The sequence below is a fragment of the Somniosus microcephalus genome, chromosome 32 (assembly GCF_052327205.1).
Source record: "Somniosus microcephalus isolate GS21.2 chromosome 32, FLI_Smic_1.0, whole genome shotgun sequence".
In the NCBI taxonomy this organism is placed as follows: Eukaryota; Metazoa; Chordata; class Chondrichthyes; order Squaliformes; family Somniosidae; genus Somniosus; species Somniosus microcephalus.
This window is the reverse complement of record NC_141018.1, coordinates 5472126-5544214: the sequence shown is the minus strand read 5'-3', so window position 1 is coordinate 5544214 and position 72089 is coordinate 5472126. Positions and strand designations below refer to the sequence as shown.

Genomic DNA, 72089 nt, shown 5'->3' with positions numbered 1-72089 from the left:
ACATGGCTTTGTCAAGGGAAGATCATGTCTGACTAATTTGATTGATTTTTTTGAGTCGGTGACTAGGTGTGTGGATGAGGGTAACGCAGTGGATGTGGTATACATGGATTTCAGTAAGGCCTTCGATAAAGTCCCGCACAGGAGACTGGTCAAGAAGGTAAGAGCCCACGGAATCCAGGGTGCCTTGGCACATTGGATACAAAACTGGCTTAGTGGCAGAAGGCAGAGGGTGATGGTCGAAGGTTGTTTTTGTGACTGGAAGCCTGTGGCCAGTGGGGTACCACAGGGATCGGTGCTGGGTCCCTTGCTGTTTGTGGTCTATATTAATGACTTGGATATGAATGTAAAGGGTATGATCAGTAAGTTCGCGGATGATACAAAAATTGGTAGGGTGGTAAATAGCGAGGAGGGTAGCCTCAGTCTGCAGGACGATATAGATGGGTTGGTCAGATGGGCGGAACAGTGGCAAATGGAATTTAACCCGGAAAAGTGCGAGGTGATGCACTTTGGGGGGACTAACAAGGCAAAGGAATACACAATGAATGGAAAGACCCTAGGCAAGACGGAGGGTCAGAGGGATCTGGGTGTGCAAGTACACAGATCCCTGAAGGCGGCGGAACAGGTGGATAAGGTATATGGGATACTTGCCTTCATTAGCCGAGGCATTGAATATAAGAGCAAGGAGGTTATGATGGAGCTGTATAAAACACTGGTTAGGCCACAGCTGGAATACTGTGTGCAGTTCTGGTCACCGCACTACAGGAAGGATGTGATCGCGTTAGAGAGGGTGCAGAGGAGGTTCACCAGGATGTTACCAGGGCTGGAGCGCTTCAGCTATGAAGAGAGACTGGGCAGATTGGGTTTGTTTTCCTTGGAGCAGAGGAGGCTGAGGGGGGACATGATTGAGGTGTACAAAATTATGAGGGGCATAGATAGGATGGATGCTGAGGAGCTTTTTCCCTTAGTAGAGGGGTCAATAACTAGGGGGCATAGATTCAAGGTAAAGGGCGGGAGGTTTAGAGGGGATTTGAGAAAGAACTTTTTCACCCAGAGGGTGGTTGGAGTCTGGAACTCACTGCCTGAAAGGGTTGTGGAGGCAGAAACCCTCACAACATTTAAGAAGCATTTGGATGTGCACTTGAAATGCCATAGCATACAAGGCTACGGGCCAAATGCTGGAATATGGGATTAGATTAGACAGGGCTTAATGGCCGGCGCGGACACGATGGGCCGAAGGGCCTCTATCCGTGCTGTATTACTCTATGACTCTATGACTCTAAAGTGGCAATCTGTGTGTAGAGCCAGATGATGTAGGCGGGGTTTTAAATGAATTTTTTGCATCTGTGTTCACTATGGAGAAAGTCGATGTAGACATAGAAATCAGGCAAGGGGACTGTGATATACTTGAACATATTAGCATCGAGAGGGAGGAAGTACTAGCGGTTTTAGCAGGCAAGAAAGTGGATAAATCCCCAGGCCCGGACGAGATGTATCCCAGGCTGCTGTGTGAGGCAAAGGAGGAGATTGCAGGGGCTCTGACACAAATTTTCAGAACCTCTCTGGCCACAGAGGATGTACCAGAGGACTGGAGAACAGCTAACGTAGTACCATTATTCAAGAAGGGTAGCAGGGATAAACCAGGGAATTACAGGCCAGTGAGCCTAACATCTGTGGTAGGGAAATTATTGGAAAAAATTCTGAGGGACAAAATTAGTCTCCACTTGGAGAGGCAAGGATTAATCGGGGATAGTCAGCATGGCTTTGTCAAGGGTAAATCATGTCTGACCAATCTGATTGAATTTTTTGAGGGGGTGACAAGGTGTGTGGATGAGGGAAATGCGGTGGATGTGGTATACATGGACTTCAGTAAGGCTTTTGACAAAGTCCCGCATAGGAGACTGGTCAAGAAGGTAAGAGCCCATGGGATCCAGGGTGCATTGGCACGTTGGATCCTAAACTGGCTGAGTGGCAGGAGGCAGAGGGTGATGGTCAAAGGTTGCTTTTGTGACTGGAAGCCTGTGTCCAGTGGGGTACCTCAGGGATCGGTGCTGGGTCCCTTGCTTTTTGTGATCTACATAAATTATTTGGATGAGAATGTAAAAGGTTTGATCAGTAAGTTCGTAGATGACACGAAAATTGGTGGGGTGGTAAATTGCGAGGAGGAAAGCCTCAGGCTACAGGATGATATAAACGGGTTGGTCAGATGGGCGGAAAAGTGGCAAATGGAATTTAACCCTGAAAAGTGCGAGGTGATGCATTTTGGACGGACAAATAAGGCAAGGGAATACAAAATGAGTGGTAGGACCCTAGGAAGTACAGAGGGTCAGAGGGACCTTGGTGTACATGTACATAGATCCCTGAAGGCAGCGGAACAGGTAGATAAGGTGGTTAAAAAGGCATATGGGATACTTGCCTTCATTAGCCGAGGCATAGAATATAAGAGCAGGGAGGTTATGATGGAGCTGTACAAAATGCTGGTAAGGCCACAGCTGGAGTACTGTGTGCAGTTCTGGTCGCCCCACTATTGGAAGGATGTGATTGCTTTGGAGAGGGTGCAGAGAAGATTCACCAGGATGTTACCTGGGATGGAGCGCCTCAGCTATGAAGAAAGACTAAACAGGCTGGGGTTGTTTTCCTGGGAGCAAAGAAGGCTGAGGGGGGACCTGATTGAGGTGTACAAAATGATGAGGGGCATAGATAGGGTAGCTAAAGAGGAACTGTTCCCCTTAGTAGGGGGGTCAATAACAAGGGGGCATAGATTCAAGGTAAGGGGCAGGAGGTTTAGAGGGGATTTGAGGAGGAACTTTTTCACCCAGAGGGTGGTTGGATTCTGGAACTCACTGCCTGAAAGGGTGGTAGAGGCAGGAACCCTCACAACATTCAAGAAGCATTTGGATGAGCACTTGAAATGCCATTGCATACAAGGCTATGGACCAAATGCTGGAAAATGGGATTAGATTGGACAGGGCTTGATGGATGGCGCAGACACGATGGGCCGAAGGGCCTCTTTCTGTGCTGTATAACTCTATGACTCTATGACTCTATGACTCTAAGATGGGCTGATCTCTAGTTGGTTCCTCGACATATTGGTCCAGGAAACCATCCGGTATACAATCTAGGAATTCCTCCTCCATAGTATTTTTAATAATTTGGTTAGCCCAATCTATATGTAGATTAAAGTCACCCATGATAACTACTGTGCCCTTATTGCACACATCTCTAATTTCCTGTTTAATGCCATCCCCAAACTCAGCATTACAGTTTGGGTGTCTGTATAAAATCCCACTAACGTTTTCTGCCCCTTTGGTAGTTCTCAGCTCTACCCATACAGATTCTACATCATCAGAGCTAATATCCTTCCTTACGATTGTGTTAATCTCCTCTTTAACCAGCAATGTTACCCCACCTCATTTTCCTTTTTTCCTGTCCTTCCTGAATATTTAATACCCCTGGATGTTGAATTCCCAGTCTTGCTCACCCTGGAGCCATGTCTCCGTAATCCCAATTATATCATATCCGTTTACATCTATTTGCGCAGCTAATTCATCCACCTTCTTACAAATGCTCCTCGCATTAACAAACAAAGCCTTCAGGCTTGATTTTTGACAGGCTTAGTCCTCTTAGAATTATTATTTACTGTGGCCCTGTTTGATTTACACCCTTGATTTCTCTGCCTTCCACTTTTGCTTTTCTCCTTCCTGTCTTTTGCTTCTATCCTTGCTTCCCTTTCCTCTGTCTCCCTGCACAGGTTACCAACCCCCTGCCATTTTAGTTTAAACCCTCCCCAACAGCACCAGCAAACACTCCCCCTAGGACATCGGTTCCGGTCCCGCCCAGGTGCAAACCGTTCAGTTTGTACTGGTCCCACCTCCCCCAGAACTGGTTCCAATGGCCCAGGAATTTGAATCCCTCCCCCTTGCACCATTCCTCTAGCCACGTATTCATCTGAAATACCCTTCTATTTCTACTCAGACTAGCATTTGGCACTGGTAGCAATCCTCAGATTGCTACCTTTGAGGTCCAATTTTTTAATTTACTTCCTAACTCCCTATATTCAGCTTTTCGGAGCTCATCCCGTTTTTTAACTACATCGTTGGTAACTATAAGCACCATGACAACTGACTGTTCACCCTCCCCCTCCAGAATGTCTTGAAGCTGCCCCGAGACATCCTTGACCCCTGCAACAGGGAGGCAACATACCATCCTAGAGTCTCGTTTGTGGCCGGAGAAATGCCTATCTCTTCCCCTTACAATAGAATCCCCTATCACTATAGCTCTCCCACTCTTTTTCCTCCTGTCCTGTTCAGTAGAACCACCCATGGTGCCAGGAAGTTGGCTGCTGCTGCCTTCCCCCGATAAGCCATCTCCCTCCACAATATCCAAAGTGGTATATCTGTTTCAAAGATGGATGTCCACAGGGGATCCCTACACTACCTGCCTGTGCCTACAAATCTGCCTGGTGGTCACCCATTCTCTTCCTGCCTGTGCAGCCTTTACCTGCGGTGTGACCAACCCCTAAACGTGCTATCCATGATGTCCTCAGCATCACGAATGTTCCAGTATGTAGCCATTCCCAGCTCCAGCGCCACAATTCGGTCTGCCAGTAGCTGCAGCTGGATACACTTCCCACACACATGGTCGTCCAGGACACAGGAACTGTCCATGATTTCCCACATAGTGCAGGAGGAGCATGCCACAGGGTCGAGCTGTGCTGCCATGACTTACCCTTTAATTAATACAAATTAAATTAAATCAAATCAATATCACTAATTACACTACAATTAAATGATATACTCAAGGGCCCTTCTTTACTTGGCCTCCCCGCTTCACAACAGAGACCCTAGAAACTATAAACCACAAAATTAAGTTTGGAATAAAGCGAGAAATAGAGAAATACTCATCAACCAATCACTTACCTGCTTTCTGGTGATGTCACACTTTGATTACTTATTACTTCTTGCTCTGCTGCCAGTGAGTCTGGGCCGTTCTCTCTCTCCCCGCTCCTTAACTCCTCGGTCTCCGTGCTCAGTCTCCACCCAGGGCCACTCTCGCTGCTGCCGCCGATGAGTCTGGGCCACTCTCTCTCTCCCCACTCCTTAACTCATCGGTCTCTGTGCTCAGTCTCCACCCAGGGCCGCTCTCGCTGCTGCCGCCGGTGAGTCTGGGCCGCTCTCTCTTTCTCCACTCCTTAACTCATCGTTCTCCACACTCAGTCTCCACCCAGGGCCACTCTCACTGCTGCCGCCGGTGAGTCTGGGCCAATCTCTCTCCCCGCTCCTTAACTCGTCGGTCTCTGCGCCCAGTCTCCACCCAGGGTCGCACTCGCTGCTGCTGCCGGTGAGTCTGGGCCGCTCTCTCTCTCCCCACTCCTTAACTCGTCGGTCTCTGCACTCAGTCTCCACCCAGGGTCGCTCTCTCTGCTGCTGCCGGTGAGTCTGGGCCACTCTCTCTCTCCCCCTCCTTCACTCCTCGGTCTCCGCTCTCAGTCTCCACCCAGGGCCACTCTAACTGCTGCTGCCGGTGAGCACAGAAAAACATCATTTGGCCGAGCATGTACATATCGGTGTTTCTGCTATGTCCGAGCATCCTCCCACCCGTCTTCATCGAGCCCCACAACATACCCGTTTATTTAATTCTTCATCATGTTTTTAACTAGACTACTCTTAAATACTTCTGTGCTGTACGCCTCAACTACTGCTTATGGTGGTGAGTTCGACCTTCTACCAACTCTCTGGGTAAAAAGGTTTCTCCTGAACTCCCTACCAGATATTGTAGGAATTAACACTAGCGGGGTTGGGGTTATTGTCTCTGGCCAGTCAGAAGCCTCTGAGCTGCTCCAGGTACCCCCGTGCGATTTTGAAGCGCTCCCCTATTCCTGGTTCTGACCGCCGGACTTATTCGGTAGTGATGTGGACAGAAAAACGTGACTCGTGGTTTGGGTGCAAAACAGACCAGTATTTATTGAAACAAAAAGAAAGAAACAACTTAAAAATAAACAATACAACACTCCTATGCTCGATACAGCACTTTTATTCAACACAGTACACTTAGTGTCCACTAGAGTGCTCTTTGCTCAGTGCAACACTCCTTTATTTAAATACAGCACTTTTAAATATAGAAACACCTTGCTCACTACAGCACCTTTGCTTAGTGGCTTTTACTTAAAAACAGCACTTTAGTACAGCTACTCTCATTGTTCACTACAGCCTTATCTGCTAGTGCAACACTGTTACTTAAATAGGGGAGGAGAGAACGGACACAACGAGGGAAAATCGCCTAAAATTTATTTAAATACAGCACTTTTAAATATAGAAACACCTTGCTCACTACAGCACCTTTGCTTAGTGGCTTTTACTTAAAAACAGCACTTTAATACAGAAACCTGTCCACTGAAGCACTTCTCTGCTTAGTGCAACACCCTTTTTAATAGCACTTTTAATATAGAAACACCTTGCTCACTACAGCACCTTTGCTTAGTGGCTTTTACTTAAAAACAGCACTTTAGTACAGCTACTCTCAGTGTTCACTACAGCCTTATCTGCTAGTGCAACACTGTTACTTAAATAGGGGAGGAGAGAACGGACACAACGAGGGAAAATCGACTAAAATCACAGTTCTAACAAAATTCCCACTTAATTCCCACCCCTATACCTATTCTAAGTTGCCTTCTAATGGGCCAGAAAAATATATGCTCACCAGTGAAGAACACCTGCTCCGTGCCCTGCGATCTTTGATCTTCACTGCCCTGAAGTAAAAACACCCCAGTATTTTAAAAGTAAACTGCTGGTGTTCCACTCCTTTAGGCAGGCTCCCATGTTGTAGAGAGCACAGAGGCGAGGCCACAGAGAGATAGAGGCTTCCGAGAAGCTATCTTTTATACCCCATTTGGGGCCCGCCCAAATCCGGATGTATCTGGGCTAAACAAAAGGGATCCAAACTGTCCTCATTGTCTTGTAATGGGTTTGGATGAATCACCCATTCGTTTAAACAGTTATTCTTTTCAGTTTAAATGTGTCCTCATTGTCTGTGATGTGCTATTGAATAAAGCTGCAGTGGTTTGAAAAAAAGCATGTCCTTGATTGCTTGAGTAAATAGCCTTGAAGGTATTGTAAACAGAAAGTCATTGTCCTGTGGTCAACTGAAACCGCAGTCTCAAGTGGTTACTCCTTTGAATAAATAAACACAGTTTCTGTCGATTGTCTCCTGCAGGAAGGGGAACTCCCCTTTGATTGGCAGATTGACTGCTCCATTGAACCTTTCTCACAGACACAGCAGGCTGCCTTTTCAAGTCCTTTTGTCTGCTGCCATGCAGTCTGACAGCCATTTTGATACCTGTATTTTTAAAGGTATATTACCCAGGTATTCTTTCAATCAAAATTAATCTTCAGAACTGCAGGAAATCTCGAAATTATTGTGAAATCCCTACAATATATTATTGACAATCTTATATGTATGGCCCATAGTTCTGGTCTCACAGCAATTGGAAACATCTGCTGCACGCCTACTCCACAAAACCCTCTCAAAATACTTCAAGCAGTTCACCCCTCAGACCTCTCCTCTCTGAAGAAAAGATTGATAAGGAAGTTTACGATAAAGTCCGCGCCATAATTTAGCAGAGAACCAAGACGAATCCAAAAAGTTCAGAGCAGAACTGAGAAACGAAATAAGATGGAAAAGGGAGTGTATGAGAATAAACCAGCGGGTAAAATAAATGGTATCCCCAAAATAGGGTAGGGCTGATTATGGATCGCCATTCAATAAGATCATGGCTGATCTTTCATCTTCATTCCACTTTCCCGTCCGATTCCCATATTGATTCATTCCCCTAGAGTCCCAAAATCGATCGATCTGAGCCTTGAATATACGACTGAGCATCCACAGACCTCTGTATAGAAAATTCCAAGATTCACAACGCTCTGAGTGAAGAAAGTTCTCTGGATCTCAGTCATAATATCCGACCCCTTATCTTGAGACTATGCCTACTAGATCTAGGCTATCAGCCAGCAGAAATAGCCTCTCAGCATCTACTCTGTCAATCCCCTTCAGAATCTTATACATTTCAAACAGACCACCTCATTCTTCTGAACTTCAGAGTGTGTGGGCCCAATCTACACAGTCTCCCCCCATAAGAAAACCCACTCATGTCAGGAATATTTCTGGTGAGCATTTGTTGCACCATTTCTAAGGCAAGTATAGATTTACTTCTGCAAGGAGACCGAAACTGTACACAATACTCCAGGTGTGGTCTCACCAAGGCATTGTAAAATTGCAGCAAGACTTCCTTATCCTTGTACTCCGATCCCTTCCAATAAAGGCTAACATGCCATTTGCCTCCCTAATTGCTTGCTGTGCCTGCACGTTAACTTCATGTGCTTCGTCAACAGGGTCACCCAAATTAATCTGAACACCAACATTTAATAGTTTCTCACCATTTAATAAGTATATTCTTCTATTCTTCCTACCAAAGTGAATAACCTCACATATCCCCACATTATACTCGTCTGCCACCTTCTTGCCCTTTCAGTCAACCTGTCTAAATTTCACTGCACCTCCTCACAGCTTACTTTCCCACCTAACATTGTATCGTAAGCCTACTTCGTTGTATGGCACTCAGTCCCTTCATCTAAGTGACATTGTACACAGCTGAGACACCGGCACTTTTCCTTGAAGCAAACTAATAGTAACCGCCTTCCAGCCTGAAAATGAACCGTTCATCCCTACACTCTGTTTTATGTCTGTTAATCAATCCTCTATCCATGCTACTATATTAACCCGAACCCTACTCGCCCTTATCTGGTGTAACAAATATCCGTGTGGCACGTAATTGAATGCCTTTTGAAATATACTACATCGAATCGGTCCCCTTTATCTATCTTGCTAGTTATATCCTCCTACACCTTTAATAGATTTTCCACACACAATTTCCCTTTCATAAAACCATGTGGACTCTGCCAATCATATTATGATTTTCCAAGTGCCCTGTTACCACTTCCTTAATAATGGATTCAAGCATTTTCCCAAGGACTCATTTCAGGCTAACTGGCCTGCATGTTCCTGTTTTCTCTCTCCCTCCTTTCTTGAACAACAGTTTTACATTTGCTACCTTATATTCCATTGGGACCTTTCAGAATGCAGGCAATTTTAGAAAATCAAAACAAATACACCAATTATTACGGCAGCCACCCGTTTCGGAACCTAAGATGCAAACCATCATGTCCAGGGGATTTGTCGGCTTTTAGTCTCATTAATTTCTCAAGTACTTTTTCTTAAATTTTAATAATTAAGTTTCTTAGTCTTATTAGACCCTTGGTTCCCCTTATTTCCGGTATATTTTTGTCTTCTAATATGATGACAGATATAAAATATTTGTTTAACGTCAATAACATTCCTTTTTTTTAACCGTTCAAGGGATGTGGGACCAGCTGGCAATTCCAGAATTTAGTGCCCATCCCTAATTTGCCTTGACACGGGAGTGGCGAGCCGCCTTCTTAAACCGCTGTAGTCATTGTAGTGAAGGTACTCCCACAGTGGTGTTAGGGAAGGAGTTCCAGGATTTTGACTCAGCGACGATGAAGGAACAGCAATGACGAAGGAACAGTGACATCCTTCCTAAGCCCGGATTGTGTGTGGAGGGGAATTTGGAGGGGACTTTGTTCCCATGCCCCTACTGCCCTTGTTCTTCTAGGTGGTAGATTTCGCAGGTATGAGGTGTGCTACCGAAGAAGCCTTGGCGAGTTGCTGCAGTGCATGTTGTAGATGGTACACACTGCAGCCACGGTACACCGGTGGTGGAGGGTGCAGTCAAAGCGAGCTGCTTTGTCATGGATGGTGTCGAGCTTCTTGAATGCTGTTCATCCAGGCAAGTGGAGAGTATTCTACCACATTCCTGACTTGTGCCTTGTAGATGGTGGAAAGGCTTTGGGGAGTAAGGAGGTGAGACACTCGCTGCAGAATACACAGCCTCGGACCTGCTCTTTTTGCCACAATATTTATGTGGCTGGACTATATAAGTTTCTGGTCAATAGTGACCCCCAGGATGTTGATGGTGGGGGATTCGCCGATGGTAATGCCGTTGAATGTCAAGGGGCAGTGGTTAGACTATCGGTTGTTGGAGATAGTCATTGCTTGGCACGTGTGTCGCACAAATGTTACCTGCCACTTATCAGTCCAAGCCTGGACGTCGTTCAGGACTTGCTGCATGCGGGCATGGACTGCTTCATTATCTGTGGAGTTCCGAATGGAACTTAACGTTGTGCAGTCATAAAGGAACATCCCCATTTCTGACCTTATATTGGTGGGAAATTAATTGATGAAGCAGCTGAAGATGGTTGGGTCTTGGACACTGCCCTGAGGAACAACTGCAGCGATGTTCTGGGGCTGTGATGTTTGACCTCCAACAGCCACAACATCTTCCTTTGTGCTCAGTATGACTCCAGCTAATGGAGAGTTTTCCCCCTTATTCCAATTGACTTCAGTTTTACTCGGGCTGATTGATGCCACATTCGGTCAAATATGCTGCCTTGATGTCAAGGGCAGTCACTCTCACCTCACCTCTGGAATTCAGCTCCTTTGTCCGTGTTTAGATCAAGGCTGTAAGGAGGACTGGAGCTATGTGATCTTGGCGGAACCCAAACTGGGCAGCAGTGAGTACATTATTGGGGAGTAAGTGCCGCTTGATAGCACTGTGGACGATACCTTCCATCACTTTGCTGATGACTGAGAGAGGACTGATGGGGCAGTAATTGGCTGGGTTGGATTTGCCCTGCTTTTTGTGACAGCACATAGCTGAGCAGTTATCCACATTGTCGGATAGATGCCAGTGTTGTAGCTGCACTGGAACTGCTTGGCTAGAGGTGCAGATACTTCAGGAGCACAAGTCTTCAGCACGATAGCCGGGATGTTGTAGGTGCCCATAGCCTTTTGCTGTATCCAGTGTGCACAGCCGTTACTTGCGATCATGTGGAGTGGATCGAATTAGCTGAAGACCGGCTTCTGTGATGATGGGAACCTCTGGAGGAGACCAGCATGAATTGTAGACTCGGCACTTCTGGCTGAAGAAGTTTGCAAATGCTTCAGGCTTGTCTTTTACACTCACGTGCTGGCATCGCAATCAGTGAGGATGTGGATATTCATGGAGCCTCGACCTCCCGTTATTTGTTGAATGGCCCACAACCTTTCACGACTGGATGTGGCAGGACCGCAGAGCTTTGGTCTGATGCGTTGATTCTGGGATCACTTAACCCTGTCTATTTTAGTTCTGTCTTCACAAAGGAGGTCACAAATATTCTCCCAGAGATGTCGGAGAACATAGGGTCTGATGAAAGGGAGGAACTGAAAGAAATTAGTATTTGTAGGGAAATGGTGTTAGGGAAATTGACGGTATTGAAGGCCACTAAATCCACAGGGCCTGATAATCTACATCCTAGGGTACTTAAGGAAGTGGCCCCAGAAATAGTAGATGCATTGCTGGTCATCTTCCAACAGTCGATGGAATCTGGAAAAGTACCCATGGATTGGAGGGCAGCTAATGTTACCCCACTATTCAAAAATGGTGGTAGCGAGAAAACGGGGAATTACAGAGCGGTAAGCCTGACATCGGTAGTAGGGAAAATGCTAGAGTCCATTATAAAAATGTAATAGCAGAGCACTTGGAAAACAGTGACAGGATCGGACAAAGTCAACATGATTTACAAAAGGTAAATCGTGCTTGACTAATCTACTCGAAATTTTTGAGGATGTAACTGGTTAAATAGATAAGGGAGAACCAGTGGATGTGCTGCATTTGGACTTTCAAAAGGCTTTCAATAAGGCCCCGCATAAGAGATTAGCGTGTAAAGTTAAGGCACATGGGATTGGGTGCAAGGTTTTGACTTGGATAGAGAACTGGTTGGCAGACAGACAGCAAAGATTTGGAATAAACAGTTCTTTTTCTGAGTGGCAGGCAGTGACTAGTGGGGTACCGTAGGGTTCGGTCCTTGGACCCCAGCTATTCACAAAATATATTAATGATCTAGACAAGGGAACTATATGTAAAATCTCCAAGTTTGCAGACGACACAAAGTTGGGTGGGCGTGTGTGCTGTGAGGAGGATGCCGAGAAACTCCAGGATGATTTGGACAGGTTGGGTGATTGGGTAGAAGCATGGCAGATGCAATATAACGTGGATAAATGCGAGGTTATCCAATTTGGTGTCAAAAACAGGAAGGCAGATTATTATCTGAATGGCAATAGATTTGGAGAAGGGGAAGTGCAATGAGACCTGGGTGTCCTTGTGCACCAGTCGCTGAAGGTAAGCATGCAGGTGCAGCAGGCGGTTAAGAAGGCAAATGGTATGTTGGCCTTCCTAGTGAGAGGGTTTGAGTACAGGAAAAGGATGCCTTGCTGCAGTTGTACAGGGCCTTGGTGATACATAGATACATAGAAGATAGGAGCAGGAGTAGGCCATTCGGCCCCTCGAGCCTGCTCCGCCATTCAATGAGATCATGGCTGATCATACATATTCAGTACCCTGTCCCTGCTTTCTCCCCATATCGCTTGATCCCTTTAGCCTTCAGAAATATTTCTAACTCCGCCTTGAATATATTTAATGAATTGGCCTCTACTGCCTTCTGTGGTAGAGAATTGCATAGGTTCACCACTCTCTGGGTGAAGAAATTCCTCCTCATCTCTGTCCTAAATGGCTTACCCCTTATCCTTAGACTGTGATCCCTGGTTCTGGACTCCCCGGCCATCGTGAACATCCTTCCTGCATCTAGTCTGTCTAGTCCTGTTAAAATTTAATAAGTTTCAATGAGATCCCCTCTTATTCTTCTAAACTCCAGTGAGTATCAGCCCAATCGACCCAATCTTTCCTCATACGTCATTCCTGCCATCCCAGGTATCAGCCTGGTGAATCTTCGCTGCACTCCCTCCATGGCAAGAACATCCTTTCTCAGATAAGGCGACCAAAACTGCACACAATACTCAAGGTGTGGTCTCACCAAGGCCCTGTACAACTGCAGCAAGGCATCCTTGTTCCTGTACTCGAACCCTCTCGCTACGAAGTCCTTATTGAACCAGCCTTGGTCCCCTGGCTAGATGGTAATGGTAGAATGAGGGCTATCCCTGGCCATGAGATGTAACCATGGCCACAATCTGTAGATTGTGGTTGAATCCAATTCTGCTGCTGCTGGTACAGCACCCCATGGATGCCCAGTTTTGAGCTGCTGGATCTGGTCTGAATCTGTCCCATTTAGCACGTTGCTACTGCCATGCAACACGGTGGAGGGTGTCCTCAGGTTGAAGACGGGACTTCATCACCACAATGACTGTGCGGTGGTCACTGCTATGAAGGCTGTCATGGACAGATGCATCTGCGAGAGGTAGATTGGTGAGGACGAGCTGACATACGTTTTTTCCTCATGTTGGTGTTCTCACCACCTGCGGCAGTTCCAGTCTGGCAGCTATCTCCTTCAGGACTCGGCCAGCTCGGTAATTAGTGGTGCTACCGAACCACATTTGGTGATTGACATTCAAACCCCTCACCCAGAATACATTCTGTACCCTTTCTACGCTCAGTGCTTCTTCCAAGTGGTTTTCAACATGGCGGAGTACTTTTTCATCGGCTGAGGGAGGGCTGTAAGTGGTAATCATCAGGAGGTTTGCTTGCCCATGCTTGAGCTGAAGCCTTGACGCTTCATCGGGTCTGGAGCCAATGTTGAGGACTCCCAGGGCCACTTCTTGCCGACTGTATACCACTGTGCCGCTAACCCTTGTGGGTCTCTCATAAGAACATAAGAACATAAGAAGTAGGAGCAGGAGTAGGCCATACGGCCCCTCGGGCCTGCTCCGCCATTCAATAGGATCATGGCTGATCTAAATCTAGACTCACGTCCACTTCCCTGCCCTCTCCCCATAACCCCTAATTCCCTTATCTGCTAGGAAACTGTCTATCTCCATTTTAAATTTATTTAATGTTGCAGCTTCCACAGCTCTCTGGGGTAGCAAATTCCATAGATTTACTACCCTCTGAGAGAAGAAGTTTCTCCTCATCTCAGTTTTGAAAGGGCAGCCCCTTATTCTAAGATTATGCACCCTAGTTCTAGTCTCACCAATCAGTGGAAACATCCTCACCGCATCCACCCGATCAAGCCCCCTCACAATCTTATATGTTTCGATAAGATCGCCTCTCATTCTTCTGAACTCCAATGAGTAGAGGCCCACCCTACTCAACCTTTCCTCATACGTCAACCCCCTCATCTCTGGAATCAACCGAGTGAACCTTCTCTGAACTGCCTCGAGAGCAAGTATATCATTTCTTAAATATGGAAACCAAAACTGCACGCAGTATTCCAGGTGTGGCCTCACCAATACCCTGTATAACTGCAGCAAGACTTCCCTGTTTTTATACTCCATCCCCCTTGCAATAAAAACCAAGATTCCATTGGCCTTCCTGATCACCTGCTGCACCTGCATACTAACCTTCTGTGTTTCATGCACCAGGACCCCCAGATCCCTTTGTACTGTAACACTTTGCAGTTTCTCTCCATTTAGATAATAACTTGCTCTTTGATTTTTTCTGCCAAAGTGCATAACCTCACACTTTCCAACATTATATTGCATCTGCCAAATCTCTGCCCACTCACTTTTGCAGGTTTTTTATGTCCTCTTCACTCACTGCTTTCCCTCCTATCTTTGTATCGTCGGCAAACTTGCCGGAGGACAGGACATACACAGGGATGGTGGGGGACGAGTCTGGGACATTGCCTGAGATGTATGATTCTGTGAGTATGACTATCTCAGGCTGTTGCTTGACTAGTCTGTGGGACAGCTCTCACAATTTTGGCACAAGTCCCCAGATTTGATTGAGGAGAATTTTGCAGTTTCAATCGGACTGGGTGTGCCTTCGTCGTGTCCGAGTTTGATGCCTAGACTGAAACCTGATAGTCCCTCTGGTTTATTGTTGTCATGCAGTTTTAGCGGTTTTATAGAATGTTGTGAATAAGACGGTTCAGAGGGTTGTTAAGATGCAACTGTAGGAACGTGGGTTCCTAACTAAAAGACTGAGTTCTACTCAGGCGATCAAACAAAAAGAACTTTAATGAAACAAACAGGCTTTAACAAGAAACTGCAGGATAACATCGAATGTAGGTCTGCTCTCGCTGGAGGCTCCACGAGGACTGCCCCTGCAGTCCTGTGGCTGACGTCATCACATTTACCCGCCAGTGTGGGGATCACATAATGAACGGCCTGACGTCATCACGTTTTAACCGCGCTGTTAAAGCAACTTCACTCTACAGTTAAACAGCATAAATAAAAATACAGACGCAGACTGTAGCTAACATGTTGTTAAAGGAATTATGTACAAACGATCTGAGTCCTTTGGTGGCTCTGCCACATGCGCCCCCCCAGAATTGTCTTGAACAGCAAAAGTGAGACGTCGAGGAGGCCTGACAAGTCTGTCCGAGCGACTTCGGTAACCCTGCAGAGGAAGCTGATGGACGGTGCTCGAGCTGGCGGGCGGTTGTGGTTGAGCTGGCGCGGCGAGTGTGGTCGAGCTGGCGGGCGGTTGTGGTTGAGCTGGCGCAGTGAGTGTGCTCGAGCTGGCGGGCGGTTGTGGTTCATCTGGCACGGCGGCTGCGGGCGGTCAGCCACGTTTCGGTGGTTGAGCGACGACGTCTGGGCGGTCCAGGTCCAGGTGGGCCGGCTTCAACCGGTCCACCGAAATGTGATCCGGCTTTCCTCCGATGTCGACCGAAAAGGATTTGTCTCCTGATTCGATGAGGCGGAAAGGACCAGTGTAAGGGGGCTCGAGCGGATCCCGGTGAGCATCGTGGTGGATAAATATGTACTCGGCATTATTCAGCTCCGCTGGCACGTGGGAGTTCTGTAAGCCGTGATTTGATGTAGGCACCGGAGCGAAGCATCTGGCCGCTTCCTGGTGGCTGACGAGTTGCTGGGAGGCGGACCATGGCTCTGTGGGAGAAGGGAGGAAATCCCCTGGTACTCGGAGAGGCTGGCCATAAACGAGTTTGGCTGAGGACGATTGCAGGTCTTCTTTGGGCGCCGTGCGAAGACCCAAAAGGACCCATGGGAGTCTGTCCACCCATCCTGCACCTTGAAGGCTGGCCCGTAGAGCGGCTTTAAGCGACCTGTGGAATCGCTCGCAAAGACCGTTCGCCTGTGGATGTTAGGCGGTGATGCGATGAAGTTTGGTGCCGAGCCCCTGAGCTACAGCATTCCAGAGCTCCGAGGAAAATTGTGGCCCACGATCGGAAGAGATGTCCGCCGGTACCCCGAAACGAGCAACCCAACAGGAGATGAAAGCTCTAGTGACGTCTGCCGAAGTGGTGGAAACCAAAGGAATTGCATCTGGCCACCTAGTGGTGCGGTCCACCATGGTGAGGAGATGCGTATAACCATGAGAAGGCGGAAGTGGCCCCACAAAGTCCACATGCACGTGGTCGAAACGACGCTCCGGAACAGCGAAAGTAGCCACTGGAGCTTTAACATGAGGCTGGACCTTGGCCTTCTGGCAGACCACGCAGGTGTTGGCCCAGTCACGGACATCGAGGTGCATACCCTTCCAGACGAACTTCGCCGACATTAGCCATTGTGAAGCCTTCATACCAGGGTGCGACAACCCGTGTATGGCGTCAAACACCTTCCGGCACCATGCGACTGGCACGATAGATCGGGGAATGCCCATGGAGACATCGCAAAGGAGCGTGGTGCCTGCGGCCTGGAAACTGACGTCGGCCGCTTGGAAACTAGAGGGGACGGTTCTGTATGATTGGACCTCTGGGTCCGAGGCCTGATCCGCAGCCATGAGGGCGTAGTCAATCCCCAGGTGAACCGCATGGACCGTCGCGTAGGAGAGGCAATCCGCCACCAGGTTGTCTTTACCAGACACATGTTGAATGTCCGTGGTAAATTCAGAAATAAATGTCATGCGACGTTGTTGACGAGCGGGCCACGGTTCGGCGGTCTTGGCCATGGGGAACGTTAGAGGCTTGTGGTCGACAAAAGCCGTGAAGGGACGTCCTTCTAATAAGAACCGGAAATGGCGAATGGATAGGAAGAGGGCCAGTAACTCTCGATCGAAGGTGCTGTATTTTTTTTCATTTTTCCGTAGTTGACGGCTGAAAAACGCCAGCGGTTGCCACGTGCCGTTCACTCACTGCTCTTGCACTACGCCGCTGGCGTAGTCTGACGCATCTGTGGTAAGGGCGATGGTGGCACCTGGAAGTCGGTGCGCCAGCATGTTTGCGTTGGCCAAAGCGCTCTTGGTGTTGACGAATGCCTGGCAATCTCGGCCATCCAGCTGATTAGATCCTTACCAGAATTGCCCTTGAGGGCCCTGTACAAAGGCTGCATTAGCTGAGCCGCCTTAGGGACGAATCGGTGATAGAAATTGACCATCCCCAGGAACTCTTGCAGGGCCCTGACGGTTGGCGGGCGCGGGAAAGACGTAACAGGTTCCACCTTCATCAGTAAGGGGACGGCACCGTCAGATGTAATGCGATGTCCCAAGAAATCGATCCGCTGCAGGCTGAACTGGCACTTGGCCGGGTTGATGATCAAACCGTGCTGGCTGAGGCGTGTATAGAGGGTACGCAAATGGGAGATGTGTTCTTCCTTGCTAGCGCTGGCGATGAGAATGTCATCAAGGTAGACGAAGATGAAGTTTAGGTCTCGGAGCACAGAGTCCATTAAGCGCTGGAAAGCCTGTGCTGCATTCTTCAAGCCAAACGGCATCCACAGGAACTCAAAAAGGCCGAAAGGGGTGATGACTGCAGTTTTCTGGACATCTTGCGGGTGCACGAGAACCTGGTGATACCCCCGGATGAGGTCGACTTTAGAAAAGATAGAATTTCCCGCCAAATGGGCCGAGAAATCCTGAATATGCGGGATCGGGTACCTATCAGGAGTAGTGGTGTCATTCAGGCATCGGTAGTCACCGTATGGCCGCCAGCCACCACCCGGTTTCGGAACAATGTGGATAGGCGACGACCAAGGACTATTCGACTGGCGAATAATCCCCAGCCGCTCGATCGTGCCGAACTCCGCTTTCACAGCCATGAGCTTGCCGGGTTCGAGCCTTCTAGCCCGTGCATAAACCGGGGAGCCAGTAGTGGTGATATGATGTTCAACACCATGCTTCGTGGCCGAGGAGGAGAAAGTGGTCGTTGTCAGCTCTGGGAACTCTCCGAGGAGCCGAGTGAAGTCATCCGGAGAAGGGAAAGCGCAGATGATAGAGCGCGCCACAGTGGTACCGTGGTGGCACGGAATCGAGTGGAAGGTGGCCGCGTTGATCAACCGGCGGTGCCGGACATCGACGAGGAGGCTGTTGGCACACAGAAAATCTGCCCCTAGGATGGCCTGCGAGGCTGTGGCCGTGATGAATTCCCAATGGAAGCGCTGACCACCGAAACAGACTTGGACCCGCCGCTTTCGGAAAGTTTGAATGGCTGCGCCATTAGCCGCCACGAGGGAAAAACCGTGGTTCCCAGCTTGCATATCGAGATTCGACGCAGGTAGGATGCTACACTGCGCCCCGGTGTCACAAAGGAAACGTCGACCCGATAGAGAATCAGTGATGTAAAGAAGTTTCCCCATAGATCCGATGGCCATCGCAGCTGCGGAGCACCCGTTAGACCCGGTCCAAAGCAGGAGCTTTGTTTTTTTTGGGGCGAAAAACTGCAGGGAGAGCGGCAGCATCGTGCTTTCGCACCAAAACGGGCGTGGTAGGAGCAGCAGCCTGCCGCAAGAGGAGCTGGAGCCGCGTCTGTGGGGGATGGGCGCCTCGTGGCCGCGCAGCACTGCTGGGTTACTGTGAAAATCTTATCTGCTTCGGCAGCAAGCTCGGCGCAGCCTGTAATCTCAGATCTGGCTAGGGCAGCCTACACCTGCTCCGGCAGTTGGCAGAGGAATAGCTCCTGGAAGAGGAAGCATTCTGGTTCGGCACCCAAGAGCGTGAGCATTTGGCTCATTAGCTCGGATGGTTTGGAGTCCCCGAGGCCAGGCATAGCGAGGAGTCAGCGAGCGCGTTCAGACGTCGAGAGCCCGAAAACCTGTAGCAACCGCGCCTTTAAAGTATCATACTTGCTGTCAGTAGGAGGACTACTGAGGAGGCTGATGATCCGCAAGGCAGTTGTGCTATCGAGGGCGGAGACCACGTAGTAATAATGGGTCTGATCCGCGACGATGTTCCTGATGGTGAACTGGGCTTCAGCCTGGATAAACCAAGTGTCTGGTTGTTGCTCCCAGAACTGTGGCAGATTCAGAGTCACGGCATTCGTGTCCATGCTGAAGATCTTCCGCGAAAACTGTTCACGAAAGTCAGGGTCACCAATGTAGGAACGTGGGTTCCTAACTAAAAGACTGAGTTCTACTCAGGCGATCAAACAAAACGAACTTTAATGAAACAAACAGGCTTCAACAAGAAACTGCAGGATAACATCGAATGTAGGTCTGCTCTCTCTGGAGGCTCCACGAGGACTGCCCCTGCAGTCCCGTGGTTGACGACATGACGTCATCACGTTTTCCCGCCAGTGGGGAATCACGTGATGAACGGCGTGACGTCATCACGTTTTAACCGCGCTGTTAAAGCAACCACACTCTGTACAATTAAACAGCATAAGTAAAGATACAGACTCAGACTGTAGCTAACATGTTGTTAAAGGAATTATGTACAAACGATCTGAATCCTTTTAGTAAAGCAACAATATACATCATCAGCCGGTTTCCTTCCATAAAGAGTAGTAAGGAATTCGTTGTGGGTCTAACAGCTTCATGGTCATTTTTCTGATTCCAACTTCATACTCCAGATTTATTGAGTTTTTATAACTGAATTCAAATTCGCACATGGAAGGTTTTACACTCAAATTGCCAAGGTAATCAATTTAGGCATCGGGATTACAAGTCCAGTAAAATAATCACTACGCTATACTAACCTGTTCTAAATATATACCTTACATAACATTTGGTGTGTTTGACTGTACCTGTTTGTTCAAGTGACTGTAACTAATATCTCTGATCATGCATACACAGTAATTGTTTCCCGAGGGTTCCGTCTGCTATAACTAAAGGCTCCTTTGAATAATTCAGTACATTCGCTCTGTCAGAACCTGGTTTCGAGCATCAGAGACATCATTGCTTCTTAAAAAAATGGGATAGCCATTGATTTTTCAGATAGAACTAATTTATTACCCTGTACATGTGGCTGTTGGTATTCCTGGTAAGGCATATAAACGAGATTTTAGACGTGTATATCAGTAATTAAATTTCCTGCTCTTGCTGCCTGCCTCGTAGAGAATCGTAGGATTTTAGATGATTTTTATTCCTTTGCCCTACAGTCGTCTATACATTGGAATCTGTTACATTTATTGCAATTCGCTGTTTTCTTAATGCGATTTCTCTGTTGACACGATGAGGTTTGTTGAGTCTCCAGCACAAGTGGGTTGTCCCAGCGGCCTGCTGTCTGCGCGGTGAACAACCTCCCACCTGAAGCATACGGTGGCCTCAGATCAGAAATACAAGCTGATCGGGTTCTGTGAATTCTTCATTTTCATGATTGAGTTCAATTTTATACAGGTGTAATTCAGGAAATAGTTACACTTCTAGTCTAATGTTTAATCTAATATCTTGTTTATAACCGTTGCTTCAGATGTCATATCTGGGGTCACTCCAAGAATCTCTATTAAATTGCGACCTGGAAAATTTCACTCAGTTCCTCTTATATATTTGATTGCAAAGAGGACATAAAGAGGCTGCAAATAGATACAGACAGGATAAGTGACTGGGCAAGAAGGTGGCAAATGGAGTATAATGTGGTGAAATATGAAATGATCTGCTTTGTGGGGAAGAATGGAAAAGCAGAATAATTTATATATGGTCAGACTAGTAAATGTTTCTAAGCAACGGGATTTGTGTGTCATTGTACATGAATCACAGAAACGTAACATGCAGGTACAGCAAGGAACTAGGAAAGCAAATGGTCTGTTAGACTTTATTGCAAGGGGGTTGGAGTATCAGAGTAAAGACGTCTTGCTGCAATTAGATAGGGCTTTGGTGAGACTGCACCTGAAGTATTGTGTACAGTTTTGTATTCGTACCTAAGGAAGGATATACTTGCCTTAGAGGGGGTGCAGCGAAGGTTCACTACTTTAATTCTTATGGTGAGACAGTTGTGCTATGAGGAGAGATTGAGTAGAATGGGCTTATATTTTCTGGAGTTTATAAGCATGAGAGTTGATTTCATTGAAATGTATTAATCTCTTAGAGGTCTTGAAAGGGTAGATGCTGAGAAGCTGTATTCCCTGTCTGGAGAGTCTATAACTCGGGATCTTAATCTCAGGATATAGGGTCACCCATTTAGACAGACCAGAGGGGCCATTCCTTCTCTCAGAGGATGGTGAATCTCTGGAATATTCTAACCGACGTACTGTGGATGGTAAATCATTGAGTATATTCAAGACTGAGATTGATATATGTTTGGACATTAAGGCCTAGAAATTCAGTCGCGTTCGCCAGCCGTTAACGCCTTAAGAGGGGTAGATTTCCAGCGCTAGGCACTTAGCGCCCAGGCGCAGTCCGATCTGCGCCTACGCCCAACTTCAGTTGGCATTTAGCGCCGGCGCAAAGTGTTTGCGCCTGCTCAGCTGCGCGCGCAGCTTATGACGTCATTTCGTCATGCAACGCTGTTTGTGCGCCCCAAACCGGAAATTCAGTGGCGCCCGCCCAATGTGGGCGTGGCGCTGTTAAGAACTGTGAACTGGAACGCAGCAGAGGCCCTGCGGGCCTCGGGGAGCGCTAATTAAAGGGCACTTAGACTGAACTATAAAGGCCAGCCATTTTGCTGCAATGACTTTAGTGCTTTGGATTTCTGGACAGAGACCAAGGAACAGACCTTACTGATTTGGGACAACATAGGAGAGGTATTTTTGGCTTCTGGCCAGAGCTTGGAAATTAGACTCATTGTGATTTCACTGTTTGCAAGTTTATTATGGGGGCTGCATGGGGTTCCAACCCTCAGTTCCAGCATTATGTGCGAAGGGCTCGCAGACGCTGTGTGAGAGGGGCAGCCATGCCTAGACGCAGAGGGGCCATCAGGCGTCGGCAACGTAGGCCTTACCCACTCAGGGAATACCGACAGCAGGTGTCCTATCTCACCATGACTGCCGCGCATTGTGTTAAGAGGCTGCGCTTCAGAAGGGAGGTGGTTGCAGAGATCTGCCAGCTGCTTCACAGAGATCTGCGTCCACAGTTGATGTGCAGGACGTCTCTGTCGGTGGAAGTGAAGGTCACGGTGGCTCTGAACTTTTATGCAAGCGGCTCCTTCCAAGCTGCTGCTGGGGACATAGCGAACATCTCCCAGTTCGCCATGCATCGCTGCATCCGGCAGGTCACCGATGCCCTTTTCGCAAGGAGACACCAATTCATCTCCTTCCCCATGACCCTAGAGAGGCAGGAGCAGCGTGCAGTCGGATTTGCCAGGATCGCCGACTTCCCCATGGTGCAGGGCGCCATTGACTGCACGCATGTGGCTATGCGGGCACCTATCGACAATGCTGAGGATTACCGCAACCGGAAGGGCTACCATTCCCTCAATGTACAGCTGGTGTGTGACCACAGGCAGCGCATCCTAGCTGTCAATGCCCGCTTTCCAGGAAGCAGCCACGATGCATTTATCCTGCGCCAGGCTACGTGGCTGACATGTTCCAGGCACAGCCTCCACCAAGGGGATGGCTTATTGGGGACAAGGGCTACCCTTTGTGTACATGGCTCATGACCCCGCTCCGCGCGCCCAGGACCCCTGCGGAGGAGGCATACAACGAAAGCCATCAAGCCACAAGGAACATCATAGAGCAAACGATTGGCGTCCTCAAGCAACGGTTCCGCTGCCTGGATCGTTCCGGCGGATCTCTACAGTATTTGCCGGATAGCGTCTCCCAGTTCGTCGTCGTTTGCTGCATGCTGCACAACCTGGCTATCCGCAGGACTCAGGCACTACCACCTCACGTTGGACCACCACCTCAGGAGGACGAGCAGGAGGACCATGAGGAGGAGGAGGAGGAGGAGGAGTACCAGCCCAGGAGGGAGCCACAAGGTCCAAGGGCCGTCCGCCGGCGGCATATTGAACGACACTTCTAGGCCCCCTGTCAGGGAATGGCTTGTGGCAATGAACGCACCTGAATGCAGCCGCTCCGCAAGCCCTCAGCCGGTTAACGCAACAACCACTTGAAACATCACACCTGGACAAGCTGAATAAATAAAAAGCTTTATTTAACAAACTCAGGGCCCTTCCCACATGAAACAGAAAAACAGACAAGACCCCCAAAAAACAGTCAAAAACATATCTCACTCCCCCAACCTGGGGAGGAATAACAAAAATTGTCCTTCCAATTGGCCTTCATCCTCGGCCTTACCAAAATAAGCCCCCCCCCTCCAGAACACAAACACCCCCATATAAAAAAACCAGTTGGCAACACACTCTACTTGGTGTGCCGAGAGGGCGAGTCCTTGTGCAGGCTTCTCCGGCCCCTGCCCGACCTGTTGCTCCGCCTCAACCTGGGCCCTGTGGGTGTTGCAAGGCTGGGGGAAGGCTCCTGAGGGGCACAATGCGTGACGGCAGATGCCCTTGGGGGTCGGCCTAGACGAGGTCCGGCCCTGGAGGGGCCGGCTGGTGACTGCTGCAGCTGTGGCTGGCCAGCATCAGTCTCTCCAGCAGCTCGTCGCACCTTGGCTGGGGGAGTGGCAGTGGCAGCTGCAGCAATGGGGCCAAGCTGGCTGATGCCAGGCACTCGCTGGTCGCCAGAGACACTGGCACTCGGCCGGCCTGGCACTGCAGCAAGCGCAGCAATCTGGTGAAGGCCAGACCACTGTGCTGCAGCAGGGCGGTGGGTGCCCTGGCGATGCTTCCGTGACACAGCGAGTGTGGCAGAAGTGAGTGCGCGAACTGCCCTGGTCTGTGCCCGCATCAGATCAGCCAGTGTCTGGACGGCACCACTCATGAACTCGCGACTCGCGTCCTGTGCTGCCACGAGTTGCTCGACACCCCTGGCCTGTGCTGCCGCGAGTTGCTCGACACCCCTGGCCTGTGCTGCCGCGAGTTGCTCGACACCCCTGGCCTGTGAGTTCCCGAAATTGGCCACACTATGAGCCAGGGACTCAATGGCCTGAGGCAACTGTCCCACAACCCCCATGAACTCATTGTGGCGCCGCTCTGAGGCCGCGGACATTTCATCAAGGAGGCGCACCTCCTGGGCGAGGACCGTCTCCGGACTGGAGGGCGGACTCTCCCTCTGGGGAGAAGGCCGCCGAGCTGCCCGACCCTTCCCGCATGCCTGGACGCCACTGGGCCCAGCAACTGCCCTCCCCTGCAACACTTCCCCGCTCTGGGGAGAAGGCAGCCGTGCTGCCCGACCCTTCCCGCGTGCCTGGACGCCACTGGGCCCAGGAACTGCCCGACCCTGTAACACTTCCCCCCTCTGGGGAGAAGGCAGCCGTGCTGCCCGACCCTTCCCGCGTGCCTGGACGCCACTGGGCCCAGGAGCTAGACCCCCCTGCAACACTTCCCCCTGGCTCTCCTCCAGGCAAGACGTGTCCCCTCCATTGCCATCCCCTGGCGCGGATGAGGGTTCCCCCGATGTGCCGCCTTCCTCTTGGTCCTCGTCGTCCTCCTCTTCCGAGGGACTGGCACTCTCAGCTTCAGGGACCTCCTCCTCACCAGCTGAAAGCAGGAAGGCACAAGAGTAGCTTTAGAGTGAGGACAGGGCGTCAGCGAGGGAGGCATGAGTGGTGCCATTATGCGCATTGGTGGGACAGTGGCAAAGGATGTAGATCTGAAGCGCAAGGGGAACCAGAGAGGTCCAAACGGTCATGTCCTTACCATTGGGTCCCAGCACAGGGTCGGCATCTCCAATAGCAACGGGGCCAGTCACCCGGCCACGCACGAGTCGAGCCACGCTCTCCTCCAGCTGACTGAGCTGCTGGAACTGGGGACGGCCTCCCCCGGTGACAGTCTGGCTCTTCAAATTCCGCGCCAGCTTGGCCTGCAAGAGAAAGGACGGCCTCTAAGTACAGTGTGGTGCCCTGTTGTTGTGTGCACTGCCTCCCATGGTCGAATAGCTTGGCCAGTGTGTTAAGTGCAGAGAGTGCTATTGATGATCATGCTAGTGCCATAGCTGCGGGAGGAGGGCTGGCCATTAGGCCTTTGAGGTCCCTTTGCCCATAATGTGAGGTGCACATGCAAGGATGAGGAGGACACTGGAAAGGGTACTCACCCTGACCAACCGACTGAGGTCGTTGTACTTCTTGCGGCATTGGTCAGCAGTCCTGGGGACATCGCTGTTGGCTGACACCCTCTGGGCGATTTCCCTCCAGGCTCTCCTGTACTGCCTCCTGGGAGCCTTCTTGCCACTGTCCGGGCACAAGATCTCTCTGTTCTTTTCCAACCCCCTAAGCAGCACCCTCAAAGCATGCTCTGAGAAGCGCTGCGCTCGTTCACGGGCCTTCTGCATGGCTTCAGGCGCTATTTGGGTCCACCAGCAGTGTTCAGGCCTAGCTGCAGGGCTCCACTATCCAGGGCGTGGCTGCAGACAAAGTCGACCCTTCCCCCTTTTAGAGCTGGCCGGCGTCAGGGTGTCTGCTGTCAATCAAAACATGACCGCACCTGCGCTGCGCCCGGCCTCGGCGTTATCAGCCCGCACCGCCGGCTTAGCACCTAAAGATAGGAGTGCAACGCCAGTTTCAGCGCTCGCCCAAACTCCTTGGCCAAAGCTACTGAATTTCGGCGAAGTGGCCTCCACTTTCCGGCGGGCGCTAGCTTTAGCGCCCGCCCGACTTTACCGCCCCAAAAGTGGCTATACTGAATTTCTAGGCCTAAGGGTTTCAAGAGATATGGAGATAAGCCAGGATAGCGGATTTGAGGTAAAAGATTTTTAAATGGCAGAGCAGAATTGAATGGTCATATGGTCTACTCCTGCTCCTGTTTACTATGTACTTAGGCTATGAGTGGAACATATTGAAAGTGAAGTATTTTAATGGGCCAGAAATTCGGGTTCGGAGGCTTCCTGCGGGCGCAACACCCCGACCTGCACTTCATAGCGCGCCTGCTGTTGTTCTGTGGGGCCATGTGGGATTCCGATCCTGGGCCTCCTCCAGCTGCCAGCGCGCAGTGCTTGCGTATCCCAGCGGTGAAGTTAGGTCGCAGCGTCCCCTGCGATCACGTGGGCCATGGGGAGCCAATCGGAGCAGGGAGTCTCCATTCATAGATTTGACAGTAAGACCTGTCAAATCTAGGAACAGAGATCGGCCCCAAAACCTAAGTAAAACTTCAAATACATTTAGAAAAAAATATCACATTTTTAAAATAACAATAAATTACATAAATTAACTATTTTAAACAAAAATTTAAATTTTTGAAAAAATGAATTAAAGTTTTTAACACGGCTAAAAATAAACTTACATTCCTCTAAAGTATTTTAAAATGATAAACATGTGGGAAAATGTTTTAATGTTACTTAATTAACGTCTTAACTTGGTGAAAGCAGGCCTTGCGACTGCTTTTTCCACACGTAGCTCCTGGAGACTTACCCTCCCGGAGAAACCTGTAAAAAAAACGGAAGTTCCAGGTGTACGCGCTGCCTCTCCGGCGCACGCGTTTGACCTGTGAACCCTTTCCTTCAAGGGAACGGAAGTTCCGGTTTCCAGCGCATGTGCAGTGCATGCATGAAACCAGCACTTTTGTTGGCCCTACGCGTGAGTACACAGCGTGTACACATCCGTGGGGACCCGAATTTCGGGCACAATATCAGTTTCAGTTTTACCGAGATGCATCATTTTCATCGATTTTTGATCTTGGCGTCAGAGTACCCAGGTTCATGATGTCCTAATCATGGTCAGATTCTTCCCAAATCACAGTGGGCATGTTTTATGGTCACTTCTATTGGCCCAGAAATTTGGGTCTCCATGGGTGAGTACGCACGGGGTACTCACCCGTGGGCCCGATGGAAGTGCCGGTTTCCTGCATGCTCCGAAAGCTTGTGATTTCAAATAAAGCTGTTGGACTATAACCTGGTGTTGTGTGACTTCTTATATTTTTAGCCCCGTTAGAATATAATTTTTTTTTCCAAAAATTTAAATTATTATTTAAAATAGTTATTTAATGTAATTTATAGTTTATTTAAAAAATGTGATTGAAAAAAAAATTATTTGAAGGTTTACAGCTATTTTGGTGCCGTAGTATTTATAAGTCTTGACAGATCTTCCTCTCAAGACTTATGAATGGAGCATTCCCTGCTCCGATTGGCTCTCCATGGCCCACGTGATCCCAGGGGACGCTTCGAACTAACTGCGCCCCTGGGATATGCAAGCACTGCGCGCCGGCAGCTGGAGGAGGCCCAGGATCAGAATCCCACGGGGGCCCACAGCTCAACGGCCGGCGCGCTAGGTAAGTTGTAAGATTCGCGAAATTTTCATTAAATAATCACGTAGGAAAGTAGGGCTAATAAAACAGCTTTATTGACCAAAAGAAGCTTGTACAGAGAAACCTTTGATAAAAGGGCACACAAAATGGCCGCCAGACCTCGTGACCAGCTTCTGGGACCATTTGAATTTCTGTTACTGCAAGCCAGACAGGCTTGTGGATTGAGGACATTAAAAGCCCGTGAAAACCAGTTTCGGGAAGCTGAAACTCATGGAACTGAGCATACATATTGATTAGATTATAAGTACAGGACAGATTTGGGTGGCAGGATGAGACCCATCAAGAAATGGGCGGACAATTGAACGAACGCTTTAACCCATTACACTGTACAAAGAGAAGCCGTTTAACAGCCATCCAGGGCAATCTCCAGACCGATCAATATACAAACCAAGTTACGGTAACAAAGCAAAGACATTATCGGCCCAGGAAGGCCAGTTAAGCTATCACCGACTCCCGTTATGAAGACAAAACACCCCTGCAGAGAGTTCTGCCCGCCAAAATTATTACAAAGACAGGACTATGATTTGGCGGGAGATAAGAATGTTCCAAAAAAAGTATAACTGTGGATTGAGTAAAGTCCATCGGTACTTGTGCTTCGGTTCAGAACGTGTTCGGTTCATGGTTCGGTAAACGGTGTCCAGCGGGGTGTTCAGCCGTGTGTTCCGCGACTTTGGGAGGTTCGGCCAGGCAAGGCCCGGCCACGACGGGAAGACGACGAGGGAGGCCCGGGTACTTTTGTCGGGAGATCATCGACGACCCAGGCCGGAGAAGAAGACACTCAGGTCCCGGAGTGTGCATCCAGTTCTTCAACAACACATCGGTAACGGATCCATCCGTGGCGAGCGCTCACCAAGGCTGTATCGGCTGCCTCCATCGCAGGAGAACCAAGAGGAAAACAAGCTGCGCCAGAAGCTTCCAAACCCACGTGACGACGGAAAGCTGTGTCGAAAGGCTGCAAAGCCTTTTTCGCAATTCTCAAAGTGGTGAGCATGATCCCGAGTCCCTCAAATCGAAACTTAGTTAGGTTTAGGGGAGGAGGTTAAGGGTAATTGTAATGTGTTACCCCTTTCACGATGTGCCGTGTGTTCCCCATTTCCATAGAGTTAAGTTTATAGATGTGTGCATGCTTGTAGTTGCTTTAATCTGTGCATATGACATGTATTTTATAATGCTGCAAACTGTTCAATAAAGGCATCCATTTTGTGCTATTCGACCTGGTCTATTGAGTTTTCTCTGCACTACAGCTCCCTGCACCTAAGTCCAAGGTCCAGAACCGTAGGGGCGAGTGGGTCGAACCACTCACGGGTAATTATTGCAAGAAGCCTGGCAGGAGACCAGAGCAAGCAAGAGAAATCCCCTACAGAGTGCAGGTCGGAGGCTTGCACCCACGGGAAGCCCCCAACCCGAATTTCTGGGCCAACTATTACAATTAGAGTCAGTCATTTCAGACATTACTTGCCTAGTAATGAAAAATGTGTCCTGCGGTTTTCTTGCGAGTAATCGGGTTAACTTGACTATGCAGTAGTGTAAAACGGGTAATAGTTAATTGGCACGTTTTACCTCACTCTCGGTTTTTATTCCCACTGAATTCTTTGTGGCCGATTCGCTATCACCCATTTTACACTATCGGAAAAGGCAATATATAACCTAATGTGTGTAAAATTGGATGGGTCGCTCTTGTCCACATAACATATGTGGTTTAAATGGAAAAAGGAACCCCTCAGATTGTGTCATTGAAGGTTAAACATGATAAACACGTTTGCTTGAATTTCAGTGGGGATTCCCCCGATCTCATATATATGCACGAGTGCACATGACGGGCCAGTAATTCCGGTCCCAACGCGTGAGTACGGACGGGGTACTCACGCGTGGGCCAGTTGGAAGTGCCGGATTTCAGCATGCACAGCGCATGCGCGGGAAACCGGCATTTCCTCCAAGGGGTTCAGAGGTCCAACGCGTGCGCGCAGGACTCTGCGCGCACGCATTGAACCTCCTTCTTTTTGACAGGTTTGCCCGTGTGCAAGGGCCTGAACTTTTTACACATAAAAAAGGGAGGTGTAAGGAGTGGATTCTTGAAGGTAAGTGGTCCATTATTTAAAATTATTACATTTTTTCCACAGCTTCATTGTTTTTAAGGACTTTACAGTAAGGTAAGTTTATTTTTAGACCCGATTTCTTAAAAAATTATTTTTTTCAAAATTTTATTAATTGTTTAAAATAGTTTTTTAAAGTTATTTATAGTTTATTTAATTATTGGGATGTTTTTTTAAATTTTATTTAAAGTTAAACTAGTCTTTTGGGCGCCCGTACTTTTCATGAGTTTGACAGTTCTTACTATCAAACTCACGAATGAAGTTTCCCCTCCCCTGATTGACTGCACAGTGCACATCGCACTAACTATGCCGCTGGATCAGGCAAGCACATTGCGCCGACATCTGAACTGGGCCAGTGACAGGAATTCCAAGCAGGCCCAGGCTTCAGATGTCGGCGCGCTGGGTGAGTGCACATCGGGGGCTTGCACGCGCGGCAAGCACCCGATCGTAATTTCTGGCCCGACATCTTTGATGTGCGCGGTTGCGAGGAACTGCCATCCCTTGTAAGCTGTTTTGCAGATTCTCTTCTGATTAGAAATGAAACAGAACTCCAGTTATGTAGTCTCTTCGGGTTGAGGCCGATATTCAGCTGAATTTATGTCGGCATATCAGTGTCAATCCCCGGATTTTGCAACGAGGAGATTCAGAATAGGAATAATTTTTAATAAAATGAATATTGAATTGGCAGATTTCAGTAAAAGGAACAACTTGAATTAATACAAAACAAAATTTATGAATGAATTGAGTGTTACAGAAAGGTAAAAATTAAACAGGAGATAACAGTGATGAATTAAGAAATTCACATAATGTAAATATAAAGCAGCAATAAGCAGTATTGAAATGAGGGGTGCAGTATGGCGAAAGACCAAAGCAATAAAATCACTGAAGAACTCATTATGATTTTCTGTCAGTTTGTCCCGTGCTGTAATTTTCCAATTCATTATAAATGTTGTGTGTTTCGTTATATTAGTGAAATCTCTCGTGTTAACATTGTTCTTTGTTTGATTGCTTTTCTGTATCATTTACAGTAATTCCCGTTTGATTCTTGATTGTTGCTTTTGGAATAGTTCCATGATGTAATTTCTCAGCACAGTGTTTAGTTCACTGTTCACTGTCACTCAACTTTAATCTCTCTGTACTGCAATTATTTGGTATTTTTCTCTTTAGCACAACTTTACTGCTGTTTATCGATTTGATGAGGTTTTTTCCTTATTGTACTCCAATCCATTCTTCATTTTGCGCTTTTATTTTCACATTTTGCGTAATCTCTCACTTCCTTATTAAATTATTGCTTTCAATTTTACTTTTTATTTTGCAACCTCGCAATTTATTGTGGATTTTCATTATTTAATTTGATTTTCCGACACTGAAATCTCCACGTTTATTTTTGAATTTATGTTGTGTTATTCACATTGCCAAAAGCTCACAATTCGCTATTGAATGTCTTGTCATTGACTGAGCTGCATCGAATTATATAAATTTCCATTATTTATTGTATTGCACATATTTGCAGACACCGCATTCATTATCTGTTTTATTCTTTTCAATGATTTTTGTCTCAGTCTATCTGAATCTAATGTATATCGATGCTCAGTTGCTGTCACTGAATTCCGTAGTCCTCAATCACTAAAATGTGATGCATTATATCTGTTCCTCTGATTTCTATTTTTACTTCAATTATTACTTTAATATTAAGAGAAATTGCCCAGGCCTCCTGTAGAATGTAATAACACAAGGATTAGGAGCAGGAGTAGGCCATATGGCCCCTGCAGACTGCTCCCCCATTCAATAAGATCATGGCTGATCTTTGACCTCAACGCTACTTTCCCACCCAATCTCCATATCCCTTGATTCTCCCAGAGTCCAAAAATCTATCTATCTCAGCCTGCAATATAATCAGCGACTGAGCATTCACATCTCCTTTTAGTGCAGAGAATTTGAAAGATTCAAGACCCTCTGAATGAATAAATTCCTCCTCATCTCAATCTTAAAAGGACGAACCGTTATCTTGAGACTTTGTCCCCTAGTTCCAGACTCTCCAGCCAGGGGAAACAATCTCTCAGCATTCCCCTTCAGTATCGTATATGTTTCCATGAGATCACCTCCCATTCTTCTAAACTCCAGAGAGTATTGGGCCTATGACTCAATCTCTCCTCATAGGACAACTCTCTCATTCCATGAATCAATCGAGTGAACCTTCGTTTCACCACCTCGTAGGCAAGTATATACTTCGTCAGATAAGGAGATCCAAACTGTGCAGTACTTCAGGTGTGATCTCACCAAAGCCCTGTACGATTGCATCAGGACTTCCTTACATTTGAACTCCAACCCGCCGATTAGGCACTTTACAGCCTTCCGGACTCAACATCGAGTTCAACAATTTCAGATCATAACCTCGGCCCCCATTACATCTTTGCTTATATTTTATCCACAACTTTGTTTTGGCCCTTTCCCCCCCTTTTTTTTTCTCTCCCACATGGCAGCTGTCTCCCATTCTGCCAGCGCATTTCACACCTAATCTAGAGCCGTCTTTTGTCTCCACTAGTCCTATCACCATCTCGTCTCGTTTTGAATACCTCTTAATGTCTCTTCACTTCTTTTGTTCTCTCCCGGCCCGGCCTTTCGATCTATTTCATTTCCTTTCCAGTTTTGACAAAGGGTTAGACCCGAAACGTCGACTCTATTTTCTCTCCACAGATGTTGCCTGGCCTGCTGAGTTTTTCCAGCATTTTCTGTTGTTATTCCGCTCGCATTAGAGGCCGGCATGCCAGTTCACTTCCTAACTGCGTGCTGTACCTGCATGCTAACTCTCAGTGTTTCCTGTACCAGGAGACCTAAATCTCTCTGAATACCAACATTTAATAGTTCCTGATCATGTAAAAAATAACCTGTTTTTCCATTCTTCCTACCAAAGTGAATAACCTCACATTTCCCCTCACTATACTACATCTGCCATCGTATTGCCCATACACTTCTGATGTCTGTATTCCTTTGCAGGCTCTTTGTGACCTCGTCACTGCTGCCAATGGAACAGACAGCAATGATGCTGCAATTTCCACAGAGTGTTTTGTTACACCCTCTTTTAGGAAGACTTTAATGATCATTTTCTGTTTTCCTATTTTACAGTTAATTTGGTGGCGATTGTGATTCTGTCACAAGGAAAGTGCGGTCTCTCCAGGTAGCAACCTGGTGGCCATGGCAGCAGCAGATCTCGCAGTGATTATCACTGATGGGATATTGCATTGAATTAATAATATGTATTTGCCTGTTAGTTTCTTGCTCCTAACTCCTGTGCGCTCTCTCAGTCCGGTCTTGTATACTGTGTCCCTTGACTCGTCGGTTTGGTTTACAGTCGCTTTCACCTTTGATCGCTGTATAGCAATTTGTTATCAGAAGATCAAACCAAATTATTGCACCCTGAGAACTGCGACAGTCATTATGTCAGCCGTGTGTGTGAAGAGTTTTTTGAGAAATATTCCCATATTCTTTGGATACAAACCTGTGGTTGTGATTGACAATGTCCCATGGTTCTGTGTTGCAAAAGCAGACTGCTGGACTTCAACCTTCTGGAGGGCATCCGAGAGCCTCAACAGTATTGCAACCCCTTCATTACCGATCTTATTAATCTTAGTGTTCAACGCGCTAACCGTCAGACACATTGTAGTGGCAAATCGAGTCCGTAAGGGACTCTGGAGCAATGGTATTTAATGAGATCATGGCTGATCATCCAAATTCAGTACCCTGTCCCTGCCTTCTCCCCGTATCCCTTGATCCCTTTAGCCTTAAGAAATATATCTAACTCCTTCTTGAATATATTTAATGAATTGGCCTCCACTGCCTTCTGTGGTAGAGAATTCCACAGGTTCACCACTCTCTGGGTGAAGAAATTCCTCCTCATCTCTCTCCTAAATGGCTTACCCTTATCCTTAGACTGTGTCCCCTGGTTCTTGACTCCCCCGCCAGCGGGAACATCCTTCCTGCATCTAGTCTGTCTAGTCCTGTTAGAATTGAGAGAAAGAGAGAGAGAGAGAGAGAGAGTGGAAAGAGAGAGACAGTGAGAGTGAGAGCGAGGAAGAGAGAGGCAGAGAAAGAAAGGGAGACAGAGAGAGCTAGGCAGGGAGAGAGATAGGGGAAGAGTGAAAGTGGGAGAGAGGGGAGAGAGAAGAGGCAGAAACAACGGAGGGGGATAGAGCTAATGGGAGGTAAAGAGAGGGGAGACAATGAGAGCTAGAAAGAGAGAGGCCGCAAGAGAGAGAGAGAGAGAGAGAACGATGGACAGAGAGAGAGAGAGAAGAATTGACAGAGAGAAGTGTAGAATAATAGACTCAGTAAGATGAAATCCACATTTGGAAATACAGCTCCGTGAAGTACATAATCTGATAAACTGGAGAAAGTGAGATGTGGCTACTGTGGGACTTTAGATGTACAGCGTCAGAACACAGCAATATGCAGGAGGAGTGAAGAGGATCACCAACGCCGTAAATAATCAGTGATGAGAAAGGGCACCGGAGAATCTGAACCAGTCTGCAGACAATACATTTAGAAGGAGCAGTACACATTTCAATCATTCAAACATGTAAAAAATGAGAAAGTTAATAACTGAATCTACATTATTTCAAAGGCGAATTGAAAGATTTTAGGAGGAGTGGTATATATTATAAGAACGAAAGTGGGGATGATCCGTGAAGATTGGACAGTGCTGAGCTCCATTCAGAACTCCTCAGATAATAAAGCAGTCCGCGCCCGCATGCAGTAAGTCACCGAAGGTAAGCATGCAGGTGCAGCAGGCGGTTAAGAAGGCAAATGGTAGTGAGAGGGTTCGAGTACAGGAACAAGGATGACTTGCTGCAGTTGTACAGGGCCTTGGTGAGACCACATCTTGAGTATTGTGTGCAGTTTTGGTCGCCTTATCTGAGGAAGGATGTTCTTGCCATGGAGGGAGTTCAGGGAAGATTCACCAGACTGATACCTGGGATGGCAGGAATGACGTATGAGGAGAGATTGGGTCGATTGGGCTTATGCTCGCTGGAGTTTAGAAGAATGAGAGGGGATCTCATTGAAACTTATAAAATTCTGACAGGACTGGACAGACTAGATGCAGGATTGATGTTCCCGATGATCGGGGAGTCCAGAACCAGGGGTCACAGTCTAAGGATAAGGGGTAAGCCATTTAGGACAGAAACGAGGAGGAATTTCTTCACCCAGAGAGTGGTGAACCTGTGGAATTCTCTACCACAGTAGGCAGTAGAGGCCAATTCATTAAATATATTCAAGAAGGAGTTGGATATATTTCTTAAGGTTAAAGGGATCAAGGGATATGGGGAGAAAGCAGGGACAGGGTACTGAATTTGGATGATCAGCCATGACCTCATTGAATGGCGGAGCAGGCTCAAGGGGCAGAATAGCCTACTCCTGCTCCTATCTTCTATGTTTCTATGTTTCATCTGGATAACATTCAAACTTGGGCTGAGAGGTGGCAAGAAAGAGTTGCGCCACATAAGTGCCAGGCAATGACCATCTCCAACAAGAGAGCATTTAACCACCTTCTCTTGACATTCAGTGGAATTACCATCGTCAAACCAGCCACTATCAACATCCTGGGGGGTCACTATTGAGCAGAAACTTAACTGCGCCAGCCACCTAAATACTGTGCCTACGATACTCTCCACTTACTGGACGAGTGCAACTCCAATAACACTCCAGAAGCTCAAAACCATCCAGCACATATCAGCCCTCTTCATTGCCACCCCATCCACCACCTTAAACATTCACTCCCTCCAGCATCAGCGCACCGTGGCTGCAGTGTGTACCATCTACAAGATGCTTTGTATCAACTCCCTAAGTTTCTTCGATAGCATTTGACAAACACATGACCTGTGCCACCTAGAATGGCAAGGGCAGCAGGCGCATGGGGACCGCATCACCTCCACGATCCCTTCCAAGTCACACCCCATCCGGACTCAGAAATATATCTCCGTTCCTTCATGGTAGGTGTGTCAAAATGCTGGAACCCCTTCCCTGACAGCACTGTGGGAGTGTGTTCACCACACGCACAGCAGCGGTTTACGAAGGCGGCTCACCACCACATTCTCAAGGGCAATTAGGGACGGACAATTAATGTTGGCCTTGCCAGTGATGCCCTAATCCCATGAACGAATACAAAAATATGTTTGATTAGTAAACAGTGTATAAAAGTAAGCTCTTTCCTTTGTTGAAGCATACCAAAGGGTCCCATGAATAGGTCCACGTGCTCTATCTGTGACTACATTCCGCTTGTAAATTGCTTTCTGTGTGAACTGAAAGAATACTCTGATTATAAACAGAAGACTGAACTCGGTGCAACTCAAGTGAACAACTGCTAGCATGATTCAACTGCATGGGACAAACATTGAGAAGTCGAGGATCGCGATTCATTGAACTGAAATCAGTGAATGAGCAACTGGAGAAACAGTCACAGAGTGGATGCACAGAGCATCAGCAGAGGCATGGGCGATAGGCTAAAGAAAATTAATTGTCTGTCATCAGGACCCAAATAATAAAGATATCAGTTTTGAAAATATTTGTTCAATTGTCGTTTGGATATAAGATGTATATATTCACTGACAGATTCTGTGATTATACAGAATGACTCACCGGGAACACCGATAGCAGCGAGGAGTGGATAGTAAATCTTCTGCACAGAATAAAGTCCGTAAGAGTATTCTGGCTTCATTTGATTGACATCTTTCCATTAGTTTGGTTTCACTGAGAAACAGCGGTAGCAGTGTGCACGAGAGTCAATGCTTCAACCGAGACTGAGGTAAGACAGCGAGGCACCCTTTGATTTATACCAGAGAGAAAATCTCCCGTGGGAGCGTTCCTGTCAGTGGAGACTGATATTAATCAGTCAGTGAACAAACATGTTGACTTGCACACTTTCAGCCCAATAATCTTGCATAATGGAACCTGGTTAACCAAAGATTGCACAGACAGAAAGAAAGACTCGCCTTGATATAGTGCCTGTCTCGACCACGGGAATTCCCAAAGCGCTTTACAGCCAATGAAGTGCTTTTGAAGTGGAGTCACTGTTGTAATGTGGGAATGTGGTAGCCACAATTTGCACACAGCAAGATCCCCAAGACAGCAATGTGATAATGGTCAGATAATATGTTTCTGTTATGTTGGTTGAGGGATAAATATTGAGCCCAGGAAACCGGGAATAACTGCCCTGCTCTTCTTCCAAATAGTGCCATGGGATCTTTTATGTCCACCTGCGAGAGCAGTCGGTTTAACGTCTCATCCGAAAGACGGCACCTCCGACAGTGCAGCACTCCCTCATTACTGCACTGGGAGTGTCAGCCTAGCTTTTGTTACGTGCTCAAGGTCCCTGGAGTAGAACTTGAACCCACAATGTTCTTGACTCAGAGGCGAGTGTGCTAGCAACTGAGCCACAGCTGACACTGGAGAGGGAAGTTAAACTCCATAATACTCAGAATATTGTTTGGAAAACTAGCAGGAAGAACAGAAAATGTGAGACCCGCAGTCTGAAAGTGTTGATGCGAAGTGAGAACAGTTCATTCACAGATTGCAGATTATTTCTGTGCTCGAGTGGCACTGTGATTTCACAGAAGTGAAATCCGTTCCTTCATGCCACTAAGTGAATCATTACGTACAAATTGCAGGTAACCCACATCACTAGTTAAACCATAAAACCAACACTTAATCTATTAAGATGGAGGTTCCCAAACTGTGGGTGATGAGACGAGTGTGATCAGGGGCAGAGAGGAGGACAGACTGGGATAGAGCAAAGGGCCAATGTCCACCCTTCCAAGGCCTTCCAAAGGTGCGGAGTTCAGAACTGTACGCAGTTTCCTGGCTCAGTATGTGGAGGAGCCAAGCAGGGAACAGGCTATTCTGGGTCTGGTACTGTGCAATGAGAAAGGGATAATCAATATTCTTTTGGTAAAGTGGCCTTAAGGGACAAGTGACCATAATATAATTGAATTTTACATTTAGTTTGAGAGTGATGTATTCCAATCTGAAACTAAGGTCTTCAATCTAAACAGAGGAAACTCTAAGAGTATGAGGGACAAGTTGGCCATGATAGATTGGGAGACTACACAAAAAGGTATGGAGGTGGACATACAATGGCTAACGTTCACGGAAATAATGCATAATGTGCAACACACATATATTCCTCTAGGTCATAAAAACTTAAAAGGAAAAATTACCCAACCCATGGCTAACAAAATAAATTAAAGCTAGTATTAAGTCAAAGGAGGAAGCTTATAAAGTTGCCAGAAAAGGCGGTCAGCATGAGGATTGGGATCTTTTTAGAAATCAGCAAAGGGGGACCAAGAAATTGATAAAGTAAGGGAAAATGGAACATGAGCTCAACCTAACTATTGTAGGTATGTGAAAAGCAATAGATTAGTGTAGGTAAATGTAGGCCCTTTACAGTCAGAGACAGGTGAATTTATGATGGGGAATGAGGAAATGGCAGCGAAATTAAATAAATACTTTGTTTCTGTCTTCACGGAGGAAGACACAAAAAACCTCCCAGAAATACGAGAAAACCAAGGGTGTGGCGAGAATGAGGAACTGAAAGAAATTATTATTAGTACAAAAACAGTACTAGCAAAATTAATGGGACTAAAAGTCAATTAATCCCAAGAACCGGATGACCTACATCTTAGGGTTTTGAAAAAAGTGGCCATTGGGATAATGAATGCATTGGTTGTCATCTTCCAAAATTCTATAGATTCTGGAATGGTCCCTGCAGATTGGAGGATAGCAAATGTAACCCCGCTATTTAAGAAAGGGGGAGAGAGAAAACGGGGAACTACAGACCTGTTAGCCTTACATCAGTAGTTGGGGAAATGCTGGAATATATTATAAAGGATGCAATAACTGGGCACTTAGAAACTAATAGTAAGATTGGTCACAGTCAACATGGATTTATGTAAGGGAAATCCTGTTTGAGAAACCTATTGGAGTTCTTTGAGGATGTAACAAGTCGAGTAGACAAAGGGGAACTGGTAGATGTGGTGTATTTGGATTATCAGAAGGCCTTTGATAAGGACCCACACAAGAGGTTGGTGAACAAAATTATGTCACATGGAATTGGGGGTAACATATTAGCATGGCTTGAGAATTGGTTATCAGTCAGTAAACAGAGTGTAGGGATACACCAATCTTTTTCAGGATGGCAGTTTGTGAATTGTGGGGTACCACAATGATCGGTGCTTGAGCCCCAGCTATTCACAATCTATATCAATGATTTGAGCTAGTTGGTAGTGTCAGTTGCGAAGAGAATGTGAAGAGGCTTCAAGCGGATTTCGACAGGCTCAGTGAGTGGGCAAGAACATGGCAGATGGAAAATAATGTGGGTAAATGTGAGGTTATCCACTTTCGTAGAAAAAAACAGAAAGGCAGAGTATTTCCTAAATGGCGAAAGATTGGGGAATGCAGATGCTCAAAGGGACCTGGGTATTTTTGTACTTGATTCACTGGAAGTGAATGTGCAGGTGCAGCAAGCCATTAGGAAGGCAAATTGCATGCTGCCTTTCATTACAAGAGGAGTTGAGTACAGGATTAAAGAAGTCTGACTCCAATTATATATGGCCTTGGTGAGACCACACCTGGAGTATTGTGTACAATTTTGGTCTCCTTACCTAAGGAGGATAAACTTGCCATAGAGGGAGTGCAAGGAAGGTTCACGAGATTCAATCCTGAAATGGCTGGACTATCGTATGAGAAGAGATTGAGTAAACTAGGCCTGTATTCTCTAGAATACAGAAGAATGAGAGGGGATCTCAATTAAGCATACAAAATTATTACAGGGCTTGATAGGGTGGGTGCTGGGAGAATGATTCCCTTGGCTCGGGAGTCTAGAACCAGCGGACACAGCCTCAGGATAAAGCGTAGGACATTCAGGAATGAGATGAGAAGAAATTTCTTCACACAGATGGTCGTGAATCTTTGGAATTTTCTACCCCAGAGTGCTGTGGAGGCTCAGTCATTGGGTATATTCAAAACAGAAGTCAATGGATTTCTGACTAGTAAAGGCATCAATGGATATGGCGATAGGGCTGGTGAATGGAGTTGAGGCAGAAGATCAGCCATGATCTCAGTGAATGGCGGAGCAGGCTCGAAGGGCCGAAGGGCCTACTCCTGCTCCTATTTTTATGTTCTTATGACACCGTGGATAACACCTCTGCTCTTCTATGAAACAGTGCCGTGGGATCTATTACGTCTAGCTGAGAGAGCAGACGGGGCCTGGGTGTAATGTCTCTTCTGAAAGACATCACCTCCGACAGTGCAGCACTGCCTCAGCACTGCACTGGACTGTTAGCCTAGCTGTTATATGTGTCAAGTCCCCAGAGCAGGGACTTGAACCCACAACCCTTCTAACTCAGAGGCGAGTCATCTTCAAAAATTCGATAGACTCTGGAACAGTTCCCATAGATTGGAGGGTAACTAATGTTACCTCACTATTCGAAAAAGGTGCTAGAGAGAAAACGGGGAATTATAGACCGGTAAGCCTGACATCGGTAGTGGGGAAAATGCTAGAGTCCATTATAAAAGATGTAATAGCAGAGCACTTGGAAAACAGTGACAGGATCGGACAAAGTCGACATGGATTTACAAAAGGTAAATCGTGCTTGACTAATCTACTGGAATATTTTGAGGATGAAACTGGTAAAATAGATAAGGGAGAACCAGTGGATGTGATTTATTTGGACTTTCAGAAGGCTTTCAATAAGGTCCCGCATAAGAGATTAACGTGTAAAGTTAAAGCACATGGGATTGGGGGCAAGGTACTGACTTGGATAGAGAACTAGTTGGCAGACAGGAAGCAAAGAGTTGAAATAAATGGGTCTTTTTCCGAGTGGCAGGCAGTGACTAGTGGGGTACCGCAGGGATCAGTCCTAGGACCCCAGCTATTCACAATATATATAAATGATCTAGACGAGGGAACTAGATGTAATATCTCCAAGTTTGCAGATGACACAAAGCTGGGTGGGCGTGTGTGCTGTGAGGAGGATGCCGAGAAACTCCAGTATGATTCGGACAGGTTGGGTGATTGGGCAGAAGCATGGCAGATGCAGTATAATGTGGATAAATGCGAGTTTATCCACTTTGGTGGCAAAAACAGGAATGCAGATTATTATCTGAACGGCCATAGATTGGGAGGAGGGAAAGTGCAACGAGACCTGGGTGTCCTTGTGCACCAGTCGCTGAAGGTAAGCATGCCGGTATAGCAGGCGGTTAAGAAGGCAAATGCTATGTTGGCCTTCATAGCGAGAGGGTTCGAGTACAGGAACAAAGATGTCTTGCTGCAGTTGTACAGGGCCCTGGTGAGACCACATCTTGAGCATTGTGTGCAGTTTTGGTCGCCTTATCTGAGGAAGGATGTTCTTGCCATGGAGCGAGTGCAGCAAAGATTCACCAGGCTGATACCTGGGGTGGCAGGAATGATGTATGAGGAGAGATTGGGTCGATTGGGCTTATACTCGCTGGAGTTTAGAAGAATGAGAGGGGATCTCATTGAAACTTATAAAATTCTAACAGGACTAGGCAGACTAGATGCAGGAAGGATGTTCCTGATGGCGGGGGAGTCCAGAACCAGGGGTCACAGTCTTAGGATAAGGGGTAAGCCATTTAGGACTGAGATGAGGAGGAATTTCTTCACCCAGAGAGTGGTGAACCTGTGGAATTCTCTACCACAGAAGGCAGTTGAGGCCAATTCATTGAATATATTCAAGAAGGAGTTTGATATATTTCTTAAGGCTAAAGGGATCAAGGGAAATGGGGAGAAGGCAGGGACAGGGTACTGAATTTGGATGATCAGCCATGATCTCATTAAATGGTGGAGCAGGATCGAGGGGCCGAATGGTCTACTCATGCTCCTATCTTCTTTGTTTCTCTGTCTCTATGAGTGTGCTACCAGCTGAGCCACACCTGACCTTATGGATTGACACATTATATACATTGCATCCACCCCAGGCATACCTTAAGTTATTGTCACATCAGTTTCTGTTGACCCACTGTGGCAATTACATTTTCGTAATGTTCACAAAAGCAAGTGAATGTGTAGCAGCAACATGGTGCTGGAATTAGAATACGGATAGCTCTGATGCCCGTGACCCAGTATGGGCATATGAGTCAATAACTGTTCAGGTTGTGCTAGATTCTCCATCACCAGACACTCAATGCCAGGAAAAGGTATGTGGTGGATCCTACATTACGAGAAGGACCTTATAATAGACTTGTCGCTCAAGTCTCACATGAAGTGGTGTACTCGAAAGCGCCCTATGAAACAGTACCAGTTGTACTTTTTTTTCATTCGTTCCTTGGATGAGAGCGTCACTGGCAACGCCAGCATTTATTGCCCATCCCTAATTGGTCTTGAGAAGGCTCTTTCTGGAGGTGGTGACCTGCCTTCTTGAACCGCTGCAACCTGTGTGCTGAATGATGTCCTATAGTGCTATTAGGGAGGGAGGCCCAGGATTTGGACCGAGCGACGGTCAAGGCAAGGCGATACCTTTCCAAGTCAGGATGGTGTGCAACTTGCCGGTGATGGTGTCCCCATGCGCCTGCTGCCTTTGTCCTTCTAGCTGGTCGGAAGCCGGGTCGATGCCGATGTGGTCCATCCGGTTAAATTCCTGTTATTGATTTTGGTAGAGCTTTGTTACGACTGATTGCCTGGCTAGGCCATTTCAGAGGGCAGTTAAGAGGCAAACAAATTGGTGTCACATATAGGCCAGACCAGCTCAGGACAGCAGATTCCACATTAGTGATCCAGATGGATCTTTACGACAGTCCGAATGTTTCAGTGGATACTATTACAGATACTTTTTCTTTAATCCCGCATTTATTTAATTGACTGAATTTAATTTCCCCAGCCGCCAGTGGTGGGATTTGAACACAAGCATAAGGCGCTCTATAAATGCAATTCTATGGCCCGTAATTTCCAATAGGAGACTTCCTGTATACCTGCTATCGGAAAAAAAATCTACAAATTACCAGCGGGCTCCGGACGTCCGGACTCTTCCGCTCCTGGGTCTCTCCAAAGTCGAAATGGATGTTACCGATGGTTGGGGAGTCCAGAACCAGGGGTCACAGTCTATGGATAAGGGGTAAGCCATTTAGGACAGAATGAGGAGGAATTTCTTCACCCAGAGAGAGGTGAACCTTTGGAATTCTCTACCACAGAAGTCAGTAGAGGCCAATTCATTAAATATATTCAAGAAGGAGTTGGATATATTTCTTAAGGCTAAAGGTATCAAGGGATATGGAGAGAATAAAGGCTGGGTCGGTGATGAATGATGGCTGCCTTGTGTTAACTCGATGCCATGTTCTTACTTAATAAAAGCCTTTAGTTTTAAGCTTTAACCTCTTGGATTCTGGCAGTTATTTGGCACATCAATTTTATTAAGTAACAACTTTTGGAAGATGGATCGATTTTTGAAACCAGAGTGTCTGGATATCGATCCCCATTCGGCAGATGCGTCGAAGAAATTTATGCATTGGCTTCGATCCGACGGTTAACAAGTTGGGTCTTCTAACCAACTTGGTAAGTCATCAAACTTACTCTATAATTGAAGATATTACTACATATGAAGAGGCCCTCGCAGCTGTTAAGTCCCAGTACCTTAAGTCGGTTAATGAAGTATACGCCAGTAATCTTTTGTCCACTCGCAGGCAATTACCCGAGGAATCCCTGGACGATTTCCTGCAGGGCCTTAAGGCTTTGGCTAAAGATTGCAACTACAAGGCTGTCTCTGCCATAGTGTATCAGGAAGAAGCCATCCTCGATTCTTTCATATCTTGCCTCCGATCTAATTATATTAGACAGAGACTCCTCGAGAACGACTCGTTAGTTTTAAAAACGGTCATCGCTACTGCTCGATCGTTAGATGTAGCCCAGAAGAATTTAGAAGTATATGCATCAGCCCATGCGTCTCTCTCAGCCTCGTGTGTTCCGAGTATGGAGACATCCATAACACCAATGGAGCCTCCACTTAATCCTATTGTTGCGGCTGTACCCCATGGGCCTAAGTGTTATTTTTGTGGCCAATCTAAACACCCCAGGCAAAGATGCCCAGCCAGAGAGGCTACCTGTTTTAAATGTAAGAAACGGGGACATTTTAGTAAAGTTTGTAAGGGTAATCCTGTACCCGATGTCTTCTCTGCTGCCGCCTATCATTTTACTCCAGCCTCGGCTACGGTTGACCAGATTGAGGTGTACAAAATGATGAGGGGCATAGATAGGGTAGATAAAGAGGAACTTTTCCCCTTAGTAGGGGGGTCAATAACAAGGGGGCACAGATTCAGGGTAAGGGGCAGGAGATTTAGGGGGGATTTGAGGAGGAACTTTTTCACCCAGAGGGTGGTTGGAAGCTGGAACTCACTGCCTGAAAGGGTGGTAGAGGCAGGAACCCTCACAACATTCAAGAAACATTTGGATGAGCACTTGAAATGCCATTGCATACAAGGCTATGGACCAAATGCTGGAAAATGGGATTAGACTGGACAGGGAGGGATGGGCGGCGCAGACACGATGGGCCGAAGGGCCTCTTTCTGTGCTGCAAAACTCTATGACTCTATGACTCTATATTCCAGCATTTGGTCCGTAGCCTTGTATGCTATGGCATTTCAAGTGCTCATCCAAATGCTTCTTAAATATTGTGAGGGTTTCTGCCTCCACAACCCTTTCAGGCAGTGAGTTCCAGACTCCAACCACCCTCTGGGTGAAAAAGTTCTTTCTCAAATCCCCTCTAAACCTCCCGCCCTTTACCTTGAATCTATGCCCCCTAGTTATTGACCCTTCTACTAAGGGAAAAAGCTCCTCAGTATCCATCCTATCTATGCCCCTCATAATTTTGTACACCTCAATCATGTCCCCCCTCAGCCTCCTCTGCTCCAAGGAAAACAAACCCAATCTGCCCAGTCTCTCTTCATAGCTGAAGCGCTCCAGCCCTGGTAACATCCTGGTGAATCTCCTCTGCACCCTCTCCAAAGCGTTCACATCCTTCCTGTAGTGTGGCGACCAGAACTGCACACAGTATTCCAGCTGTGGCCTAACCAGTGTTTTATACAGCTCCATCATAACCTCCTTGCTCTTATATTCAATGCCTCGGCTAATGAAGGCAAGTATCCCATATGCCTTTATTACCACCTTATCCACCTGTTCCGCCGCCTTCAGGGATCTGTGTACTTGCACACCCAGATCCCTCTGACCCTCCGTCTTGCCTAGGGTCTTACCATTCATTGTGTATTCCCTTGCCTTGTTAATCCCCCCAAAGTGCATCACCTCTCACATTTCCGGGTTAAATTCCATTTGCCACTGTTCCGCCCATCTGACCAACCCATCTATATCGTCCTGCAGACTGAGGCTACCCTCCTCGCTATTTACCACCCTACCAATTTTTGTATCATCCGCGAACTTACTGATCATACCCTTTACATTCATATCCAAGTCATTAATGTAGACCACAAACAGCAAGGGACCCAGCACCGATCCCTGTGGTACCCCACTGGCCACAGGCTTCCAGTCACAAAAACAACCTTTGACCATCACCCTCTGCCTTCTGCCACTAAGCCAGTTTTGTATCCAATGTGCCAAGGCACCCTGGATTCCATGGGCTCTTACCTTCTTGACCAGTCTCCTGTGTGGGACTTTATTGAAGGCCTTACTGAAATCCATGTATACCACATCCACTGCGTTACCCTCATCCACACACCAAGTCACCCCCTCAAAAAATTCAATCAAATTAGTCAGACATGATCTTCCCTTGACAAAGCCATGTTGACTATCCCCGATTAATCCTTGCCTCTCCAAGTGGAGACTAATTTTGTCCCTCAGAATTTTTTCCAATAATTTTCCTACCACTGATGTTAGGCTCACTGGCCTGTAGTTCCCCGGTTTTTCCCTACTTCCCTTCTTGAATAATGGTACTACATTTGCGGTTCTCCAGTCCTCTGGCACATCCCCTGTGGCCAGAGAGGTCCTGAATATATGTGTTAGAGCCCCCGCAATCTCTTCCTCTGCCTCACACAGCAGCCTGGGATACATTTCGTCCGGGCCTGGGGATTTATCCATTTTTAGGCCTGCTAAAACCGCCAATACCTCCTCCCTCTCGATGTTAATATGTTCGAGCATATCACAGTCCCCCCGCCCTATTTCTATGTCTACATCGTCCTTCTCCATAGTGAAGACAGATGCAAAAAATTCATTTAGAACCCCTCCTACACCTTTCGGCTCCACACACAGATTGCCACTTTTGTCCCTAATGAGCCCTATTTTTTCCCTAGTTATCCTCTTACCCTTAATATACTTATAAAACATCTTAGGATTTTCCTTTATTTTGTTCGCCAGTGTTATTTCATGGCCCCTCCTTGATCTCCTAATTTCTTTTTTAAGTATCCCCCTGCACTTTTTGTACTCCTCTAGGGCTTCCTCCGTCTTTAGCCTTTTGTATCTGCCAAAAGCCCTCCTTTTTTTCCTAATCCATTCTCGTATATCCCCTGACATCCAAGGTTCCCTGTGGTTTTTGGAACCACCCTTGACCTTTACGGGAACATGTTGCCATTGTATGATCTCAATCTCCCTTCTGAAAGCCTCCCATTGCTCCAATGTGGATTTTCCTACAAGTAGCTGATCCCAGTCCATTTTGGCCAGATCCTGCCTTATCCTGTTAAAATCGGCCTTCCCCCAATTTAGAACCTTTATTTCCGGCCCATCCCTGTCCTTTTCCATGACCACCTTAAATCTCACCATATTATGGTCACTGTCACCAAAGTGCTCACCTACTAGCACTTTTTCCACTTGGCTGGCCACATTCCCTAGAATTATGTCCAGTACTGCCCCCTCTCTTGTAGGACTTTCTATATGCTGGCTCAAAAAGCTCTCCTGGATGCACTTTAAGAATTCTACACCCTCTGAGCCTTTCACACTCTGACTATCCCTGTTAATATTGGGGTAGTTGAAATCCCCCATTATTATTACCCTATTATTTGCACATTTCTCTGAGATTTGCCTACATATCTGTTCTTCTATCTCCCCCTGACTGTTTGGAGGCCTAAAGTACACTCCCAGCAAAGTGCTTGCCCCCTTTTTGTTTTTAAGCTCCACCCATATGGCCTCATTAGAGGAACCTGCTAATATATCATCCCTCCTTACTGCAGTAATTGACTCCTTAATTAATATTGCGACACCCCCTCCTCTTATACCTCCCCCTCTGTCTCGCCTGAAGATTCTGCCTTTCTACTTTAAAATTAAGTCCGCCTTCTTTGTTCATGAACCTTGCTCCTAATTGTAGACCGATAGCGACTAAGAGTTGATGGTATAGTTCAGAAGGTAAAACATTTATAAAAGAGGAAGTGGAAAGGCTTCAACGGGAGGGAATCATCGAACACAGTAATAGCCCGTGGCGTGCCCAGGTGGTGGTGGTTAAAACTAATTAAAAGAAAAGACTTGTGGTCGATTGTAGCCAGACTATAAACTTGTATACCCAATTAGACGCCTATCCTTTGCCTCGTATTTCTGAGATGGCGAACCAGATAGCTCAGTACCGCGTGTTCTCCACCATTGATTTAAAGTCTGCCTACCATCAACTCCCCATCAAAATAGAAGAACGACCTTATACGGCCTTCGAAGCTAATGGGCGCCTGTACCAATTCCTTCGGGTGCCCTTTGGAGTGACGAATGGGGTATCCGTCTTCCAACGGGAGATGGATTGTATGGTGGATGAATATGCGTTGGAAGCAACATTCCCGTACCTGGACAATGTTACTATCTGTGGGCGCGACCAACGGGAGCATGATCAAAATCTCGCGAAATTCCTCAAGACTGCAAAGAGGTTAAACCTGACCTACAACAAGTGTACCTTCAATACTACACGTTTGTGTATTCTTGGTTGCTTTGTGGAGAATGGGGTAATCGGGCCAGATCCTGAAAGATTATGCCCACTTAAGGAATTACCTTTACCTCACACTGTAAAAGCTTTAAGAAGGTGTCTGGGATTCTTCTCATACTATGCCCAGTGGGTGGCTAGCTACTCAGATAAAGTCCGACCTCTTATTAAGTCGACGTCTTTTCCGCTATCGGCGGAAGCTCAGGAGGCTTTCTTTAATATCAAACAGGACATTGAGAAGGCAGTGGTATGTGCCGTGGATGAGAAGATCCCTTTTCAAGTGGAAAGTGATGCATCTGATTTTGCGTTGGCAGCAACTCTTATCCAAGCTGGTAGACCAGTAGCTTTCTTCTCTCGTACATTGCAAGGACCAGAAGTTCGACACTCTTCAGTGGAAAAGGACGCACAGGCGATTATCGAAGCAGTCAGGTATTGGAGACATTATCTCGCTGGCCAACATTTTACGCTTATTACGGACCAGCGATCTGTGGCCTTTATGTTCAATACTAATCAGAGAGGCAAGATCAAAAATGATAAGATTTTAAGATGGCGAACAGAACTGTCAACATATGACTATGATATTCAGTACAGACCTGAAGTATTCACTGAGCCATCGGATGCTTTGTCAGGAGGAGTATGTGCTAGTCTAGGTATAGATAAGCTTCAAAATCTCCACGATGCACTCTGCCACCCTGGGGTTACCAGAATGAACCATTTCATTAAGTCCCACAATCTACCCTACTCTATTGAGGAGGTCCAGACAATGACCAGAACCTGTCGTGTTTGTGCTGAATACAAACCCCGCTTCTATAAGCCGTCCGAGCCAGCTCATCTTATTAAAGCAACTCGACCATTTGAGCGTTTGAGTCTCGATTTTAAAGGTCCCCTTCCATCGAGCAACCGTAATGTCTATTTTCTTAATATTATAGACAAGTACTCTCGGTTCCTTTTTGTTATCCCCTGTCCGGATGTGACCAGTGTTGTTGTAATTAAATGCCTCTGCCAACTGTTTTCCTTGTTTGGCATGCCTAACTATATGCATAGTGATAGACGTTCTTCCTTTATGAGCGAAGAATTGCGACAGTTTTTGCTATCGAAAGGGATTGCAATGAGTAGAACAACCAGCTATAACTCTCGTGGTAATGGGCAGTTCGAGAAAGAAAATGCGACACTGTGGAAGACTATCGTACTGTCTCTGAAGTCGCGAGGCCTGCCGACCTCTCGCTGGCAGGATGTCCTGCCAGACGTGCTGCATTCCATAAGGTCTCTTTTGTGTACAGCGACGAATGCCACCCCTCATGAAAGGATGTTTAGCTGTCCAAGAAAAGCTACTAATGGAGTATCGTTACCCACATGGTTGATGACCACGGGCCCTGTGCTGTTGCGCAGACATGTGAGAGGCCACAAGACTGATCCACTGGTGGAGGAAGTACAACTTCTCCATGCTAATCCCCAGTATGCGTACATTCAATATCCGGACGGGCGAGAGGATATGGGCCTAGAAATTCAGTGCCCTTAGCGCCGATTTTGCGGCGCTAGAGGGCCTAGCGCTGCAATTGGCGCCGGCGCCGAAATTGCCTGGGGCCCTTCCGCCGCGGTAGACCGGTAGCGCTGCGCCGGCACCGATGACGTCATCGGTGTGCGCAGCGTCCCGGTTGCCATGCCGACGGGCCCCAGCGCCGAAATTCAGTTGCGGCCGCCTCGCCCGTGGCAGCCGCAACTAAGACTCTGGCAACAGAGTCTTACATGACTTTGCGCCGGCGCATTAAAGGCCCCGCGGCGGCCGGCCGCTTTCCCGCCGGCCGCCTGGCCGCAGCTCCCTCCCCGGACTTCCCCCCACCCCCCCCCCGGAACAGAAGCAAGCCCGGCACTTGTCCGAGGTGCCGGGCTCATTTTTAAAAAGATTTTCGCGGGCCGCGGCCGGGTGCAGGCAGCTCCTCCTTAAGGGAAGGAGGAGGCCTGCACTTCCCGAACCTGCCGCACCGCAGCGGGCGCCGCAGCGCCGGAATAGCGCCGAAATTCAGCGCGTTGCACCAGTTTTCAGGCGCAAACAGCTCTCAGCAGCGCCGGCAGCCGTTTGGGCGCAAAACTATTGAATTTTGGGCCCGACCAGCGCGACTTAGCTCCGGCACTAACTTCCGGCGCTAAAGCCCTGGCTGCGCCAAAACTCAATTTCTAGGCCATGGTCTCTATTAAAGATCTTGCACCTGCTGGAGCTCGAAAAGAGTTTAACTCTGAGAGTAGAGTTTTCAATTGTGGTATTGGACCTTCAGAGACACAAATCCTCAGTGTGGAAAACACTGGTGATTCTGGGAATTCGAATGAACTGGAGTTAGTACTCCGGGAGGAGCCTCAGCAAGAGTTACGTCGTTCCTAGAGGACTATCAGACCTCCTGACAGACTGAATCTATAGCAGGGGGTGAATGTGATGAAATAACTCTGTGTTCTGGCATTTGTATTGTCTGTTGTTGTTGTACTTGCTAATGTCTGGAATGTTCTACAGATGTAACCATTAATGCCCCTCCCTAGCCCCGCCCCTCTGGATCCTCCGGATTCGTGTGAGTCTTTCTCATAAGGGCTGGGTTGGTGATGAATGATGGCTGCCATGTGTTAACTTGATGCCATGTTCATACTTAATAAAAGCCTTTAGTTTTAAGCTTTAACCTCTTGGATTCAGGCAGATATTTGGCACATCACCAATCTATTGCCATTCAGATAATAATCTGCCTTCCTAACCTCGCATTTATCCACATTATACTGCATTTGCCATGCTTCTGCCCAATCACCCAAGCTGCCCAAATCATACTGGAGTTTCTTGGGATCCTCCTCACAGCACACACGCCCACCCAGCATTTGTCGTCTGCAAACTTGGAGATATTACATCTAGTTCCCTCGTCTAGATCATTTATATATATTGTGAATAGCTGGGGTCCTAGGACCGATCCCTGCGGTACCCCACTAGTCACTGCCTGCCACTCGGAAAAAGACCCGTTTATCCCAAGTCTTTGCTTCCTGTCTGCCAACCAGTTCTTTATCTAAGTCAGTACCTTGCCCCCAATCCCATGTGCCTTAACTTTACACGCTAATCTCATATGTGGAACCTTATCGAAAGCCTTCTGAAAGTCCAAATACACCACACCTACTGGTTCTCCCTTATATATTCTACCAGTTATATCCTCAAAAAATTCCAGTAGATTAGTCAAGCACGATTTACCTTTTGTAAATCCATGTTGACTTTGTCCAATCCTGTCATTGTTTTCCAAGTGCTCTGCTATTGCATCTTTTATAATGGACTCTAGCATTTTCCCCACTACCAATATCAGGCTTACCGATCTATAATTCCCCGTTTTCTATCTACTACCTTTTTTGAATAGTGGGGTAACATTAGCTAACCTCCAGTCCATGGGAAGTGTTCCAGAGTCTATAACATTTTGGAAGATGACCAGCAATGCATCTACTATTTCTAGGGCCACTTCCTTAAGTACCCTAGGATGTAGATTATCAGGCCCTGGGGATGACATTTTTCAATGCGCTATATATATACAAAATGTAATTGTTGTTGTAAGTGTGCCAAACCAGAGGGAGGCTGAGTTTTCTGGAAAATCTGGTCCCTGAGTTACATAAACTCTCAGCTCACACCCCCTCTACTCACAGGGAAGGTACCCATCATCGTGAGATGGTCCCATTTAGTTCGAGCCAATAACACACCTTCAAATCTCTGTCAATATCTTTACTGAAAAATGATTCACGTCAGAAGCAATGTTATTCAAAATTTTGTTTTATTTCCCCTTTTATGGTAATCGTGCAAAGTAATCCAGCACAGTTACAGAACGAGAGTAACGTTGAAGGTACGTGCGCTGATTGATGCCAGAAAAAATCCCTTGGGGTTTGTTTATCTATCCCTTGTTGACTACCAGGAATGTGGGGCAATTTGATAAGATGTCATTGCTCTCGTTCGAGCAGAGAAAGTGCAAACATGATTCGCAAGGATGATAGCAGATCTGAGAGATTATGGCCCAGAAATTCGGGTCCCCACGGGTGAGTACGCACTGGGTACTCACGCGTAGGCCCAATGAAAGTGCCGGATTCGTGCATGCACTGCGCATGCATGGGAAACCGGAACGTCCATTCCCTTGAAAGAAGTGGTTCACAGGTCGAACGTGTGCACCGGAGAGGCAGCGCGTACGCCTGAACTTCTGCTTTTTTTACAGGTTTCTCCGGGAGAGTAAGTCTCCAGCAGTTACACTTTTAAAAAGCAGTCGCAAGGCCTGCTTTTAACAAGGTAAGTGGTGAATTAAGTTAAATTAAAACATTTTTTCCACAGGTTTACTATTTTTAAATATTTAAAGAACGGTAAGTTATTTTTAGCCCTGTTAGAAAATGTAATTAATTTTTTCACAAATTTAAATTATTGTTTAAAATATTTATTTCATGTAATTTATAGTTATTTTAAAGATGTGATTCTTTAAAAAGTTATTTGAAGTTTTAGTTATTTTTTGGGGCTTATAGTATTTATAGGTTTGACAGCTCTTCCTGTCAAACTTATGAATGAAGCATTCCCTGCTCTCCATGGCCCACGTGATCCCAGGGGACGCATCAAACTAACTGCACCCCTGGGATATGCAAGCACTGCGCGCTGGCAGTTGGAGGAGGTCCAGAATTGGAATACCACGCGGGCCCACAGCTCAACGGCCAGCGCGCTAGGTAAGTGCAGGAAAGGCTGAACAAACTGTTGCTCCATTCCATAGAAGAAAGAATGCTGTTGGGTGACCTGATGGATGGAAGACATAGAGAAGATTGTTTTCCACTTATAGGGACCAAAAACTACGGGCCATAAAATATAATATATTCACTAAAAAAATCAAACAGCAAATTCTGGTGAAACTTCTTTACACTGACAATGGTTAGAAGGTGGATCTCACTATCACGTGGAATGCTTGTGAGGAATCGCATAGATGCTTTTAAGGGAAAGCTGGATAATCACATGTTGGAGAAATGGGTTGAAGTTTGAAGGTTTGGTGTCAAAAACAGGAAGGCAGATTATTATCTGAATGGCAATAGATTGGGAGAAGGGGAAGTGCAACGAGACCTGGGTGTCCTTGTGCACCAGTCGCTGAAGGTAAGCATGCAGCTGCAGCAGGCATTTAAGAAGGCAAATGGTATGTTGGCCTTCGTAACGAGAGGGTTTGAGTACAGGAACAAGGGTGTCTTGGTACAGGGCCTTGGTGAGACCACATCTTGAGTATTGTGTGCAGTTTTGGTCACCTTATCTGAGGACGGATGTTCTTGCCATGGAGGGAGTGCACCGAAGATTCAACAGACTGATACCTGGGATGGCAGGAATGACGTATGAGGAGAGATTGGGTCGATTGGGCTTATACCCGCTGGAGTTTAGAAGAATGAGAGGGGATCTCATTGAAACTTATAAAATTCTAACAGGACTAGACAGACTAGATGCAGGAAGGATGTTCCCGATGGTCGGGGAGTCCAGAACCAGGGGTCACAGTCTAAGGATAAGGGGTAAGCCATTTAGGACTGAGATTAGCAGGAATTTCTTCACACAGAGAGTGGTGAACCTGTGGAATTCTCTACCACAGAAGGCAGTAGAGGCCAATTCATTAAATATATTCAAGAAGGAATTGGATATATTTCTTAAGGCTAAAGGGATCAAGGGATATGGGGAGAAGGCAGGGACAGTGTACTGAATTTGGATGATCAGCCATGATATCATTGAATGGCAGAGCAGACTCGAGGGGCAGACTGGCCTACTCCTGCTCCTATCTTCTCTGTAGATAGGCTGATAGGGTGAGCTGAGGAGGTTGTGGGATGAGTGTCCTGTGGAGCATAGAAAAAGGCAGCGACCTATTGGGACGATTGGCCGGATTCAATGCTGAGGACCCCATGTCATGTGATGAGATGGCCCACCTACACTATAGTGATGGAACCGTCAGGGCGCACACTGATCCAGAGCTTGAAGACGGGAATAACCTTGCCCTTGAACTTGGCATTGAAGGTGTGAACAAGGGAACCATCGTCGGGGTTGTAGAAGGACACCCGGCCTTCCCCGACGTCCACGTAGATGCCGAGCTTACTCAGTTGGACCAGCAGGACGTGGGGGCCCAGGGACCTTATCTGCTCGGCTGAGCCTTTGATGTTCCACAGCATCAGGGTCCAGTAGCCCTCGTTGGGTGAAGGCCTACTGTACCGTGTCATGGCCCGGTGGCGCTGTGACACGCCAACACTCCAGGCCGTTTTGGGGCTGACCGACACCTCCCAGTAATTCTTCTCCGCCGGGAGCCCATCGCTGGCCCAGATGGCCCAGGTGTCCAAATTCTTCGTCTTCTCGTCCGGAGTTGGCGTGGCTTCCGCGTTCCAGGTGGCGCTGGTGCGGTTCTTCGACACCGTGAACCGCGGATCGGCCGACCCACCATCCATAAACACCGGAACTGGAAAACAAAATAAGAAGAATGATCATCATTATTGAGTTTCACTCTCAATATCCCGTCTTGCAACATGCGCCTATATTTCATGGAATGATATGGAGTTTACAGCACAGAAACTCTCCATTCGGCCCAACAGGATTGCGGTCCACATGCGGCCCAATTTACCCTACCTCTGAACACCCGATCAGCTTAACCTTCAATACATAGAAACTTAGAAGATAGGAGCAGGAGTAGGCCATTCGGCCCCTCGAGCCTGCTCCGCCATTCAATGAGATCATGGTTGATCATCCAAGTTCAGTACTCTGTTCCTGCCTTCTTTCCATATCCCTTGATCCCTTTAGCCTTAAGAAATATATCCAACTCCTTCTTGAATACATTTAATGAATTGGCCTCTGCTGCCTTCTTTGGTAGAGAATTCCACAGGTTCACCACTCTCTGGGTGAAAAAAATTCCTCCTCATCTCTGTCCTAAATGGCTTACCCCTTATCCTTAGTCTGTGACCCCTGGTTCCGGACTCCCCGACCATCGGCAACATCCTTGCTGCATCTAGTCTGTCTAGTCCTGTTAGAATTTTATAAACTTCAATGAGATCGCCTCTCATTCTTCTAATCTCCAGTGAGTATAAGCACAATCGGCCCAATCTCTCCTCATACGTCATTCCTGCCATCCCAGGTATCAGCCTGGTGAATCTTCGCTGCACTCCCTCCATGGCAAGAACATCCTTCCTCAGATAAGGCGACCAAAACTGCACACAATACTCAAGCTGTGGTCTCACCAAGGCCCTGTACAACTGCAGCAAGACATCCTTGTTCCTGTACTCGAACCCTCTCGCTACAAAGGCCAACATACCATTTGCCTTCTTAACCGCCTGCTGCACCTGCACGCTTACCTTCAGCGACTGATGCACAAGGACGCCCAGGTCTCGTTGCACTTCCCCTTCTCCCAACCTATTGCCATTCAGATAATAATCTGCCGTCATACTTTTGACACCAAAGTGGATAACCTTGCATTTATCCACATTATATTGCATCTGCCATGCTTCTGCCCAATCACCCAACCTGTACAAATCATACTGGAGTTTCTCGGCATCCTCCTCACAGCACACACGCCCACCCAGATTTGTGTCATCTGCAAACTTGGAGATATTACATCTAGTTCCCTCGTCTAGATCATTAATATAAATTGTGAAGAGCTGGGCTCCAAGGACCGATCCCTGTGGTACTCCACTAGTCACTGCCTGCCACTCGGAAAAATCTCTCCTCATACGTCATTCCTGCCATCCCAGGTATCAGTCTGGTGATTCTTCGCTGCACTCCCTCCATGGCAAAAACATCCTTCCTCAGATAAGGCGACCAAAACTACACACAATACTCAAGGTGTGGTCTCACCAAGGCCATGTACAACTGCAACAAGGCATCCTTGTTCCTCTGCATCTGCAACCTCTGCATGGCTCTGACATGCTTTCCTCAAGTGTGGTGGCCAGGATTGGAGACAATACTGCAGCTGAGGCCTAATCTGGTGATTTATCACAGGGTTCGCAATAAACTCCTTTGCCTGAGACTCTACCTGTCTGTGTATAAAGCCCAGGCTTTATGCTTCCCACAGCCAGCACGAATGTCCTTCTCTTCGACATCAATGTTGAGGACAAACGGGGCGGGGAGTATTATGGGGTGCCTATCAAATACCGCATATTTGACACCATCGCTCAATGATAAACCAAACCCAATTATTGCGGATCTGTTCAAGGATCCATTGCTTCTCATTGTTGGTCAGTCCGATGATTAATACTTATGACACGGTGAAATCTCAGTTGGTCATTTTAGTAAGACAATGGCCCAGAAATTCGGGTTCCCACGGGTGAGTATGCACGGGGTACTCATCGTAAGCCCAATGGAAGTGCCGGTTTCGTGCGTGCACTGCGCATGCGCGGGAAACCGCCACTTCCGTTCCCCTGAAAGAAGGGGTTCAGAAGTCGAACATGTGCGCCGGAGAGGCAGTGTGTGCGCCTCGAACTTAAAGTTTTTTTTCCAGGTTTTCCCGGGAGGGTAAGTCTCCAGAAGTTAGACATTTAAAAAGCACTCGCAAGGCCTGCTTTTTACAAGGTAAGTGGTGAATTAATTAAAATTAAAACATTTTTTCCACAGGTTTATCATTTTTAAATACTTTAAAGAAAGGTAAGTTTATTTTTAGCCCCGTTAGAAAATTTATTTTTTCAGCAATATAAATTATTGTTTAAAATAGTTATTTCATGTAATTTATAGTTTATTTTAAAAATGTGATGCTTTTTTAAAATTTATTTGATGTTTTAGTGATGTTTTGGGGCTTATAGTATTTATAGGTTTGACAGGTCTTCCTGTCAAACTTATGAATGAAGCATTCCCTGCTACCATTGGCTCTCCATGGCCCACCTGATCACAGGGGATGCATCGAACTAACTGCGCCCCTGGGATACGCAAGCACTGCGCGCCGGCAGTTGGAGCAGGCCTAGGATCGGAATCCCACGCGGGCCCTCAGCTCAATGGCCGGCGCGCTAGGTAAGTGCAGGTCGGGGGCTTGCACCCGCGGGAAGCCCCCGACCTGAATTTCTGGGCCATTAGAACATCAAAACTGGCCGCACGAGATTTCATCATGCGAATCCCTCGTTCCGGAGCTGGGAATGCTTTTCGTGGGACCGAAGGTGTTCACCCGGGCGGGGAAGGGGTTCAGCTGGTGGGCAAGTTGTTACGGATATGAAGGGGTGCAGGGGTGTTGAAGTGGGTCAGGGCTGGGAAGGTGTCCAGGGGGTTGGAAAATGTTACAGGAGCGGGAATGGGAATCCATAATCCTTACCTTTATTATTCTTTATTCGTTTCCAGTCTAAAAAATGTTTTAACAGAGAGAGAAGGAAAATAGCAATGAGCTGTTTCACTTTTGAGATCGAGAGCAGTAACAAATTTGCGTTAAATGCCAGCGGGGGCTCAGTGGGTAGAACATTCCCCTCTCCGTGTCTGATGGTCATGAGTCCAATTGATTCTTGAGCCGTATAATCCAGGAAGACATTCCCGGTTGCCAATACCAAGGAATCGCTGCACGGTCATAGGGGCAGTACTGATGGATCTCTGTACACTGAGCAGGAAATACTGAGCGAGATTGGTCCTGTAGGAGGGACAATACTGAGTGAGCACTGCGCAGTCGGAGGGTTGGTACTGAAGGAGCGAAGCACAGTCGGAGGATTAGAACTCCAATGACGGAGAGGACATCTTTAAGATGAGACATTAAACTTCTGCCCTCTCAGCTGGACTTAACAGATCTCATGGATAGATGCACAGAACAGCGGCCTCTAAAGTGGCAAATCAAAAAATCACAGGGCAGCTACAGCACGGGTTAGATACAGATTGATGATCCATCTATATTGTCCCAGCAAACTGTCCCAGGGCAGTTACAGCAAGGGTCAGGTACAGCGTAATTGTCCCTCTATACTGTGTTATCCTACACTCCCATGGCATACTATAGCAAGGTTCAAAATAGTTTAATGCTCCTACTATGCTGCCCCATCAAACACTCCTGGGGCAGGTACAGCACGGGTTAGATACAGAGTAAAGCTCCCTCTACACTGTCCCATCAAACACTCCCAGGGCAGGTACAGCACGGGGTTAGATACAGAGTAAAGCTCCCTCTACACTGTCTAATCAAACACTCCCAGGGCAGGTACAGCACGGGGTTAGATACAGAGTAAAGCTCCCTCTACACTGTCCCATCAAACACTCCCAGGGCAGGTACAGCACGGGTTAGATACAGAGTAAAGCTCCCTCTACACTGTCCCATCAAACACTCCCAGGGCAGGTACAGCACGGGTTAGATACAGAGTAAGGCTCCCTCTATACTGTCCCATCAAACACTCCCAGGGCAGGTACAGCATGGGTTAGATACAGAGTAAAGCTCCCTCTACACAGTACCAGCAAACACTCCCAATGCAATTACAGTAGGTTTAGACACACAGTAATGATCCCTCTATACTGTGCCGTCAAATACTCCCACTGTAGGTAAAGCACGGTTTGAAACGGTATGAATTTTATTCAACAATTCGAATGCTTTCGATAAGGTCCCGCATAAGAGATTGGCGTGTAAATTTAAAGCAATGGGACTGGGGGCAAGGTACTGACTTGGATAGAGAACTGGTTGGCAGACAGGAAGCAAAGAGTTGGAATAAACGGGTCTTTTTCCGAGTGGCAGGCAGTGGCTAGTGGGTTACCGCAGGGATCGGTACTAGGAACCCAGCTATTCACAATATATATTTTTGATCTAGACGAGGGAACTAGATGTAATATCTCCAAGTTTGCAGATGACACAAAGCTGGGTGGGCGTGTGTGCAGTGAGGAGGATGCCGAGAAACTCTAGTATGATTTGGACAGGCTGGATGATTGGGCAGAAGCATGGCAGATGCAGTATAATGTGGATAAATGCGAGGTTATCCACTTTGGTGGCAAAAACAGGAAGGCAGGTTATTATCTGAACGGCAATAGATTGGGAGAAGGGGAAGTGCAACGAGATCTGGGTGTCCTTGTGCACCAGTCGCTGAAGGTAAGCATGCAGGTGCAGCAGGCGGTTAATAAGGCAAATGCTATGTTGGCCTTCGTAGCGAGAGGGTTCGAGTACAGGAACAAGGATGACTTGCTGCAGTTGTACAGGGCCTTGATGAGACCACACCTTGAGTATTGTGTGCAGTTTTGGTCACCTTATCTGAGGAAGGATGTTCTTGCCATGGAGGGAGTGCAGCGAAGATTCACCAGACTGATACCTGGGATGGCAGGAATGACGTATGAGGAGAGATTGGGTTGATTGGGCTTATACTTGCTGGAGTTTAGAAGAATGAGAGGGGATCTCATTGAAACTTATAAAATTCTAACAGGACTAGACAGACTAGATGCAGGAAGGATGTTCCCAATGGCCGGGGAGTCCAGAACCAGGGGTCACAGTCTAAGGATAAGGGGTAAGCCATTTAGGACAGAGATGAGGAGGAATTTCTTCACCCAGAGAGTGGTGAACCTGTGGAATTCTCTACCACAGAAGGCAGTGGAGGCCAATTCATTAAATATATTCAAGATGGAGTTAGATATATTTCTTAAGGCTAAAGGGATCAAGGGATATGGGGAGAAGGCAGGGACAGGGTACTGAATTTGGATGATCAGCCATGATCTCATTGAATGGCGGAGCAGACTCGAGGGGCCGAATGGCCTACTCCTGCTCCTATCTTCTATGTTTCTATGTGTCTATGTTTGGGGTGATGTCCGATTCAACCCGAGAAGGTTTTCTCATTGACCCTGAGGATGACAACAAGGGACTAACAGCTGAAGAGCATGGGTGGCGCTACAGCATTGTGGGAGCAACTTTACCACACGGACTGCAGCGGTTCAACAAGATGGCACAGCGCAACCTTATCGAGAGGCATCTTGGGATTTTCAATATAATGCCGGCTTGCCAATGATATCCACAATATAAAAATTCAACTTCGAAGTGTTGAGAACAGGGGTCAGGGTGATCACCCGCGGACCGAAGACAAAGGCATGTTCTCCACACAGAGACACCAAGGGCTCCTCTCACCTGACCCTTTCGAGGGCTCCTTGCAGTCTGTAAGGGAGCGAAGGAAACGCGTTAGCATTGGACAAGGAGCAGTAGTCATTGGCTAATCATGTGTAATTCTGGCTGAAATTGGGCATGGTGTCGGGGTTAAAGGAGGAATCGCTAATGGCGCCCGATATGGGACGTGCCGATTTTCAGGTCTATCGATGTCAATGTGGCGGGTCGTAGAAACGGGCGAGTGAAATCCAATTTCAATCTCTATATTCTAAGATGACACACCTTTCTGTTACCCATTGCTAATTATGAAAGTGCTGTCACCTGATTAAAGTTGAGGTGGAAAAATTCAGTATCGCCCCATTTGGGGCGCCGATACCGGCCGTGCACAAAGTTTCAGCGCCTGGCGCTAATTATCGCCTCCGACAGCAAACTTGGATTTTATCGCCCCTGGAGGTGATTGGAGCGCTTAATCAGGCGCTTCACACATGTCTTAAGGCGCAAAGGCCGAGGAGCGAGGCGCTAACTCAGAGCGTGGGTGAAGCAAGGAAGGGCAAATCAAAATGAAGCTGCAAAGTGCTGCTCACGACCCAAAACTCCTTCACACAGCGTTGAATCTCTCCAGAAGTCTCTCTCTCTCTCTCAGAATGTGTGGTGCAAAAAGGTCACTGACAAAAAAAGGCAGGAAGTGGTCGCCTTTAGATAGTGCTCCGCCAGTCCCTTTCTGACAGCATAACGCTCCCCTCAACCTGTCGTTGCTAGCGGCAGGCGGTAAGGCAGGGGGCGCCACTCAATATCCAGTCCAGGGCGCTACCTGGGCGTTGCGCACTCGATTGACGTCAAGATCTGCTGGCGCAGGAGATCGTGGCGGTAGTGTTTAGCGCAGCCGCAAAATGTCTAGTTAATTTCACGAGCGGGACAAATATCGCCACACCCGGGCACTAGTTGCTTTGCGCCCCAATTGGCGCCCTCTTAATGCACTAACGGGAGGCGCAAACAACTGAATTTTTCCCCCTAAATTAATATTTATGTTCAGTTCTGGGCACCGCAACTTAGAATGGGTACACCTGCCTTGGAAGGAGTGCAGCACAAATTCCTCTATACAGCTACCAAGGGCTCCAAGCGTGATCTTATCAGGAGTGATTACATAAACTCTGCTCGAATTTCCTGGAATAGGGAAAGCAATTTGAATGACATTTTGTGAATTGAAACCTATAAAATGCTGACAGCGCTAGACAGATTGGATGCAGGGATGATGTTTCCCCTGGCTGGGGGGTGGTCTGGAACCAGGGGTCACAGTCTCAGGATACGGGGTAGGACAGTTAGACTGAGATGAGGAGCAATGTCTTCATTCAGAGTGTGGTGAACCTGTGGAATTCTCTTACACAGAAGGCTGTGGAGGCCAATCACTGATTATATCCACTTTGGTGTCAAAAACAGGAAGGCAGATTATTATCTGAATGGCAATAGATTGGGAGAAGGAGAAGTGGAACGAGATGTGGGCGTCCTTGTGCACCAGTCACTGAAGGTAAGCATGCAGGTGCAGCAGGCGGTTAAGAAGGCAAATGATATGTTGGCCTTCGTAGCGAGAGGGTTTGAGTACAGGAACAAGGATGTCTTGCTGCAGTTGTACAGGGCCTTGGTGAGACCACATCTTGAGTATTGTGTGCAGTTTTGGTCGCCTTATCTGAGGAAGGATGTTCTTGCCATGGAGGGAGTGCAGCGAAGATTCACCAGGCTGATACCTGGGATGGCAGGAATGATGTATGAGGAGAGATTGGGTCGATTGGGCTTATACTCGCTGGAGTTTAGAAAAATGAGAGGGGATCTCATTGAAACTTATAAAATTCTGACAGGACTGGACAGGCTAGATGCAGGAAGGATGTTCCCGATGGTCGGGGAGTCCAGAACCAGGAGTCACAGTCTAAGTTTAAGGGGTAAGCCATTTAGGACAGAAATGAGGAGGAATTTCTTCACCCAGAGAGTGGTGAACCTGTGGAATTCTCTACCACAGAAGGCAGTGGAGGCCAATTCATTAAATATATTCAAGAAGGAGTTGGATATATTTCTTAAGGCTAAAGGGATCAAGGGGTATGGGGAGAAGGCAGGGACAGGGTACTGAGTTTGGATGATCAGCCATGATCTCATTGAATGGCGGAGCAGGCTCGAGGGGCCGAATGGCCTACTCCTGCTCCTATCTTCTATGTTTCTATGTTTCTATGAATGGCAGAGCAGGCTTGATGTGCCAAATGTCCTTCTCCTCCTCCAATTTTTCTATGTTAGTATGTTTCTAATTTTCAACTGAGTGGTTAGGGTAGAAAGGGAGAAACTTATTCTGCTGGTGACGAGGACAGGGGACATAAACGGTAATTCGGAGCCAGGCCTTTCAGGAGAGAAGTTTAGAAGCTCTTCCTCACGCACAGACTGGTGGAAGTGTTCAACACTCTCCCGCAAGCAGCAGTAGATGCTGGCTCAATTGTTGTGTGCACAGAGTTGTGTACGCAGAGCCGGTAGAATCTGCTATACCGAATGGTTCGGTAACCAGATTACAACGATAATTAATTGAGTGTGAGAATTTGGTGCGGAGCGCGACTGAGGTGTTAAGTAATTAAAGCCAAGGGGTAGTAGGAAGAGCGGATAAGGGCAATGCTGTTGATGTCATATACTTGGAATTGCAAACGGCCTTTGTTAAGTTGGCAAACGGTAGGCTTATGGTATAGGTTAGTGCCTGTGCAGTCACGGGGCAACATAGAAACATAGAAGATAGGAGCAGGAGTAGGCCATTTGGCCCCTCGAGCCTGCTCCGCCATTCAATGAGATCATGGCTGATCATCCAAATTCAGTACCCTGTCCCTGCTTTCTCCCCATATCCCTTGATCCCTTTAGCCTTAAGAAATATATCTAACTCCTTCTTGAATATATTTAATGAATTGGCCTCAACTGCCTTCTGTGGTAGAGAATTCCACAGGTTCACCGCTCTCTGGGTGAAGAAATTCCTCCTCATCTCTGTCCTAAATGGCTTACCCCTTATCCTTAGACTGTGACCCCTGGTTCTGGACTCCCCGACCATCAGGAACATCCTTCCTGCATCTAGTCTGTCTAGTCCTGTTAGAATTTTATAAGTTTCAATGAGATCCCCTCTCATTCTTCTAAACTCCAGCGAGTACAAGCCCATTCGACCTAATCTCTCCTCATACATCATTCCTGCCATCCCAGCTATCAGTCTGGTGAATCTTCGCTGCACTCCTTCCATGGCAAGAACATCCTTCCTCAGATAAGGCGACCAAAACTGCACACAATACTCAGGATGTGGTCTCACCAAGGCCCTGTACAACTGCAGCAAGACATCCTTGTTCCTGTACTTGAACCCTCTCGCTACGAAGGCCAACATACCATTTGCCTTCTGAACCGCCCGCTGCGCCTGCACGCTGACCTTCAGCGGCTGGGGCACAAGTGGCTGAATGGACCGCCAATTGGCTAAAATGTGGAAAGTACAGATTAGGATCAAGGCTAGCTGTTCAGATTGGAGGAATGTACAAAGCGATGTTCCACGAGGGTCAGTGATTGGCCGAGGCATGTAGAATCATAGAATCATAGAAATTTACCGCAAAGAAGGTGGCCATTCGGTCCCTCTTGTCCGTGCCAGCCAATAAAGGTCTATCCACCCTAATCCCACCTTCCTGCACCAGCTCTGTAGCCCTGTAGGTTACGGCTACTCAAATGCATATCCAAGTATGTTTTAATTATGATGAGGGTCTCTGCCTCTACCATCCTTTCACGCAGTGAGTTCCAGACCCCCACGACCCTCTGGCTGAAAACAATTCACCTCAAATCCCTTCGAAACCTCCGACCAGTTACTTTAAATCTATGCTCCCCTGGTTATTGACATTTCTGCTGAGGGAAATAGGTCCTTTCTATCCACTCCATCTAGGCCCCTCATAATTTTATACACCTCAAATAGGTCATCCCTCAGTCTCCGCTGTTTCAAAGCAAACAACCCCAGCCTATAAAACCTTTCCTCATAGCTAAAATACCCGAGTCCACGCAACATCCTCGTAAATCTCCACTGCACCCGCTCTAGTGCAATCACATCCTTCCTGTAATGTGGTGACCAGAACTCCATGCAGTATTCTAGTTGCGGCCTAACTAGTGTTTTATACAGTTGAAGCATAACCTCACTGCTCTTATATTCTATGCCTCGGCTAATAAAGGCAAGTATCCCGCATGTCTTTTTAACCAACTTATCTAGCAATCCTGCGCCCTTCAGGGATCTTTAGACTTTGATTTTCGAACCCAGTACCACATGTTTGACCAGCTAAGCCACGGAGACAAATCACGTGTGTAGTAAAACGCCAGCAAAGATTATTTGAGCTTCATGGCGTGTTACTGTGCTAGATAATCTATTTAGTTCTCTGTAATTAATCATTTTAAATTGGAAATCGATAGGCAGGTGGAAGGAGTTAAGATGCAGATCAGCCATGATCTAAGCGCATGCTGGAACAGACGGGATTGGGCTGATTGGCCGACACCTGTTCCTAAGTTTCTCTTGTACAGAAGTAGGCGATGTATTTTCTGATAATATTCAAGAGGAATTGGAAGAGCTTCAGCCCTACCTGTATCTCGAAGCTTCTTCTCAAGATCTGAAAAAAGAGGAATATTTCTGACGGAGCGGCAGCGAGACAACATTATATTCCAAAAAAGAAAGTGTCACCCTTTCCACAGAAAGCCTTATTTACATCTCACAACCATTTTTATTCCCATTGAAATCTGCAGAAATATGATTCGGGACAGATGTGAAGCGAGAGGTCGCACTGCCAGCGCCTGTTTTACACTAATAGCACTAAAGCTAAGATCGAAACATAGAAACATAGAAGATAGGAGCAGGAGTAGGCCATTCGGCCCCTCGAGCCTGCTCCGCCATTCAATGAGATCATGGCTGATCATCCAAACACAGTACCCTGTCCCTGCCTTCTCCCCATATCCTGTGATCCCTTCAGTCTTAAGAAATATATCCATCTCCTTCTTGAATATATTTAATGAATTGGCCTCAACTGCCTTCTGTGGTAGCAAATTCTACAGATTCACCACTCTCTGGGTGAAGAAATTCCTCCTCATCTCTGTCCTAAAAGGCTTACCCCTTATCCTTAGACTGTGACCCCTGGTTCTGGCCTCCCCGACCATCGGGAACATCCTTCCTGCATCTAGTCTGTCCAATCCTGTTAGAATTTTATAAGTTTCAATGAGATCCCCTCTCATTCTTCTAAACTCCAGCGAGTATAAGCCCAATTGACCCAATCTCTCCTCATACGTCATTCCTGCCATCCCAGGTATAATAAGCCTGTTGAATCTTTGCTGAACTCCCTCCATGGCAAGAACATCCTTCCTCAGATAAGGTGACCAAAACTGCACACAATACTCAAGGTGTGGTCTTGTCTGGAACTGAGAAATGTCATGTCCACGGTATTGCTTCGCAATCATTAACTAATGAAAATAAACTTATTTCCGAACGGTGGATGGCGTTGGACTGTCATGTGTGCTTGTTTGGGAAGAATGAGTGGCGGCGGGGATAGATCAGCTGTGGTTCAGGGCTAGCACTCTGGGCCAGAAGCTGTTGGGTTTCACTGTCCCAATCCAGAGACTTAAGCACAAAATCCGGTCTGACTCTCCCCGTGCCACTGCTGAGGAAGGACTGCTCTGGCGGAGGTGCCATCCGTTGATGAGTTGTTAAACAGCGGACCAGACTGATACCTGGGATGGGAGGAATGACGTATGAGGAGAGATTGGGTCCATTGGGCTTATACTCGCTGGAGTTTAGAAGAATGAGAGGCGATCTCATTGAAACTTATCCCATTTTGATGGCAAAAACAGGAAGGCAGATTATTATCTGAACGGCAATAGATTGGGAGAAGGGGAAGTGCAACGAGACCTGGGTGTCCTTGTGCACCAGTCGCTGAAAGTAAGCATGCAGGTGCAGCAGGCGGTTAAGAAGGCAAATGGTATGTTGGCCTTCGTAGCGCGAGGGTTTGAGTACAGGAACAAGGATATCTTACTGCAGTTGTACAGGGCCTTGGTGAGACCGCACCTTATTGTGTGCAGTTTTGGTCACCTTATCTGAGGAAGGATGTTCTTGCCATGGAGGGAGTGCAGTGAAGATTCACCAGACTAATACCTGGGATGGCAGGAATGACGTAGGAGGAGAGATTGGGTCGATTGGGCTTATACTCGCTGGAGTTTAGAAGAATGAGAGGGGATCTCATTGAAACTTATAAAATTTTAACAGGACTAGACAGACTGGATGCAGGAAGGATGTTCCCGATGGCCAGAGAGTCCAGAACCAGGGGTCACAGTCTAAAGATACAGGGTAAGCCATTTAGGACAGAGATGTGGAAGAATTTCTTCACCCAGAGAGTGGTGAACCTATGGAATTCTCTACCACAGAAGGCAGTTGAGGTCAATTCATTACATATATTCAAGAAGGAGTTAGATATATTTCTTAAGGCTAAAGGGATCAAGGGATATGGGGAGAAGGCAGGGACAGGGTACTGAATTTGGCACTTTACAGCCTTCCGGACTCAATATCGAGTTCAACAATTTCAGATCATAACCTCGGCCCATATGACATTTTTACTTATACTTTTTATCCACACCTTTGTTTTGGCCCTTTCCTTTTTTTTCGCTCTCCCACGTGGCAGCTGTGTCCCATTCTGCCAGCGCATTTCACACCTAATCTAGAGCTGTCTTTTGTCTCCACTAGTCCTATCACCATCTTGTCTCGTTTTGAATACCTCTTAATGTCTCCTCTTCTCTTTTGTTCTCTCCCAGCCCAGCCTCTTAATCTATTTCATTCCCTGTGTCTCTTTAGTCTTGACAAAGGGTTTTGACCCGAAACGTTGACTCTAATTTCTCTCCATGGATGTTGCCTGGCCTGCTGAGTTTTTCCAGCATTTTCTGTTGTTATTTCGGATTTCCAGCATCCGCAGTATTTTGCTATCGTACTGAATTTGGATGATCAGCCATGATCTCATTAAATGGCGGAGCAGGCTCGAGGGGCCGAATGGCATACTCCTGCTCCTATCTTCTATGTTTCTATGACCCAACTATCATTTTACGTGGATATAAACGAACTCATGGCTATATTTACAAATAGAACAGGAGAGTTCCGCATGGTTTCCTGACGATTATTTATCCCTCAAACAGCAAGACTAAAAATAACATTAATTGCTCATTTCTATTTGCGGGACCTTGCTGTGTGCATCATAGCTGCCTCATTTCGTACCTTGCAAAGCTGACTAATTGGATAGCTCTCTCCAACTGCACTTCAAAACTACTTAATTGGATGTAAAGTTCTTCACGATGTCCTGAAGGCGCGAAAGGAGCTATATATATTTGTATTCATTCATGGGATCTGAGAGTCACTGGCAAGGCCAGCATTTATTGCACATCACTGATGCCCATTGAGAAGGTGGTGGTGGGCCTCCTTCTTTAAGCGCTGCAGTCCGTGTGGTGAACATACTCCCACAATGCTCTTAGGGAGGGAGTTGCCGGATTTTGACCCAGTGACGATGAAGGAACGGCTGATATACTTCTAAGTCAGGGTGGTGTGTGACTTGGAGGGGGACTTGGCGGTGGTGGTGGTCCCATCCGCCTGCTGCCCTTGTCCTTCTAGGTGGAAGAGTTCGCGGGATTGGGAGGTGCTGCGGGAGATGCCTTGGCGAGTTGATGCAGTGCATCTTGCAGATGGTACACACTGCAGCCACGGTGCGCCGGTGGTGGAGAGAGTGAATGTTTAAGGGGTGCCAATCAAGCGGGCTGCTTTGTCCTGGATCATGTCGAGCTTCTTGAGTGTTGCCGGAGCTGCACTCATCCAGGCAAATGGAGAGTATTCTATCACACTCCTTACTTGTACCTTGGGGTGGCAGGAATGACGTATGAAAGGCTTTGCAGAGTCAGGAGGTGAAACACTCGCCGCAGAATACCCAGCCTCTGACCTGCTCTTGTTGCCACAGTATTTATGTGGCTGGTCCAGGTAAGTTTCTGGTCAATGGTCATCACCAGGATGTTGATGGTGGGGGATTCGGTGATGGTAATGCTGTTGAATGTCAAGGGGCGGTGGTCAGTTCTCTCGCTTGTTGGAGATAGTCATTGCCTGTCTCCAATAATTTTTATAGATATAATAAATAAGGAGAAACTCTTTCCACTGTGAGTAATTTACGTAACTGCAGGACACAAATTGAAGATAATAGGTAAAAGAACCAGAGTTGGAGTTGTGGAGTAATTTGTTTTACACGGCGAGATTTTAGCATTTGGTCGGCTCTACCTGATATTGCCAAGGAAGCAGATTCAACTTATACCTTCTGAAGGTGAATTGCATTGTGACTAAATTGTATTTTCTATCAAACAGTTGGCAAAGGCAACGGTGCGGAGAATGGCCTCCTTCCATGCCATTTCACTTTGCGATTCTGCGAATGCCGAAGAAATAGATCAATCGACAATTTTGTACAAAGGGCATTCATTTCATTTGGACCAGGCTTACCCATAATCTGCAGACGGGCTTCAACTGTTGAGAGGGAGAGAAGCATAAACAACCAATGCATTAAATTGAAGCAATTGATGCTTTGTAAACCAGTTTATATAATTATTGCAGTTACAGTACAGAAGTGGGTGGGTGTATTGGAGAGAGACGGCACAGAAAGAAGGAACAGGCTGGGGCTCTGTGTTTTAGAACAAGAACAAACTGGCTGGTGGCCTGTTGAAGGTCTTTCAAATTACGAAGGGATTCCACAGGGTGGACATAGAGAAGATGTGTTCACTTGTGGGCAGTCCAAAAACCTAGGGAAAAAACGATGAAATCGTCACAAGCAAAGCTAATAGGGGATTCAGGAGCAACTTACTTTCACAGAGAAGGGTTTGAATATGGAACTCGTTACCACAAGGAGTAGTTGAGGCGAATAGAATAGATGCAGCTAAGGGGAAGCGATATAAATACAAGAGGGAGGAGGGAATATGCTGAAGGCTTTCAGAAGGCACATGGGATTGGGGGCAAGGTACTGACTTGGATAGAGAACTGGTTGGCAGACAGGAAGCAAAGAGTTGGAATAAACGGGTCTTTTTCCGAGTGGCAGGCAGTGACTAGTGGGGTACAGCAGGGATCAGTGCTCAGACCCCAGCTATTCACAATATATATTAATGATCTAGATGAGGGAGCTAGATGTAATATCTCCAAGTTTGCAGACGACACAAAGCTAGGTGGGCGTGTGTGCTGTGAGGAGGATGCCGAGAAACTCCAGTATGATTTGGACAGGTTGGGTGATTGGGCAGATGCATGGCAGATGCAGTATAATGTGGATAAATGCGAGGTTATTCACTTTGGTGGTAAAAACAGGAAGGCAGATAATTATCTGAATGGCAATAGATTGGGAGAAGGGGAAGTGCAACGAGACCTGGGTGTCCTTGTGCAGCTGTCGCTGAAGGTAAGCATGTAGATAGACTAAATGCAGGAATGATGTTCCCGATAGCCGGAGAGTCCATAACCAGGGGTCACCGTCTAAGGGTAAGGGGTAAGCCATTTAGGACGGAGATGAGGAGGAATTTCTTCACCCAGAGAGTGGGGAACCTGTGGAATTCTCTGCCACAGAAGGCAGTTGAGGCCAATTCATTAAATATATTCAAGAAGGAGTTAGATATATTTCTTAAGTCTGAAGGGATCAAGGGATATGGGGAGAAGGCAGGGACAGGGTACTGAATTTGGATGATCAGCCGTGATCGCATTGAGTGGCGGAGCAGGCCCAAGGGGCCGAATGGCCGACTCCCGCTCCTATCTTCTATGTTTCTATGTTTCTATGATAGGGCGAGATGAAGAGGGGTGGGAGCAGGCTCGGTGAACCATCCATCAGTTGGGTTGGACATTCTATGTTCGAGACATAGCTGAGTAAATAACGAAGTGCATTGATCCAGAATCTACGGTGGGGGGAGCGGGGCTTCGCACTTTCTTCTCAACAAAGTGGGGTAGAATTTCGACTCGGGGTGGCTGCGCAAAGCAGGCTGTGTCCAATGGGATGACCGCTATGCTCCCTGCCCGATAGTGAGCTCCGTCGAATTCAATAGAACTAAATATTGGGCATGTCCTATATCGGGCGGCAACAGCTCACTGCGCCTCCCCGTCCATGTCTGACTTCACCACCCCATCACCTCGCAATATCGTTGATGTTACGCTCATACCAGTCCCGCTAACATTGCTGAAAGGTTTTATGGGCAGAAATCGATGGGGAGGGACAGCAAGAGCAGGGCAGGGGTCTGAATCAGGCTTCCTGTATGATCCCCACTCAGTCTTCCAGCTGGGAATGCAGGTTTAGCCACAACCGCCCCCCCCGACCACAAGTCCCCCTCTCCCGCATCACACTCTGAAGCTGGTGGTTTGGGAATGTAACTAAAACCGCGGGAAGCGATTGGCACAAATCTGATAGAAACACGTACAACATTTATATCAACGAGTACTTTACCATATTTCTTTCGGAGGATTGCGAGCTCTGGAAGACATGAGAATGGAAAGATCCCGTGAATAAACCGGGAACGTTTGGCACATTTCCAACTAAACCAGAAGCCACTTGAAGACCATCTTTCCAGCACGAATTTGATCGTGGATGAGCGCGGCTGGATGATTAAAGCACGGGCCTTACACTAAACATCCGTAAGGCAAAGGTCCTCTACCAACCTGCCCCCGCCACACAGTGTTGCCCCCCGATTATCAAAATCCACGAGAAGGCCTTGGACAATGTGGACCACTTTCCATACCTCAGGAGCCTACTGTCAACAAGGGCAGACGTCGACGACGAAGTCCAACACCGCCTTCAGTGTGCCAGTGCAGCCTTCGGTCGCCTGAGGAAGAGAGTGTTTGAAGACCAGGAACTCAAACCCGGCACTAAGCTCATGGTCTACAGAGCAGCAGTGATACCCGCCCTGCTGTATGCCTCAGAGACATGGACCATGTACAGCAGGCACCTCAAAGCAATGGAGAGGTACCACCAACGCTGCCTCCGCAAGATCCTGCAAATCCATTGGCAGGATAGGCGCAGCAACGTCAGTGTTCTTGCTCAGGCCAACATCCCCAGCATCGAAGCTTTGACCACGCTCGATCAGCTCCGATGAACGGGTCACATTGTCCACATGCCCGATACGAGACTCCCAAAACAAGCGCACTACTCGGAGCTCCGGCACAGCAAGAGAGCCCCAGGTGGGCAGAGGAAACGCTTCAAGGACACCCTCAAAGCCTCCTTGAAAAAGTGTAACATCCCCACTGACACCTGGGAATCCCTGGCCCAAGACCGCACAAAGTGGAGGAGAAGCATCCGGGAAGTCGCTGAACACCTTGAGTCTCTTCGCCAGGAGCAAGCGGGAAGCCAAGCGCAGGCAGCGCAAGTTGCGCACGTCAACCCAAGCACCCCACCCACCCGCCCCTTCAACCAGCGTCTGCCCCACCTGTGACAGGGACTGTAGGTCCCGCATTGGACACATCAGTCATCTGCAAACTCATTTTTAGTGTGGAAGCAAGTCATCCTCGGCTCCGAGGGACTGCCTAACAAGAAGAAATTGAATAAATAACCGGTTAAGTCCGGGATTACGTTAGGTTAGATTTTAAAGTATTCGGAAATTAGAGATTGTCATGACTACGGAGGGCTGATTCGGTGTCAACCTTGGCTTCCTGGCTCTTCTTACGGGACTGAGTTCGAAGGTTGTGGGTTCAGAGATGTCAGCTCCATAATCCAGGCAGACACTTCCATTACTGCATTATTGCAGGTGCCCTCTTTCCAATGAAACGTGACAACGATCCCCTGCCTGCCCTCTCGGGTGGACGCAACAGATCCCATGCAATTACTGGAAGAAGCACAGCGCAGGTCCCCCAATTGTCCTCGGCCAATATTTACCCCTCAACCAACGTAACTTAAGAACAGGTAATCTGGTCGTAAGCACATTGCTGTTTGTGAGAGCTCCTTGTGCACACATTGCCCATCATGTGTCCTACATTGCCACAGTGACTGCGCGTCCACAGTATCTCATTGGCTGTAAAGCGCTTTTGGACGTCCTGAGGTCATGAAAGGCGCTACAAAAATGCAACTCCTTCTTTCTTTAAGCTTTCTTTCTTTTATTCTTTCTATCTTTCTATCTTTCTTTCTTTTATTCTTTCTTCCTTTCTTTCTATCTTTCTCTCTTTCGATCTTTCTGTCTTTCGTTCTTTCTCTCTTTCTATCTTTCTTTCTTTTATTCTTTCTTCCTTTCTTGCTTTCTTTCTTTCTTTTGTTCTTTCTTTCCCTCTCAAGGCCAGCTTGCGGCGAGCGTGGGAATGACAGAAAGACACGTGTGCAGAAACTCGGCTCTTTATATCTGACATCTTTCTGATTGAAGATACAACAAGACAAGGACAAACGATACATATTTCTCACGGAGTATTTGACACAAAATAATTGCAGTCTTACCATTTAACAACTCACTGTCCTCATCTAAAATAATGAAATAAATAATCAGATCGTAAGTATTTCAAGATACTGCGTTCCAAACTCACATGATAAATGATTCCATGCCCACCTCCGCCCCAGCCTCAGCCCATCTGCTGCTGAAAACCTCACCCATGCATTTG

General features: G+C 47.2%; 1 protein-coding gene across 1 annotated transcript; it reads right to left on the bottom strand.

Annotated features, from left to right (window-relative positions):
* Positions 1-53387: 53387 nt before the first annotated feature.
* Positions 53388-64207, bottom strand: LOC147097241 (nuclear factor 7, brain-like). The gene is made up of 3 exons (XM_085971983.1): positions 64195-64207; positions 64072-64098; positions 53388-53908 (listed from the first exon to the last, which is right to left on the bottom strand). Exons 1-3 carry the CDS (start codon positions 64205-64207, stop codon positions 53388-53390), a joined length of 561 nt encoding a protein of 186 aa, XP_085828109.1.
* Positions 64208-72089: the final 7882 nt, after the last annotated feature.

What these genes read in the sequence shown, in the direction of transcription:
- LOC147097241 (XM_085971983.1), bottom strand. An exon ending in GAAGAAGCTTCGAGATACAG is followed by an intron (nt 53,909 to 64,071) that starts GTAGGGCTGAAG and finishes TTTGTTTTCCAG; the next exon opens with TTCCGGTGTTTATGGATGGT.